This window comes from Pholis gunnellus (assembly GCF_910591455.1).
Source record: "Pholis gunnellus genome assembly, chromosome: 3".
In the NCBI taxonomy this organism is placed as follows: domain Eukaryota; kingdom Metazoa; phylum Chordata; class Actinopteri; order Perciformes; family Pholidae; genus Pholis; species Pholis gunnellus.
In genome coordinates this window covers 27,696,910-27,768,497 of record NC_136529.1, presented here as the reverse complement: position 1 = coordinate 27,768,497, position 71,588 = coordinate 27,696,910, and the positions used below count along the sequence as shown (strand labels likewise).

Below are 71,588 nucleotides of genomic sequence, written 5' to 3'. Positions count from 1 at the left end.
ACTCCATTCAGAGACTGATGCTTCATTAGCTCCATCCAATCAGGTATTGATCTGATGAGCCGACACAATAGCTGAACAGACTGATGAAAAGGAGGCTGATTGAGCTGATGTCTCTCAATCTTCTTGCTATTTAAGCTGTAACACTTTAAATTCATTAGTGACAACCAAAATTAAAATACTCCATCCACGAGCTGATGTGCTTTTTGCTTGATCCCGGCTCACTCATTCGATGCCTGATGCTGCGCTTCCAAACAAAACAAAGTACAATACTACAACAGATATTTAGGTAGAAGAGCGGTTACCATATTTAGTTAAATATGTACAGCGGTACAGCATAACAGTGCAAGTTTCTTTGACTTTCACTCTGTTTTTCAGAGTGAATCAGGTTCACAGAGTTGTCCAATGTGATCTAATAGACCATGAAATGATATAGATTTGCAAGATAATAGAGATTTATAAGGCTTTTATTGGCTCCATCAAGGTAGTTTCCTTGGAAATGGTATAAGGTCTTTGTATGCACTGCTGTAAATCAGTATAAATGCTCAGACAGTCTTTATTTTACGGGGATTCATGTGAGTTTTCTATCAAATAGAGAGTTCTCCATGATGCAAAGAATTAATACAGTACTGGTTTGAAAAATAATATTCCCTGGATGTCACAGACTCACCTGTGTAATGTATTATGAGCACAATGTATAAATGGTTGATAGATAGTTTACCCCATCAATCGTACATCCACTGGCTCCAGCTTCTCCAATGAGAGGACTGGTTGTTTTCCTTTAAACAGTTGTTAATTGAAAATGTTTGGGGTTTGAACTATCGTTCGGACTAAACCAGCAGGTTACAGAGATTGCCACAGGTTTACAGACTTTGTAATCTGCTCTTTCCTGACATTTTATACACTTCTTAGTTGATTAAAGTTCAGAAATGACGTGTTGCAGAGCTAAGATAAGATAAACCTTTATTGAACGGCAGTATCATGAGTTACCACATGATATCCAGGTCTGATTTATAGTCAATCTGATTTAGAAGGTGCTTTATTCATCTCACTGGGGAAATTCAATTTTTACACTCTGTTATCATTATTCATTGCACACATATGCCCGAAATACACACACACACACACGCATGCACGCACAGGACCTATAGACGTGCATTAGTGGAGACGTGTCAGAGGGATGAGGCTGTGCCGCGTAGTCGGCGCTCCAAGCAGGCAGGAGTTGACCCGTTCACAATCCGGTTCCCAGCAGACTGAGCTCCTGCCGCAGCAATTATTAAATACATCGGCATGAAACGTGTTTTTTCATGACAAACATCACCAATACTATATGAAACTAAAAGGTGCAGGCAGAGCTGAACGGGCACTCGAGCCTTCGTGCACGTTGGGGTTAGTGGCAGAATACACAGTAAACATGCAGAATCTGTGCAAAATAAATACGCTGTGCAATACAACAAGTATTCTGTCTGTATATATATATTTTTAGTTATATTTTAGTTATTGTGGATTTTTTACTTCTTTACTTTACTGTGCCGGCCTCGCCAATGCTTTTGAGGGCTAAAAGTATTTGGGAGGGCGCTAGAGCAAAATCGCAATCGTAAACCGTAATCACTCGTTTGGACGTACATGCAAAGTTTTGTGACCTTTTGTCAGTTTTAAAGTCCTCAAACATGTGTTTTTGTTAAAAAAAAATGGCCACAAAATGGCTGGCTTATTACTGTCAGGGGAAAAAATAATTTAGATTATTTTATATTATCATCAAAATGAGAGAAATGATTGCACCAGATTTAGTGAACATCAAATAGCCACATTGGCCACACTTGAACCCGATCACTGCAGAGACCATCCCAAGCTGGGCTGTGAGTGAGTGTGTGTGTGTGTTTACTGTCATTACTGCTGCTGCTAATTGCTAGCAGAGAGAATAATGAAGTAGTTTGCGTGTGTGTGTGTGTGTGTGTGCACCCTAGATCGTTTTGCTGTCGTTAGCACGGATGCTGATGTGTGTGTGTGTGTGTGTGTGTGTGTGTGTTTACGCGCGCACCATTAGTCACTGTCCTGTCATTAGCACTGGTGCTAATTGCTAGCATAAAGTGTAATGGAGTGGTCCCTCTGAACCATTTGACGTACTCAGACTTGTCCGGCGTGCGTTTGGGGAGCTCTGTGGAGCCACGTTGGCCACACCTGAACCCGATCGCTGCAGAGAGCATCCCAAGCCCCTCAACAATGTGATTACGCTGCAGAAGAATAAAACGATACTGTACGTGAGGGACGGTTCGGGCCCCATTCTACTTTTTACATTCAGGCCCTAATTACATTCACAGTAACAAATAAAGATATTTCATTTCACCCACCTCTACGGGGTCACTACCATGCTCTCATTGTAGTGCAACTCTTGACAGTATCCAGGTGTTTCATACTAACAAGATAGATATGAGGCAGAGTATCACTTTGAAAATGTCCCTCGATGTGTTTACATGCAGTGATTCACCTCTGCAGTAATTGAAATGCTAAGAGGAATCACACACACACACACACATATAAACATTGATGGAAGGGAGAGTGGTGGCAATACATCTTACACATACAAGAACTCCATTACACTGTCTCCTTGCAATTAGAGTCAATGTGATGGAGTGCACACGCACACACACACAGTGATCACTCTATTTGCCATTGAGTTAGTTAACCCCATTTGCTTTGATGAGAAGAACTCTCCATGGTCCCTTCTCAATCAACAAGCATTGATCTGCTTGCGTGTCTGCACACACAACATTTCTTGTTTGTGTGTACCATCTGTGCATTTGAATGTGGTGTGTGTGTGTGTGTGTGTAGGTGTGTGTGTGTGTGTTGGGACAGTCAATGCTGAATTGCTCCTTTTAATGTGCAGATGATTTTTGTAGTCTTTACAGCCTACAACATGTAGGAGGAGTTAGGTTTGTGTGAGTTATGACTGCAGAGAAGTGCAGTTTAAAGCCATAAAGCATCGCTAATCAATATTTCTGTCATATCAATGAATCAAAGACTACGTGTGATGCGAAGCTCGTAGCGATGAACCCGCAGATTCTCACCAACTCTGCAGATCGACTGAGCGTTTTAGCCTCACTTAGCTCGCAGTGAATAGTGGACTTCATCAGGTGGACGCAAACGTGCATACAGTGTTGCTCTGTGTCGCCTGGACGAGCAAATAATACTGGAAGATGACACTAGATGTGACATCTTACACTTTTATATATTATACTATTATTTCATCCCGTGTGCACTACTGGCATCCTACGTGTGTTGCTATGCAAATGCATGTTTTCTGAATGACAAAAGGCTGAAAGCTCTGTCACCCAAAAGTGAATTGGTTTGGTGTATTACTTTACTTTGGACTTGCGGTTTCCTCCTCCTTCCAGTCTTTAAGCTAAGCTAGGCTAACCACCTCCTTGTTCCAGCTCTCTATTCAACACACAGGCATGACTGATAAACTCCAATGAAAATGTTGAACTATTTGAACTCTACAACAATGCTCTACCTGTAATTGTGATGTAAATGTCCTTCATGCTCATTCAGAAGTAAAAGTACATCTGCTTTGTGAGTCGAATAACTGATTTCTCGAACGCTTCAGAAAGCCGCTGTTGTTGCGGATCGCCCTTTAGCACGGCAGCCAGGAGGGAATTGCACCTGCTGTTGAGTCAGTGTTCTGAGCCTCGCTCTGCTGATCGACCCACACGCTTTTAGTGACTGTGTGTTCAGCTTTAAAGTTCTGAGCGGGGCTGTGTGTGAGTTTTCTGTCATTACTGCCTCCGCTAATTGCTAGCAGAGGGAATAACGAAGTAGTTTGCATGTGTGTGTGTGTGTGTGTGCACCCTCCATCGTTTTGCTGTCGTTAGCACGGATGCTGATGTGTGTGTGTGTGTGTGTGTGTATGCGAGCGCACCATTAGTCACTGTCCTGTCATTAGCACTGTTGCTAATTGCTAGCAGACAGTGTAATGGAGTGGTCCCTGTGGACCGTTTAACATCCTCAGACTTCACTACAGCCAACACACAACACTGACATCGACGGTGTGTGTGTGTGTGTGTGTGTGTGTGTGTGTGTGTGTGTGTGTGTCCTGATGGCAGGATTAATGAAGGAAGCAGGTGAGTTATGTTTGCGTGTTACGGTGTGACAGAGACACACTTGCTAGTGTGTGCATATGTGTGTGTTTGTGTGTGTCGGCGAGAGACAGGAAGGATTGACAGCTCCATGTGTGTGTGTGTGTGTGTGTGTGTGTGTGTGTGTGTGTGTGTGTGTTTGTGTGTGTGTGTGTGTGTGTGGCTTCACTACTCCAAACAAATGAGGAAAATAGCGTCAGAATATCTATATCGTCCTCTCTATCAGAACTAATTGGATTGAGATTAAAGAGTGACGTCAATGTGAGAACAATCAGCACATTGGATTCCCATTTAAAAAGTTTACTTTACTGAACTTTAACGTCCCTTTAAAGTCTCAGTGAAACGGAGTATTTGTGCGGTTTACAGTTACAAGAGGGATTAAAAGTAAATCCTTTGCATTTGATTGGGCTGCTAATAAGTGGGCAAGAAAAACAAGAGAAACGTTGCAGATTTTCAACCGGCTCCGTGTCACCGGCAGCGTATCCAAGCAGATCAACGGCCTCCCTCGACCTGCATGTGATGCAGTGACACAGGGCCGGCTTTTAAAGAACTAGACCTCAGCCACATTGTTGACCACTAATATCCAAACACACATCTCTTCCCATCTCTCCCTGGGCTACTAGGATCCACACATGTGGTTTTATATGACGGTGTCTCATTTGATTGGATGATTCTTTTGTACGCCCATTTTACATCGTGTTACAGAAGAGAAAAGACGGGGATTTAATGTCAAAATACTCTGATACTGATATTTAACATATAACAAGAGATGAATAAACAATTCATAAAGGGACACGGGATTAGGAAAACTAGGAAAACATATATGTTATGTAACTGGGACTGTAACAGAGATTCTTCTTGATTTCTGTTCATAATGTAGTGATGAACGCTCCTCAGTGTAGGGTTGTGAACGCAGCCCTCAGGCTAGGCTCCGCCCCCAATTAGTGCCTGCATTTAAAAGGCACCTGTGGTCCCGGCCTCCCTCCCTTTAATCCCCTGTCCTGGTGCTGTGTGAGGTTCATCTCTATTCCTCCTCTTGTGCCCTTTTAATCTCTGCTTATCATTTGTAGGTTCACCTGCTGCTGTTTTGCTGCCTCCAGTTTGTTTGTTTGTTTCTGTTCTGCATGTTTTGATAGTTTTCATTCATTCCTATAATAAATATTATGTTCATTTTTGACTATACACGTCTGTGTCCAAATATCAGTAATGACTGTGTGCCCTTAATAGGTTTTTCACCGTATATTAGGGTCCTTAAGTTTATATTTCCTAGGAGTGTAAGTCCCCAGGTGGCGTTGTTGGTTCTCTTTAACCCCCCCCCCCCCCCCCCCCCCCCCCCCCCCTCCTAAGGCCTCGCTACAATAACACATCACATTGATGTATTAGTGTCCCAAACACTACAAACACTACAGTACCCATGAGCCTCAAACCTCGGCCGGATAGAGACTTTGCGGGGGGGGGGGGGGGGGGGTTGAATGAAACTGAATAATGAAGGAAAACAACCAAACAAGAGCTCTGATGCTGACAAGGTTATTAACTTTAATGTTGGCAAGATTTATTCACAGAGAAAATGACACGTAATGATGTTTGACGGGGAAGACGTTGCTCATTAGAGCAGAAGCGTCTCGTGTGTCTTAAAGCCGGCAGTCTGGGCAACTCGCTTGAAAACAATCCTTTTAGGATTTCATTCTTGGCGTATAAATCTCTCATGAAAGTTCACTTTTGACCTTATTGGTGAAAAAGATTTGGCAAAACAAATCAAGGTCCACTTGTTGGCTTTTTTTTTTCTGGAGCTTTCAACCATTCCACACATTCTTCATCTGACAATAAACGCTTAATTTATAACTGAACATAGAATAAAAGTCCCAAAGGTGCTAATGAATATAATTATAACCGCTCATGAGCATGTCAACAAATCCATCTCCATGACAACTGAGAAAAGTCATCCGTTGTTGCAGACCATGTGATGCAAGTCTCACAAAAAGCATGTAAGTGGTATGTTTGTGAGAAACGCGCATGAAAGGAAAGAAAGATGGGTTATTTGTCAGTTCCCTGTACTGGTGAGAACTCACATTTATATTCAAAACTAGCTGGTGGATGTTTAGGGCTCGACAATGAACCAAACCGTTGTTTTTTTGAGGCCACAGACTTAATTTAAGTAAAACGGGCATTCGTGTATATAAAAGTGTGACTTCACACACTGTGGGTTATTCAGCTTGGAGCACGCAGTACAATATCTGGATATCAGCACAAAATATAAATATTGACTTGTGTTGCTCTGGCTGGTTTCCAAATAAAGAAAAATCTGACTACGGTACAAAAACCTTAATGATGTTATCGGGGACGTAAAATAGGATTTCATAAATGTTCCATGGAACAGAACATGTGATCTAATAACCGTGGAGGTGGTAAAATGCAGACGCTGACGCTTCACTTTGCCGCCCGCGGTGTCGACGTGCTGCCGGAGAGCTGTGAATAAAGAACATCAAACCACGCACACGTCAATTATTGCTTTGCAAAGTGTTTGGGCTCAACGAGTCCTGAGGGGTGAATATCCGTCTACACGTGCGTTACCTCCGTCTGTGATTCTGACAAGCCAGCAAACAAGATTAGCACATAGTGTGGATGCTCGTGTTCTGGACTTTAGTCTGTGGGATCTGTTGCCTTAAATGTTGATTTATACGTATCATCTGTCAATATTTCGATAATGCTGATCGATGATGATCTGCGGTGACTCATAAAATGAAGCTCCGACAAAAGGATGTTTTGTGTTTTGGCCAATGACGGACTGGAATGGAAAACAATGAACATTTAACTGATCGAACAGTCGATAGGCTCCAACATTTTGTCCTATAAAGACGACATTTTCAGGAGAATCGATTACTACTCAGCTCAGCAGTGAGTTCTGTGAATCCAACCGGAGGAGGACCGGTGTGCTGTTCACACGAATGACAAATGTAAAATTACCTCAAGTATCTATCCGCGCAGACAGTTTGGGTTTCATCTGTCTCTGCTAATTCTGCCTCGATGCACAATGTCCATATTTGTGAGAAGTGTGAACCTTTTACTGTTGGCCATCTTTCTTTCCTTGATCAAAATGTCCTGAATCTCACAAAACTGGTTATAGTTCTGACACGGATGCTAGCTGTCGTCTTTTTTTCTCCTTCTTTGTAAGCCTGTAATCATTTAAATCAGTGTTTCGTGTCGACAGATAAAGCCTCCAACCGGCAATCAACAGCTTTGTGCTCAGTGAATAGTGGGTCATTGTGTCAAACTTCAGTCTGATATTCACAGACGACAGACCACAGAATGGCTTCATCAGCCAATCAGACCGGAGAAAGGAACAGAGCTGTGTATTAAATTATTTAAATTAAACTTTTTATGCTCTGACCTGACAGCTGCCATTCTGAGTGGTACCAGCTAAATCCATACGCTGATGGAATAGCACAGTACAAATACATTACATGAACACACACACACTTGCAGTGTAAAGGTAAAGGTGTTGAATTGTTCCGAATGAAGACCAGCCTTTTTCCTCAAATCTAAATCCCAACACTCTGCTGAGGTCTGAAGTGTTGAATGTGTTTATCTGTGAAGAGCCTCGGAGACGAGAGAGTGTAGGAGGAAAACAAAATGTGTTGCTTCAATAAGAGACGATGTGTGCGAGCGTGAGATTCGAGTTTTGAAAAAAACTTCAGCTCCGAGTGAAGAGAATGAAAAACAGTCGAAGCACCGACAGCAATCGATCAGAGACACAAATAAATGAGCAGCAATCAAGAGCCGAATTAAGAGAGCGAGAGGATGTTTCTTTGTTCTTAAACAGTGTGTGTGTGTGTGTGTGTGTGTGTGTGTGTGTGTGTGTGTGTGTGTGGACATAAGTTTGATTACACATGTTTTGTTTGTTTTACTTCACGTTGTGAGAACTCGCCTACTTTTGGGGGACAGAATGGGGACAATTCCACATCCCTGTGATGGAAATCATTACATGTTAGGCTGAAGATTTAGTTTAAGGTTTGAGGGTCAGGTTTGGTTTAGGCTGGTAGCGGTCATTGTTATCCCAAAAGTCATTAAAACACGCCTCCCTCAGACCTCTGGAGAAAAAAAAGTGTGTAAAACGTGTGTGTGTGTGTGTGTGGAACATCTACATGTTTAATCACAGCCTCTTGGCATCTTTGGACCGTGACAGTCAAACTAGACTAACCGCTGATTTAACGAAAACACGCCAGAGATGAGGACTTCAGACTTAGACTCAAGAAGAACTTGAGTCACACACAGTTAGTTTGGTGTCAAAGACTGTTTCCTTGTGAAAACGCGTCAGCGTTCTCGTATTAGACAGTCTACAGGTGAAAGGTCGACACAGTGTGAAAGTGAAATCTAGTGATACATGAACACGAATTTTCCATTTTACCGTGTCGTTGATAATGTTGCGTAACTAACAGTAGGTTTAGGCAACAAAACCACTTCAAGTAAAACATCATGGTTGGGCTTAACATAAGTTGGTCAACTTAGGTTTTAGCAACAACATTTTTCATGAGATTTAGGAAAACTGTCATGGACGTGTCAATTCACAGCAACACTTTGGGACACAAACACCGGTCTAATGGTTGAACGTCCTCTCACACCCTGCCCACCACAAGTGCTCTTTCTCAATATTTAACTCTACGTCTCCGGCTCTGATCGTTGCCTGGTCACGTGGATGCGCTTCATTCGTGAGTCCACCATGAAAAAGGATCCTAATTGACTTTCCATCGGCTTTGTTTTTGTGCTGAGCGACGCAAAAAAAACGATTATTTCTTGACAATTTAACGAGCTGCCACGAGGCTGCGTTGAAAAGGTATTTCCAGCAAATCACAGGTAGGACAGGAAATAAGTTTTAGAGATAAAAAAAAAAAAAATCTGCAGCCAATGTGGCGAGCAGGCAATACAGTAGCTTTCTAAAGTTTGAAAATAATGCACCATTAAAAAGTTGTGGTCTGCTGCTTGAGTTCATTCATCACACAGTTACATGAACAAGGATGTAAATAATCAATACTTCTTGAAGGACATGTTGGACGCACTCTCCCTCTCAAAGTGGCTGAACATCAGAGCGTCTCGTTATTTTAGCAACTGAGGAAAGCGAAGTGAATCGTGTGCGTCATGTCGGCTCTTGTGCTCGCATACAGATTGATTAGCAGCGTGGGGTTCACCATGTTTTATTTAATTTACTTTTAGAATAAAATATGAAATAGTGAGAAGAATCCATAACGAGGTCAGAGTATTAATCGTGACTATACAACTGTTTGTTCAGACACACACACACACACACACACAGACTGACCTAATTTCCTGCAGTTTCTTGCACTTTGTTCTAAGTTGTTTTCTATCAGCGGTTTGTTCTGTGAGGAAGAACTTTAAGCCTCGCTGGTGTGTTTAAGTGACTCAAAATGAACCCGTGAAAATACATTTAGAACTTAGAACATGAAATATCAGTAGTTGTTTTGTTTTTTTATCTTGGCAGGAGACATATTTTAAATCCAGCTATAATTTGGGAGGAGTTGAGAAGACAAAGGAGAGAGGACGGCTGAAGTCTGATCATTTCATCATCTGATGATATTATGAACAAAGAGCAACAATGCTGTTTATATTCTCTGACCTAGAAATGAGCTGGAGAGTCGCCACCTCTTCGGTTTGAATAGAAATGACTCACAATAGCTCTGCTTTTATCTCCACTTTCTTTTGTCTCTGGTCTAATCCACCTTGCGGCTTTCCTTCGTCTGTCTTTTAGGATGTTTCCACATTTAGTCCAACCCTCCAAACGATCTCAGAGCAATAAGTCACCATTTTTTAAGGGAGCACCGTCTCTATTCCGAGCTCCGTCTGGATCTCTGAGGATGAGCCCGGCCACCCTACGAAGGAACCTGATTTGGGCCACTCTTTCGTTCACTACCCAAAGCTCATGAGCATATAGGTGAAGGCCGGAACATAGAGAGACTCACAAAACCTCACAAAACCTCACAAAACCTGAGGGATATCGGGTATCTCGGGGCCTTGTTGAGGGTACATAATCACAGTGAATGTGAACGTTGTATTAAATCCTGAATTGGGACATTCCGCAGCCCTAAATCTGACACAAACGGCATCTTTCGACGACCAGCTTCTCACGCTAGCTTTAAAGGTAGCTGGTCCAAAAAGAAGTACCACTTGGCTTACTTAACCTGGGGGGCGACTTTTTGCCCGACCTTACCAGTGTGTGTGTGTGTGTGTGTGTGTGTGTAAAGGCCAAGCGGCTCTCTTAGACGTAAATGGCGGTGGCAGCTTGTCTGCCGTCCTCTGTTCACCTTGTCTCTCGCCCCCTCTCTCTGTCCGTGTCTCTCTTTGTCCGTCTGTCAAATCCTTTCTCGCTGCACATCTTTTCTTTGGGTTGCTCCAGAGCGGCGGTGCGACCTTCATTTCACCTCCCTCACCTCCCTCCCTAAGAGCTTCCAGGTAGTCTGTCGCACACTTTAATGTCTCCACGGCAGCTCTGGAGTGTACTGGAAGTGAAATGATCTCTTTGTCTCTTCTCTCTCTCTCTCACTCGCTCCACAATGTGTTCTTTTAGTATTTGCAACATAATTTATGTTTCCTCTCAACGTATTTTATAGGGTAATGTTATGCATCGTCTCTTCCTCGACAGCCACAGATCTCAGAAACCAACAGATCGATGCATGAATTGATTTGACTGATTGACCCGCTCGATCCATCTGGTTTCACACAGAGCCGACATGACGCCCGTTTCTTCATCCTGAGAGGTGGCGCCGGGCCGAGAGATGTCATTTATTCTCTCGGTATAACAGGCCCCGCTCAACATAAAGGACTGAGAGAAGAATTATTAGGAATTATTAGGCTGAGCAGTCAGGGATGGAAATGACTGCATTTATCTGCATACAGGGTGTGCTGTAGAGAGAGAGAACTCCTTATCCGAGAACTAGAGGCTGTGATGGTCGTTGCAAACCGGGAAATAAAACTGCTGCATTGCTGAGAGAGAAATATTTACATTTAAACCAAAAAAAAAGTGTTTTTTTTACATTACTCCACTTGGATGTTTGACCTTCACTGTGCAGAGTGATGTATGAGTTTGACACAGAAGACTGTTTTTGCATTTGTCTGACGGCGGAAAGTTTCTCTGTTTACATTTCCATATCGTGAATCATGGCCGGAGGGGCTCTGAACTGTTGGTGTTGTCTTTCTATTCTAGGAAATTCTTAAATGACCTCTAGCGACACTCAGAGTTCTTCCGTGTGGACGAGAGTAGCTACACATATTCAAAGGCTATGTCATGATGATATTCTATATTTTTGTTGTTATTGTCAACAAAGACCAAAACCAACAATGAATTGATCGACTAACAAGTATTGACTGTGTATCCAAAGCCTCTGTGAGTCACACTGCTCACATTTTCCTTCATCGCCATGAACACAAACACTGTTGTTCATCTAGACTCAAACCCCACATAAACCATCCTGCTGCCACAAATACTCATTAGAGCACCACATGTTGGCACCGTACGTTTCTGCAAACCACGGATACGATGAATGTGGACGTCAGAGAAAGTGACGTCGTGTATCGAGTGACCGCCGTTGAAAGTTATGTCGTATAATAACGAATATGACAACCGAGAAAGTCCACTAGCGGTGGATATTAGGGGGTCAAACAAACACAGGTGCATAACGATTTACGCAACATTATGGTTGATACGTAACGTTATGTAAGCAGGGCGGTTGTTGTTTATTTGGGGGTAAAGTTGTTCTAGTTGTACGTTATTATTTTAACACAAACCATGATGTTTTTAATAACCTTAACCAGGTGTTGTTGCTGCCTGAACTTAACCAATTGATTCTCAACATTAAACACATCCCTGCAGGCGTGATAGGAGGCTGATATGAAACGTATTTCTGGATCAGAAGCGTCAACATTCAACACATCCCGTGGTCTGCAGGAACGAACCAGTTCTTTGTCGAGAGTTTTTGGATTACTTGACACCAGTAGGATACATAGCAGGGGGCAACACAAACTAGATGTTGTTGTTTGTTTCTCTCGTGTCATTGTGCGTTCCTGCCGGCACGATACGAGGCTGATATGAAACGTGTAAATATGAAACTTCTTTCGGTTCAGAAAGTCAACATTCCCGTGGTTTTCTAGAAACGTGTGAAGCCAACCTTTTTACTGGCGGCTGGACTGAAATGTGGATTAATCCACCGCTGAAAATAGTCCCAAACAGTTTTACTCCTGCTCGAGTGTTGTTTGCTAAAAACTGCAGTGCTTAGCAGTTTTAGGAAATTGCACTGCAAACTGCAAGTCAAAGCAGCAACTATTATGGAAACTATGAATCCAACCTTCCCTCCTGAGGTTCCAGATGTGGTTTGCAAAGCACGACATGTTTGCACTTTAAAGTCTGACAAAGGCTTGGTGCCTTCGCCCTCAATCTTTGCTTTTATTTGTTACCAAAACAACTGCCAGCCAAATAAATGGAAGTACTTCAACGTTAAACAGTTTTAAATCTACAGTACGTACCAGCGTCAGACCGCAGCCTCGGTGCATGTTAGCCTGTGGATGTTATGAGACCATGTTCATTTGTAACAGGGCGAGTTTAGAAGCCAATCGCGTGCAACATCATCTCAGCAGGCAGCTGCCGTGATATTTGCTCAGCACGTTCAAGCTTCCAAGGGAGCATCGGTGTTATCTCATCAGGCGTTCACATCGATTTGATCCTCCGGTAGACTGCAAATAGAGGTATGAGTAAGGTCCATACCACCAATGTGTTCTCCTTTAATATACATCGATGCTTCTCGTCTTAGGGTTGAAGTTTCAGAAAGATGAAAGCAGCCGGTGGGATCAATTCATGTGTTTCTTTTTTTGGGGGGGTTGGAGGTCGGTTGAGGGGTCGTTTCATCTCCTGGCTTGTCCGAGTTGTGAGTTTGATACGTAGAAGTCAGTTTTAACTTCAGTTGAGAATCACATGCTTAGAGACGTCCTCCCCTCTTCATGCAGAGATTGACCAGCAGTTTGAAACCAAAAGGCATAATAAAGTTGCTCAGTAACTACAACATTTCTAAGTACATTTCTACGTTTTTGGGGCCATCTTATGTTCTTTTTGCCTCTGATTGGATGGTTTTTTTAAGCGCCAGATTGAATCTGCCTTTTTCCCATAATATGTGTCTCATGTGCTCTTGTCAGCATAAAGTGACCGTTTGAGCAAATAGGATTAAATATTGTTCTTACTAAAGTTACCAGCTGTAGCTTTAAGCAGCTGCTGAAGAGACTGCTGCAACTTTCCTGTATCATTAACCGAGGTTACACTGACACACACACAGACATACGTACATTATATTTAGTTATTGACATTCAACAACAGTTTCTGTTCTCATCGTACAGACCTGCAGCCCCAAGAAATACTGAAACAGAGCGGGAGAACCTGGAATAAACCAAACAGGGTATATGTATCAGTTATTTAAGTACCCAAAGTACAGAGTATCACACATGCACCTCGTGTAGTCGTGTCCTCTTTGTGGTCAGCTGTAATTCCATTAGCTTACAATGGGTTTCAATAGAGTGCTGCAGGGATTACATTATTTGTGTAACACTAGCAGGTGTGACTGTGGCTTAGTGGAGAGCAGGGCCGTCCTTCAATCAAAGGATCGGCAAAATGTAAATAAATTGAAAATGAAATGTAACTACACCACAGTCACATGACTTCACGTCACCACCACTATGGCTTAAGGCGGACTTAAGGCGGCACGGCTCCTTTAGCCACTTGTTACCAAACCGCCTTTTTAAATGTTATATTGTAGAACAAAACATTAAAGTCTCTTTAGCTCGTGTTAGCCAGAGACGCATTCAAAAATGCACCTTGAGACGAGGCAATCGGAAGTGCAATATATGCAGAATTTTCTGAATCTTTCCTGCAGCACTCTGTGGGGACATATTCTAATGGTGGAAGAAAGTTAGGGTTTGGTGTTTGAGTATTTAACGAAGAATCTCCCGTGTGGTCAGTTCTTCAGCGAGCTCACATGGAGCAGACTGCAGCGTCAATACAGAATATGTACAGTTGATATTTGTTGATACAGTGAGCTCAGCACAGCAGGAATTGGGGCAATGACGACATTAAGCTTTCCATCGTCCGTCTCAGAGATAATATTGACTCAGAGATGCATTTTTTGGACAGTCTGGGTTTTTTTGTCTCAGTGAACTGTGGGCTCCAGACACAGTCCTCCTTCAAACATGAGTCTCCTGCTGTCTGTCTGCTGTGAGGTTACTGCAGGAGGAACACTCTACTTATCTCCACTTTATTTTGTAATTAAACAAAAACAACACAGATTCAGTATACAGGGGATAGTACACAAAGAGGACAATAACAAAAGAGCCAGGGGTATATCACAGTAGACACAAATATGATGAAACATTCAGATGAGTGTCTGAGACGTTTCTTGATGGCCGTTCTATTGAGTTTGACATATTGATTAAAATAAAAAATAAAAATTTTAAAAAGTGTAACTTTATTTTGATGAATATAAAAATTGCCAACATTATCATATTTATTTATATAAAAATATATTTGTCTTACTTTCTTGGGTTTTTGAAGAAACCCCCACATCACATGTTCCTACACTAATTTAAAGTCTTTAAAGAAATGATTCATTACTGCAAAGGGCTTGATGGAACTTCTTGGTGTGAGAATAAAACTGATTCTGAACTTTTTTATTTTTATTTTTTTAAATGTCTGCATGCAGTGATTGGCAGGGTAAACTTTATGAATAATAACGCACGAGTTTTGCCCGACGACCTTGCGTTTTTTGGCAGAGTCCTCTGCATCGGGAATGAATGTGCTCATTGAAATAAATGAGCAAGCGGGCCGGGCTGTTTTTCACTCAGTGTTTATGTCGACCTGAACGTGACGGATGTGTTGCATTTGGTGTGAATGTGGTTTAAATCTTAAAGAGAACTGAAGCTCTGAAGCAGTTAGAAGCAATTTGATATATAATGTGACTGCCAGTCTTCAGCTGCAGTACAAAGATAAAATATAAAGACTATAAGGAACCGCCAAACCTTTATGATAAATGGCAGATCTTGGTAACACACACATGCACACACACACACACACACACTGTTCTCTGCAGAAATGCTTCTCTCAGCATGTATCTCTGAGTAATTAGCTAAGATCTCTCCCACTCTCTCACCTCTTTACTTCCCCATGCTCTGTTGCTCTGTCTCCATTTGTCTTTCACCAGACATGTTTTGGTCATACAGCTCCCATAATGTCATGGAGACATCACACGGGAGAAATTACGGACTTCCTGCTTCATCGTTTATAATCCGCCATGTGGGACTGAGAACAGTAGATGATGATCGCAACAAGGCCCTTCATTCTTTCCAGTAGCTTCCAGTCAGACATTGTTTTAAGCTTTTTATATATTTAACTCCTGCACAGATATTTCACATTCCAGCAACTCGAGGGCCGTTGACTTTCCCGTCCCTGATATGCTTTTAATGTGAACAATCAGCAGGAAGTGTGCTGATGTCGGCCTGGTCACCACCAGAAAGTGGCACAGACGGTTTTATTCAACTGTCTGTGCCAGTATTCCTCTTCATGATGTAGGGAACACTCACAGAGCTAGTTTATGAACTTTCACTGGCGAGCTAACGGCTAACCCGCTAAGTAGCTGGGAACATGCAACCTCTCGTAAATTATACTACTTCTCACAGATTATTAATATTTTGTCTCTACTGGGCTGTTTACCACAATCCCAGAGGAATTAGAAGCACATTTTACATGAATCCCGGTCCGTTCCATAGACTCACATTGGGAAAGAGACTGCTGTTTTTTTTGGTACATTAACTTCCCAGTAGGAACATTTTAACAGCCCTTATTTAAACCATTAGGTCCACACATTACTTTTCACTTATGGAAATGGACTTGGCTGAGCTCTGCGCTCTCCGAGTGCACTTCTCGTTGTACATCATAGGCCGTCATTCAATATGCTGAAGAAACGTGTCCTAAAACCTGCAAAACCTGTTCGTGAAGTTTTAACTGGGAATTGATTAATGAAAACATTCTTGGCAAATGCTTTCACTTTCGTCCGTCTTAGTGAAGTTTTAACTTCACTAACAGGTTTTTGGTTGGATGCCTCGAATAAGGTCTGCGGTTAACACACCCTTTATAAGATTTAAATGTTTTGTTCTACTACATGAAATACATCAGTAAATACCCCTCTTGTGAATTGTGAAGCTTTACTTTATAGGCGGTTGCTAACAAGTGGCTAAATTACATTTGAAAACATTTCATCACCAGAACGTCAATCCACCTGCAGCTTAGTGGTGGTGAAGTGAAGTCACGCCACCGAGGTGTACTTTGTTCATAGCCTAACGTCAGCTTGTTAATTCTGGAGATTTGTGTAAATATCATTAACGTCTGTTTGACACATAGCTTATTTTCTGCATTAATCCAAAATCCTATTGGCTTTTTGATGAGGGATCCAGTTCTATGCTTACGTGTGGTTGGCCTGCAAATATTCGTCATCCCTGCAGCAAAGAACTGAGTTACTGAGGAGGGTAAGAAGCTCAGAGCTAGCTTACCAAACATCAGCTAGCATTAACAGTCACGTTATCAAGATGTGTATCTTGGTTGCTAATGGAACAATGATTTCACACAGTTCAATTTAAGATATATAACTTGTGTCTCAAAACAGAAAACCATTCCTCTGCAGTGTATTCTCCAACAGAGGAGGTTAAATACAAGTAAGATGGAGCAGCTCAACCAATACACTGTGACAGTGCTGGCTGAAGCTAGGCTATGATTTGCCAGGCTGCATTAACCCTCCTGTTATGTTCGTTTCTTAGGTACAGCCATGATGTTCGCGGGTCAATATGACCCGGTGCATGTTTAATCATCCAAAAGTTGTCAGAAACCAAAAAATCCTAATAAATATAGTTTGTACCTCATCACCAACACCCTTACTAACAATTCAATCAGTATTTAGTGGAATGAAGTAATTCCCCCCTCCATAGATCATAGTTCAATGAGGATAACTCACTTGTTTTAATGAAAAATACATGTTAAAACAATTTTTTAGGTACATTGGAAAAACCTAGATGTAAATTGCATTAGTCTACCATAACATGTATTTTTCTCTAAATTATTTTTACATTTTGAAACATTATTTTTTTCATGGGGTGATGTAGATAAATGGAGATGACACACCTCTGCTGTTCAGGGTCATATTGACCCGCTCACTCAAAATCAAGCTAAATGAGTCATGAGGATTTGTATTGAAAGTAAACTTTACTCATGTTTACTTGTAGTGTTAAGAAACAGACATTTACAAAAATTAAGATATAAACACAATGAACGAGGTGTGTGTGTGTGTGTGTGTGTGTGTGTGTGTGTGTGTGTGTGTGTGTGTGTGTGTGTGTGTGTGTGTGTGTGTGTGTGTGTGTGTGTGTGTGTGTGTGTCTACACAGCACACGAGTGTCACGGTGTGCTTTGTGCTAATACATGTTGCCACTGTCTTTATAATATTTTCGGTATACGTGTGTTGGGTGAGGATGAACACTGTATTTCACAATTTTTTGACACGAATGTCTCGCTTGGAGGAACAGGTATATCAGTTTCCTCATCTGATGGTTCATAATCAGCACCATTATAATCTGAATTGACCTCAAGATGGTCTTCATCTTCAGACACATCCTCCTCTATTTCACTGTCGTGATCAAGGATGTGCTCCAGAGCCTCCAGGGCTGTCATCCTTTTGTTTCTGTTGCTCATGTTGTCCTCCAGTAAGCTACTGTGTTGCATGTATCTGCAGAGTGTAATGTTGGTAGGACTCCCAAGCAACCCTTTCATATGTTTCTCTCCTCTCCTGCTAAGTGTGGGCGGAGTTTTCCCACGAGAAAAAAAAAGGTTCCTGCCAAAATAGTATCTTTCTCGCACAGGTGCGGTAGTGAGACCGCACCTGTGTGTGTGTGTGTGTGTGTGTGTGGGTGTGTGTGTGTGTGTGTGTGAAATGGGGTGAAACATGTTGGGAGGAGTAAGAGATACTTTGTCTCACATTTTCAAAGAAAGAAATGGTCTAAACTTGACCCTTCTGACCCCTTACAGCCTCCACTTTCACTGCCGGGTCAAATTGACCCGAACATCATCTCTGTTATATAAACCTGCAGGGGGGGTTGCAAATACATGATATTTTTTATTTAATTTTTTTCACGTTGATTACCCTAATTAAGGCAAGCAGAAGAAGTTTCATACAGAAAAAGTACTTTAAAATATTTTTTTGAAACGGGTCAATTTGACCCGCAACATAACAGGAGGGTTAAGGGGCGGGACTTAGCGAAGGGTTAATTAGTGCTGTGGAAATGTGCATTATGCTATATACGCTATAACTGGCCTTTATTAGCTCCTGGTTTGTCACAGAGAGAATATTATGTATCATACAGAACCAGGACATGAAGGACAAACTTTTTTAAACACACACTCATGACTGCCATCTCCTCTCCGTTGACCTCACCTTGTTGACCCTCCTGACTACTTATTGATACTCCCCTCCCCCCCATCACATTTATCAATACTCCCCGCCGCTTGATAACATCATCAGATTCTCAGATCGATACCCGGCCACTGTTGAATCAAATTATAGCTCCCTGTTATCAATACCCGAGAGTGTGTGTATTCAATTAGAAAGAAGGGCGGATCGATGGCCAGCAGCTACTGCAGCCAATCCTGAAGCCTTATCAATGCACGCCGGCGTCCTGACAAATGATAACGCACGCGGATCAATAGGTTGTGCTGATGATGATGGTGTCGCCTCGCCCGGGTGCGACCATGTGATGACGATATGTGTAGTTTCCATGAATATACACTACCGTTCAAAAGTTTGGGGTCACTTAGGAATGTCCTTATCTCTCAAAGAAAAGCACTGTTTCTTTCAATGAAGATAACATTAAATTAATCAGAAATACACTCTATACATTGTTAATGTGGTTAATGACTATTCTAGGTGGAAACGTCTGGTTTTTAATGAAATATCTACATCGGAATATCTGGAGCATCACATTTGTGGGTTGGATTATACTCTCAACATGGCCAGAAAAAGAGAACTTTCATGTGAAACTCGCCGTCTGTTCTTGTTCTTAGAAATGAAGCTATTCCATGAGAGAAATTGCGAAGAAACTGAAAATTTACACTAAATTGTCTGGGTGACCCCAAACTTTTGAACGGTAGTGTAGATGTATTTGGGGATTTGCCCCAGCATACTATGTGTTGCCATTTATTTTTTACCATTTACCATTTACCATTTACGTGACAAGAAATGCGAGACATTTTGGATATATAGTTTTCACTGTTCTCCAGAAATTTTACTTAAAAAAAGAGAAAAAAAAACGCCCCAAAACTGAAAGTTTCCAGATCGACCACTGCTGTGTTGTTCTGTCTACTACACGGGTAGTTTTACCTCTTCAGGCTTTTTCTTTTCTCCATGTACAGAAGTATAGAGCTGGCAGTTGGTCCTGAGTAACCAGTCGCCTCACCCTGGCTGTCATTAAACTGTCATATTTGTACTGAACTCTTTGTCCTTAAGTAAAGGTGCAGAGCAGTTTTCATACCTGCCACTCAGTCCATCCAAGACTTCAGTCATGGGCGTGATTTCTCACCAACTGCCTGTTAAATATTCTGTGGGTATTCATTTTCCCCAAAATAATGCCCTGGAACCAAAGGGACGGACAAAGCTCCACCCCTTTTAGATGACTCACCTGAGCTGAGACGAAAGAAGAAATGCAGATTGTTGTTGTGCCACTAAGAAGAGACACAGACACTGAGAGACGATAAGTCAGGGCATCTACTTTTTAAAGAAAGAAAAAAGAAGTCTAAAAGTGAAAGTATTTTCAGATAGTTTTGAAGTGGAGAAAGTGAACTGGCTGATGTTTTAACTGTGTACCCGCTGTGTTTCCTTCTTCCCTTGGAGGTGGATCTCTCCTGTCCTGTCTGTCAGGACATCTTTAAAGATCCTTAACAACTTCCTCTGAGTGAGTTCATCTACAGGAGAGAAAAGAGGAAAACTACAACTCTGCTGCTTCAACCTGCTGACGCTCCACACACTGAATGTGAGTTTGACTAAAAACAGTGAAGTTAGTAGAGGAGGGAGGGGAGCCATGACTGATGTACTTTCTGTGTTTTCAGCTTCACTCAGAGACTAAATGGCTTCCAGATCAGAGGAGGATCTCTGCTGTCCGGTCTGTCATGAAGTCTTTAGAGATCCTGTTGTTCTGTCATGTAGCCACAGCTTCTGTAAAGACTGTCTGAAGAGCTGGTGGAGAGAGAAACCACTACGGGAATGTCCAGTTTGTCAGAGAAGATCTTCAAAGTCAAATCCACCTCGTAACCTGGTGTTAAAGAACCTTTGTGAGTCCTTCTCACTGGAGAGAGATCAGAGAGCTTCAGAGACTCTCTGCAGTCTGCACTCTGAGAAATTCAAACTCTTCTGTCTGGACCATCAGCAGCCAGTGTGTGTCGTCTGCAGAGATTCAAAAGCACACAACAACCACAGATTCAGACCCATCGATGAAGCTGCACAGGATCACAAAGAGGAGATCCAGAACTCCCTGAAGCCCTTAAAGGAGAAACTGAAGCTCTTTGAACAAGTTAAAGGAAACTGTGATCAAACAGCAGAACACATGAAGGTCCAGGCCCGACGCACAGAGAGGCAGATTAAGGAGCAGTTTAAGAAGCTTCACCAGTTTCTAGAGGAGGAAGAGGAGGCCAGGATGGCTGCACTGAGGGAGGAAGAGGAGCAGAAGAGTCAGATGATGAAGGAGAAGATGGAGGCTCTGAGCAGAGAGATAGCAGCTCTTTCAGACACAGTCAGAGCCACAGAGGACGAGCTGAGAGCTGAAGACGTCTCATTCCTGAACAACTACAAGGCTGCAGTGGAAAGAGTCCAGCAGCGCCCCCTGCTGGAGGATCCACAGCTGCTCTCAGGAGCTCTGATAGACGAGGCCAAACACCTGGGCAACCTGGCCTTCAACATCTGGAACAAGATGAAGGACATGGTCTCCTACAGTCCTGTGATTCTGGACCCAAACACTGCTTATCCAGAACTCATCCTGTCTGAAGATCTGACCAGAGTGAGACGAGGAGAGAGACAGCAGCTTCCTGATAATCCAGAGAGGATTGATGGTTACAGGTCTGTTCTGGGCTCTGAGGGATTTAACTCAGGGACTCACAGCTGGGATGTCCAGGTTGGAGACAGTACATTCTGGTCACTGGGTATGTTAGCAGAGTCTGTCCAGAGGAAGGGAGACATACTGTCTGGATTATGGAGAATATGGTTCTATAATGATATATACTCAGCAGGGTCACTACCAGCTCCATCCACTGATCTCTCAGTGAAGAAGAAGCTCCAGAGGATCAGAGTGAATCTGGACTGGAACAGAGGAAAGCTGTCGTTCTCTGATGCTGATACTAACACACACATACACACCTTCACACACACTTTCACTGAGAGGATGTTTCCATACTTTCGCACTAACAATGTCCTGCCACTGAAGATATTACCGGTGGATGACTCTACAGGAACAGTGTGCAGTAGCAGTTGGTGGCCTTTCAGTTAAGGTCCCAGTGAAACGGAAGTGAGAGCGTCTATGACGTATTCCTGAGTGAAGTGTAATATTTGAGCGATGTACAGCTACAAGAGGGATGTAAAGCAAATCCTTTGCATTTGATTGGACCACTGTGATTAGAATGTAGCGTGATACAGAGCTACAGAGGACTGTGGCTCCACACAAACCTCCCTTGTAGCCAACATTTGATGATTGATGGACGGATGTCATGATTTTTTTTGGTTAAATTTAGTCTGTACTCTTATGTAAGCACACTTCATTTTGTTTCATGGGAAGAAAAGAAAATTAGAATTTGATATAAAAATACGAAGAAATTGATTTGTTAGTATTTAGTTTTTTCATATTTTATTAAATATGTGCACAACACACAACCGAGATGTGACGTGAAAGGGTTAAAGGGGTATTTTTCTATTTCATCTGGACTTTAATGTCTGTTTTGATTCAAGGGGACATATCATGAAGAACACCCAGTCAGTTCTTCCAATGTCACTTGCAGCCTCATTTGAGTTTACTGCCCCCTCATCTGAGTATGTCCACATAGCACCATGTATTTCTCACAAGCCAATCAGAGCAGACTGGGCTTTTTCAGGAGGTTCGCGTTACTGGCTCACATATCACTTAAAAACAACACAGAGCAGCGAATGTTCGTTTTAAAACGACAATGGCGGCTCCTGCAGAGGTTAGCGTAGATGCTGTAATAGTTTCAGTTATATCAGAACTGGAGAGTATTTCTTCATTGTAAGAAGAGCAAAGAACGGCACTGACGGCTTTCCTTCGATGGAAAAGATGTTGTCGCTCTTTTCCCGACTCACTTCAGCAAGAGTTTGATTGACGGATGGTTCATCCAATCACCTGTCAAGTAATTCTTTGAAAGTTCCTCCTTTTACAAACACTTCCCAATGACAGCTTCTCAGATGGTTGTGTGTAAAAAAACATCTTTTTCTTATTCAGACAAACAGCAGGAGAAAAATGATGTGTTCTTTTAACAATAAAGCATGTAAACACGATCTAGTAATAACACAAAATACTAGTATGTACCTAGAAATCTGCAGGCTATGTCCCCTTTAATGCAGAGTTCAGAATACAATAATAAATACTATGTTTCCTCTTCAGAGAATCAGAATATAGTTCTGTTAAATGTTGCCGAAAATCTGGACTATATATCATTAATGCATTTGTACTGTATAAAGTTATACTTAAATGGCAGTAGACTACCATGCATTGAATATTTGTCTAAATGCTGTCTGTTTGAACTCACACATTGGGGGTTTTCCACTGTTAGTGGACTGTTATTATATGTAAAGAGCACTTGTGTTGTTTATGATGTACACATTCTATTATTTAATCACAGAGAATATCAGAAGAATGTATTTTATAACCTTGTGTAGTTTTAACCAACTTAAAGTTTGCATAAAGATCTGATTCTAGGTATGATTGATACATTCTTCTTTGATTTGGAATGAATATTTTCTGTATAATGTAGTCTCATTAAGAAGAATAAAGACGTATATCTACCATGAATAACGCACGGTTTGACATTATTCCTTTTGGTATGTTTCCTAACTATACTCTATATTACTTGAGTATATTCTTAGGTTGTATGAACATGCTTTCAGTTTAAATTGGAGCACTTGCTGTTTCACATTAGATGTGATCCTAATCTGAAGAAAGTAGCGCTGGCAGTTGGTCCTGAGTAACCAGTCTCCTCACCCCGGCTATTATTAAACGGTCATATTTCTACTGAACTCTTTGTCCTTAACCAGTTACAGTCAAGGTACGGAGCGGTTCTCATACCTGTGTGGATTGTAAGTGGAAAGAAAAGGTTGTGTATGCAACTCAGCCCACCCAAGACCCAAGACCAAAGACCCGATGACCGTTCCGCATAAGCACAACTCTGTTGAGATGATAAGATGATAAGTTAAGTATCATAAGTTAAGATAAGTTAAGATGATAAGTTAAGCCGTTTCGTCTAAACTGAAACTGTTGGCTATGAACCCAAATGGCATAGAACACCGTAACCAGTAGCGACAAAACAAAGGTACTGTAGGTGTGTTGTGGAGCTTCGCTCACCTCTGCTCGGCTGCTCAGCCCTGTCAGGTTGCATTACGGGCAGCAGGTCGGTCGGTCGTTAAAGGTGACGACGGCCCGCAGGAAGCTTCGGGGATCGGTCTGTGGGTAGCTCAGGAGATTTAACCCAGATTTAAATAACTGTTTTGTTTCAGTTATTTCCTTAGAAAGCTCAGCCTGTTTCTTATTTTTTGTTATTTAAACCAAACAATATATTTGCAAGCCGCTTTTCAAGAATTACGTCTTGAATAGAAGCCAATGGCCTTGGAGTCAAAGTGCTGAGAGACAGACTAACACGGCATTTGTTGACAATAAGTATCAACAATAGAACAATCAGAAAATGACAGCCTTCAAGAACATATATTAAAGAGAAATACAAAAAGGCTCTGCAACGTCTGTGTGGATGTTTGTGTTACGAGAATGTTCTGTTGGTATTCCCCAAATATCTAAAACACGAGTGTGTCTGCCAGACAGCATCACATTAACAATGCATCTTTGAAAAAAAAGATTGAAATCTGAAAGATGAAACCAGAGGCAGACATGGTCATAATTAAATTTAAATGTAGATGTAAACTTCATCAGCCAACGTTGACGATTCCCACAGCACTCAAATGCACCGCAACTCAGCCACACGTGTGAGATATACAGGACGCACAGAGAGCAGCCTGCTGCTGAGCTGTTCTAAGCAAATGAATGAAAACAAGCGACGGACGACAGCGGGACGGAGTTTAAACATCGTTATAAAACATGAATGAGCGAAAGAGTGAAAACGTTGTTCTGTAGCCGAGAGCTCAGCAGCAGCGGGATTAAACTCAGAGAGAAAAGTGAGGCAGTGTGTTAAATATTTAAAAAATGATCATGTATTTCTCTGACAACAGATATCGGTCAGTACCACTCACAAGATGCAAACCACAGGGATTCCTCTAAAATGAGGCCTTCGGAATTACAAACACAACAAACTGTTTGAGCTACACCAGCTCTGTTTCTGCCGTTCATGGTGAAACATGAGGGTTGTTGTTAATCCGTTCTTCTTTGCTGCATTGTATGAAGGGAAAAGTTTCGATTTGGACACTTATTAACTGAAAAGACGGCATCGGATACCAGAACATGAGGACGTGTTCGTGAGGTTGCAAGATGTGTAGCGCTACTTGCTCACTTGCGTTTGTCATCTGTGTATCTGCTAGTTGCATTTAAGCCTCGTTCATTTTATCAGTAAAGTGCTACAGCCTGTGTGTGTGTGTGTGTGTGTGTGAGTCAGGTGAGGTAAACAGACCTTGACAGCAGTAATACTCTGTGTAATAGGAACAAGCAGGACGACACAGTGGTGAAGTGGAAACCTTTCATTCGTTTTGCACTCGGCTTTGCTTTCAGAATGCTGCATTTAAAAGCCACCTGTTAGAGTCTCAGTTCAGCTGCAGGAGGACAACTGCAGAAGATGAGGAAGCACGATGAGTTACAACTGTTTCTATTTATCTTTTATCTTTTATCATTTGATTTTTACTTAGTAGTTTTGTGTGAGGAACTTTATTACTTGGTTTGGAAAAGTCCTCTATGTAGAAAGATTAGTGTTACAACATGAGCCACAGACTGTATGTGAAACTGCTTAAACTGTTTTTTTGGAGCGTTGACGTGCGTCAGTGAAGGGAACTGGACAGTTGAGTCAATGCTAAATTCAGTTAAGCTGCAGATTGTCTTTGCAGTTTTTCTTAAAAGAAAAAGCGTCCGCAGGGCTCAGTAGTGCTTCAACCCAACGAAAAAGCGATGCGAGCGCTTTTTAAAAAATCACCACTCTAACCATCGTAGTATGATAGACTATCCTGTGCTTTCTACTATCTATTTGAGCTACTATATATTTGTTTTACATAGTTTTTTCACCATAAGCACCAAACCGGGGACGTTTGCTTCATACTTTGTTGCCGCTCAATCTGACAGTGACGGTGATAAAAGCACAACGCTCACCGGCGACATTCAGTGTCGGCCCGGCCGATCGGCTCAAGGTTTCCGTCTTTGTTATGATGGTGTCTGTCCAAAATATAAAGCTCAGGACAGACAGACTGCTGCATTTACTACAGTGACGTCACCAGCGCTTTTCTGAAAGGTTCAGAGAGTTTGAACTTGAGGCGCTCTGAGCGGCCGCACTAAAAAAGGCAGAAAGATACGGTGGGTTTCTGTTCTTGAGGCGGCCGCACACGGTTGTATACGCTCTCTCCTCATCTGGAACACTTGAAAATAGACGCTGCCAGTGGACACAGGCCCTGACATCGTCTATGCCAAAATGAAGGAGATCTTTCTCTATCTAGAAGTCTAGATGTACTGATTTTACTTTTGGCCACAGAGATGCTTGCGCTGTCCTATTTTATGATTTCCACAAACACAAAGCTCATTGCTCTTTTATTCAAAGCAGCAGCTTAGGCTAGCCTGCTAGTGTCGCGCCGGCTACCTCTGACTGAAGTCTCTGAACTCAGACTTCTGTGTCACCTCCTAAGCAGAGATTTTAACCGGTTCTAAGAACTACACCTACCGTTGGTCACGGAGACACTTTTAGAACTTACGGTGTTATGTCACAACAAGAGAAATGCCTCAGATCCCCGTAGAGCTTTCAGGACAGCCGAGCACACAGATCATTAGTTGGGGTTGTTGTCAAAGTTATGTTCAAGGTGAGTTTCTTGCGTCCTGCAAAGCCATTCATTCTTAAGCCCACTATTCCCAACAACAGGAAAATGATGCTTTATTTCCTCACCGTAACCCAATTTGACTCCACATTCATTCTTTAAGAGACAAAATCCACCGCTTTGTCTCCAGCATGCCTGTGTCCCTGATCTCTGCAGGACGCTGTGTGAGTCTGACTTAAAGTCCAACACCAGCACAGAGCCTCCACTGCTGTTCTCCCTCCATCTGAATAAAACATGCTACTGAGTCAATTCAATTTAAAGCCAAACAGAACAAGAACAAAACCCAACAACTCCTGGCTGAAACCTGAACCTTGTTAATTTGCTGTATCCATCTTTTATGTATCATTTTTCTCTCTCAGGGTTGGCGTACCACTGACATGTTGCACGTCATAGACCCCCGTTCTGACTCACAACCGGTCAAATACTGAGACTGTTGACTTTGTGTCCCTCGGCGTCTGATATTGATGCACGAGGCACCCTTTAGCGTCCGTATGGGACATTCGACTAACTCCAATGTAAACCCATCCGCGTCATTGACAAGCCACGATGACCGCTTCATCCTCAGATATTAACGCTATGTCTCCGCAAGATGCAATAAGCACGTGAACCGTAGGGGCCGCATGGAGCTGTGACACACAGTGCTTGATTTTTGGAGCCTTAAATAGCATCCAAGAATGAACAATATAGCAATCATGCTGTCCAGACGTTCTATACAATCCTGAGTTCTCTCTCATGCTCTTTCATACATGAATAAAACATGCTCTGTGTTAAAGAAAGCACGCTGACCCTCCCCCCCCTCAATCCACACGATGTTCATCTTGGAAAGCTTGGATTTTAATTATTCAGCGATGTCGTGGGAGGTGGAGGAGACGGCTGTTAATGCTCGCTCTGCTTGTCTGAACTAAGAATCCATCGAGGTCGCGTCTAATGACCTGCTTATGAGTCTCAAGGATGCGCCGCAGCGAGCAGACCGCCGTCATCAGCGCTCATTAATGAATGTATTGATCTGGTGTGCTGCGCGACAATGAAGGTCTAGTAAGTTTGTGGAGAGTCATGCAATGTTACCGGTGTGTGTGTGTGTGTGTGTGTGTGTGTGTGTGTGTATGTACGAAAGTATTGTATGTCTTTCGCATCACTACAATGATGAGTTTTTGTGTGAACCTGATTCCACTCTTTCAACCTTCCTCTTTACCCTCTGTAGGCTCCAAAGTTTAGAAATAATCATCTTTGGCTTGAGAGGTTAAACATTATCAGAGTAAATCACAATACAATAAATAGCTCAGACAACAATAACAGACGTGGTGTCAGTGTTTAACAAGTGTTTGGTATCTTCCAGCGAGTAGTTTTATGAATTATCTGGAAAGGGGGTGAACAGGATCAATTTGTCAGAGCCTTTGATTCATTGATTGCTGTCAGGATTTAAAGAGAATTTCATCAAAAGTATCGAAAAATGTTTTAGAAAATATTACCGACCGTGCCTTTGAATCCATAACTCACATACGGTTTCTCAATAAAACAACCGGTAACGACTTAAAAAGCTGCATTAATAAATATTCAGAATACATTTTTTGAAGCCTCCGAGCAGAAAAGCCTGTTTTGTTTTGCTTTGCTTTGCTCGGCTGAGCGGAGGTGAGGAGACGTGGCTCAGTGAAGAGAGAGAAACTTGAAAAGAGCCTACGAGTGAACAAAGATGGGGAAAGGAAATGTCACATAAGAGCTAATGCATCACAATAATGATGCGCTAATGCTGCTTGGTGATCTCCGTCTTTGATCCAAATAACAGGGACAAAAACAACACAGGGCCACTTCAAGCAGAGGACATCGCTGAGGATACGACGGCCTCGGAGGAGCACCGTACATTTGGTGCTCGTGCCCCATTATGTGCTTTACATGTGGCAGTTATTTATAAGTTTGCACACCAGGATCCAGAGGGAGATATTACAGTCCGGATGAAAAGTCAATCTGACATGAACAACATTTATCAATCTACAGAAGCACGAGGTACAGACAACATTCATATTTTATGGCTAACAACAGGAATCTGGCAGCGACCTGTCAATCACAGTAAGCCCCGCCCTAAAGCATACCCTGCTTTATGGTCTGTTTGACTCTAAATGGACCATAATTTACTAAATGAACATCATGAACACAAATGTCTAAGAGGATAAAATGATGAAGTGACATTTTGGATGGACATCTTGACAACTTGACTGGTTGGTGCAGGCGTTTGCCTGTTGACCTAAATACTCTATACCTTTTTAAATGAATCACTGAGCTGATCCTGTCCGTCTGCTTCATGTGCATTTGCATCCTAACCCTGTTACTTTTTTTGTATCGCTTTGTGACAATCCATAGTGTCTTAAAGTCAAAGAAGGATCAATTATTGCCTCTTTTAAAAGGATAGCAGTTAAATCATCCGCCTGCTCGAGTGCAGCCACACCTGCAGCCTGTTTATCTGCACACACGCCGGTATAATTAATGTCACAGACTCGGAACGCAGATACATTTGGCTGTCAAAGAGCCGCTCACTGTGATTTAAACGTCTGACACGACACGAGTGACGAGCATCGACACACACACGCGCACACACACACACACGCACACAGGTACACACACATACACTATTCTCACTATTCTTCAATGTCGCAGCCACTTGCACTTCAAATTACACACGTCTCAACAACACACGCTCGTGCAGAGACTGATGTACAGCCCATAATCTTCATGACAGCTAACATGTCTATAATTACACAGCATGCTTCCACGGCAGCCATTAAAAAGATCTGAGACAATAACTTCAGATGTCAGATCTGCTCACCAGCGTGTGAAGGTTGATCTGTTCCACATTAAAATAATACATTTAAATACAAATCTTTCTTTATGACTCCATTATAATCAACGCATTCAGCGACTACACTGTGAAAACATGCAAAGTTGTGGCAGAACAAACTTTTCATGCTGATTGAAAAGCCAAACTTTTGTCTCCTGACGCGCAACATAAAACCATGAAATCATGAAGTATATGAACTACTTCAGCTGTCAGTGTGTGAATGCTAATCTGGTCTCGTTTTAATTACCCAGATCTCAACTCTTTACTGATCAGCACAAAAAACAACAACAATGTTAATGCCGATTGAGAAGCTTAACTTCGGTCTCTCGGGGCTACAGCTGCACAGAATCCACGAGTTCAACTGCTCTCAATAGTAATGTTGATAACGAACCACCGCCGTCAACCTGACTGAGTGGTTTTGTTGTCTAAACCTAACGTCCTGTGAAGACAGAAGTTTATTTTGAAAAGACACTGTAAAGAGGACAAGCCGTCCCTGACAAAACTCCCGCTAGAGGGTTTACCTAGAGCGTCTTAGAGGGTTTACCTAGAGCATCCTAGAGGGTATACCTAGAGCCTCCTAGAGGGTTTACCTAGAGCATCCTAGAGGGTTTACCTAGAGCGTCCTAGAGGGTTTACCTAGAGCGTCCTATGGGTTTACCTAGAGCGTCCTAGAGGGTTTACCAGAGTGTCCTATGGGTTTACCTAGAGCGTCCTAGAGGGTTTACCCAGAGCGTCCTAGAGGGTTTACCTAGAGCGTCCTAGAGGGTTTACCTAGAGCATCCTATGGGTTTACCCAGAGCGTCCTAGAGGGTTTACCTAGAGCGTCCTAGAGGGTTTACCCAGAGCGTCCTAGAGGGTTTACCCAGAGCGTCCTAGAGGGTTTACCTAGAGCGTCTTTGACGCACTGAGGTTAGATATGTTGGTCTTTTACCAATCAGACTTCTTGTAGTGATGTCACTTTGTTCCCACATCTTTGTTATTATTATTGAGAGGAAAGATGGAAAAAAAACGACAAAAACAAGACCGGAATAACGTTTCATGGTATCCTACACACAATTCGCATTAGCTGCATGTAAAACTTACTTTATCCAAACGGCTGCGGTTTTGAGAACGTTTCTTGTGGTTTTCCGACATTACGGTGAACAAAGTGAGGCTCTAGGTTCCTAATTGCTGCTCCTGTGTAATTTCTGCTGAACTTTTGGTTTGAGTCTATTATCAAGCCGTAGCGGTTGTCATCTCGCTGTGCATTTGGAGCGCGTCGCATGCACAGCACGTACCTGGCGGCGGCGTCACAGGGAAGGCCTCCTGTCAAGCAAACATGACAGGCGATGACAGACACTGCTGGGGCTGATGAATAGTTTATTACCCACCTGCTGTCAAAACACCAAACATCCATCTGCGGCTCCACTCACAATCAACTTCAGCTCATTCAAACAAGCTGGGTGTTTTTATGTATCTTAATATTTCAGGCTAGATGTTTGTCCTTTTCATTATTTAGATTATATCTTCCGTCTCCATCTCGTGTCTCTGAAGGAGGTCAACTTAGCAAAACATTTGTCTGAAAAGTTATAGGTTTCACTTAATAAAGTATTTTTGCACCATTTAGATGTTAAAATACTGGATTCAGGTGATTAATTCCATCTTTTACAAGCACAAATTACTCCACGTTAATACAAACAACAACATCCTGCTTTTCAGTTGTTGTTCAGCGTCTGATATATATATATATATATATATATATATATGTGTGTGTGTATATGTATATAAATATACATGGTGAGATTCAAAGTTTTTGTCGCAGTAACACCTTTTCTTTATGTTTTGATCTCCTTTGGGGTGCAGTACCAGTAGTGGCCACTAGATGCCGGCAATCAAAAGATCTCCAGGGTTTTCTTTGGATCCTCTGCAGTCTGCTCAGTGGTTGGATTGAAGAGGTTTAAACTGTGATTCATCAGTCCGTGGTATGTTCAGCTGGTATTCCAATAGTGTTAGCCCAACACACACTGGCTTTGCTCTTCTCTATACGAACTATGTCACTCTCACAACAACTGGCTCGAGATAAGGCCTTTCGTTTGGCACACGGGAGAAGTTTTAATTCTACACAGACCTTTAAGCAACACAGCTGTACATATTCCAGCTTGTTATCGGGTGCATTATTGTGCAATCGTGCATGAAAGACCATTAAAAATATAGAGTCGTCATCTCAGCCATCTGACTCATATGAATCAAGATTTTTTGGCAGGTGATGCCAAACTTTTAAATGTAATGTGTAACCATTTGTATGCGTGAGTGGGGTTTAACCCCCACAGCAGTTTTTACGTTTTTATTAGGCTTTATAGTTTGTGTCCCTGTTTGTTTCATTTTTTGACGCTGTGCCTCCATCTTCTGGAGGACACAAGTACAACCGCTGCATCTTGTTTTTTGTTGTGCTGTTCTTACCATCCAAAGGCTCTCAACATGGAAGAGATGAGGGACAACATGGCAAAATCCACTCCATGAGGCTAATGTGAGGGCTCTCTAGTCTACATCAGACCTATGAAGTGAGTGTCTTCCAAAGTTACACGTTTTTTTAGTCAATTTCTTCTGTGTATTGCCCGTTACCACATATCACCATGGAAACCCTGTCTGGGTAATAACATCGGTCAAAAAAACACAGTAATTATGGAAGGTTTGATTTGATCATGAATAAAATAATACAATTAAATAATGAAGAAAAAACATGAAGAAAATATAGAGCTGCAGCTAAAATATCAGATATATAGTATACATATATACTGTATGTATATATATATATATAGATACATATATACACACATTTTACTTTTACCTGCAGCATTATATTTCATTAGGTATTATAGTTTATTGCTATATTTTAGCTGCAGCTCTATTCTGTCTTAGATTTTATTCACACAACTATAAATATAAAGGCCTATTTGTATGAGCACTGTTAGAGGGAGTCTGAGATCCAAGAATTCAATTACCAATGACTGCTCTGATGTGGATATGACGATAAAGAACGTGAGCTATTTATTAAAGGGCTTTGATTTTTTTTTTTTTAATCTACCCTCAAGTAAAGATAAGTCAAATATGTTATCGAAATGTGTACTTGTTTTCAGTAACAACGAACAAGAAATAATAAAGAAAACCACGTGTTGATTCCACTGTGAAAGGGGCATGTTGTCAATAAAGTTTCTCCTTCTAAAGTCATTTGGGGTCAGTGGGGGCGGACTCATGCACTATACTTATCCTCATATCCCCTCGGCTTAAATAATAAACCACTTAAATAAACTCAAAGGGGATATGCAAAATGGTTTCTGTCATAACTAAGATCGTGTTCGTTGAGTTACAGTCTCACACAAACTTCACAATGTAGGCGGTCAAACGCTGTGAAGAGCAGTGAGGAGACTTACATTACTGCCACACAATCACCTTCACGTCGGATTCTTTACAAACTGATCATTAAAATGAACACTTCATTTCTTTTAAATATTTTTTTCATTTTGTAAGTTGTTACTAAACAATGCGAAAAAATGGTTGTGTAAATCCACGTTGTGTAAGTTTAAATCAGGTCATGCCCGAATCAGCCCTGATAAGTGTTTCCGGTCTGTCAGTGAGGGCTACCTTCAAAATAAAAGCAGAAAACACTGAGAGGGCAATGAGGAACACTGAGCAAAGAAAAATACAAACTGTACATCATTCAAGAGACATTCTCATTTATCTCCAAAGAGGAAATGGAGCAAACATACAAGATATTTGTGACAGACAGGTGTTGGTAATTTATATATATTTTGACATACATCAAAACAATATGATTTAATGTGAGCATTATTTCACAAAGTTGTGTGGTTTTAATTAGTGATACTGATTAATCAGCATACTGTAGCCAAAGCTGTACACACAGTGAGGGGAGAAGATCCTCATTCCTCTTTGGAGATAATGTTTAAATGTCATGTTTAATGTTAGATTAGACAATTAAACATTAGATTTCAAATCACACACAAGTACAAAGTGTTACGGATGAAAAATAAAGTCCACCTGTATGATTATCTACAGGTTTTCCATCAGCATTATGAGGCTCTTATGTTATAAATATTGTGTACTGCTCTGGGTTGTAGTTGTGCGACTCTAACCTTCAATAGTAACCAGCAAGACATGTTTTCTCTACATGTATGCACATATTGGTAATTGCCTATGAGTATATTTATGTGTATATTATTTCATTCCATTAATTCTTTTAGTTTTTTCATACATAATGGAAGTTATGGCTCTCAGTGGTTTTATTCTGACAGATGTGAGCTACGTGATAACAGTTGACTTTGCTCAAACTGTATTTATTTTGAAGGTTCAGTCCGGAAATAGTATGTTTCTTGTCTTCGCCTCAGTCCGGTACGCTTCTCTGTCAGTGTCAACTCGGAACCACAGAGAAGAAGATGGCGGCGCTACGAGTCTCGGTGCTATCGGGGTGTGGGAGAGTGTGTCTCCTCCTCACACCGAAAACTATCAAGACCCCCGTGGTAGGTCGATTGATGGAGTATTATGTTTATCACCCAGGACGGAGTGTCTTTAGAACAACATATTTAATATAAATGTACTGCTGTGAGGTGTCCTACTGTTAGCCAAGTAGCTACATGTTAGCCTGGTTGAGACAAGGTCACTCGTGTTCTCACACATTTGTAGGCTCTCAGCATTAACCGTGACACCAGCTACTCTTATATGTTGGCACTCTGTAAGCAGAGAGATCGACATGGCGTCAATTACTGCGACAACAAACGCAAAAGATCTAGAAAACGTTGGTGGCTACACGGAGCAAGCTGACCGGTTAGCTAACGCTAGCTAGATCATGAAGTCGTGTCAAACTACCCGGCAAAATTTAAAAAGTTAGCTCAACTTAAACTTGTACCATAAGGTACAGGGATACGGATCCGGACGCCACGTTATGTGTTGTTAGTGTTTGTAACTGTTTTGATATTGACATGTTTCACGTTGTAAAGATGTTTTCGGCATAAACTGCAACGGCTAAAGTAGCTAACCGGCACGCTAACGAGTTAGCATTTCAAGGACTGAAAGGACTTCCGGTAATCAAAGCAGTCTTTAGCCGTTTTTTGGTGTGATGGATGGATAGATAGATGATAGATATATAGATATGTTAGGTAGACAGACAGATATATAGACAGATATAGATTGATTGATAGACAGACATACAGACAGACAGACAGATGGGTAGGTGGATGGATAGATAGATAGATAAACTACTAGTCCACTATGTGTTCCATTATTTGGAACTTTTAAATGGTGTGTCACTTGTCCACTAGCAGACACCACTTCACCATTTCAAGTCCCAAATTTGTAAATATGCGCTTTTCCTGTGTAGCTTGGTTTTAGGCTGGAGGTGTGTGTGTGTGTCTGTATGTGGCTGTGTGTCTGTCCTGATACAGGGGTGCTGTCATGTGATGCCTCGTTACAGAAGTGAAGGGCAGTTTCATGAGTACGACCAGCGTACGTGCTACAAGCAAGGGCGTTATGATGAACTGCACTTCAAAATAGTATCAATATTGTGACTGGAGGGGAACTTAATACTTACTAGAGCTGAATCGATTAGTTGACAGACGGTAGTAATTAAGCATCTGTTTTGATCATCTTTGGATCATGTTTCAAGTAAAAAATGCCGAGCAGTTCCTCGTTGCTCCAACCTCTGAGATGTGAGGGTTTGCTGCTTTTCTTTGTCTCTGGTGATGTAATCAGAATCTCTTTGGCTTTAGACTGTTGGTGGGACAAAACCAGCAAGGTGCAGATGTGTCACTGATTCTCCACAAATTGGGATTTTCAATTTTATTTACATGTTTTATAGACAAAAGCATTTTTTATCGAGAAATTACTCAGCAGACTAATTGGTATATGATATAGAATAATGGTTAGTTGCTGTCCCACTTGCTAACAATCTATTTAAACCACAACAAGAGGACTTTCTTGGACTTTAAAATTCAAATTATCTATATCAGATAAACACTCAGTACAAAGACTTGTGTTTGGTTACTGTAGTAAAGCTTTGATTGTTTTGTCATATTTCCATTATTAAGCTGACGTATAACTTCATAGTGTCTTAGTTGCTCAAAATATAAGGTGACTAGAAATGGCAACAATATTTTCGGTTTCGTCGACCAATCTGATGGTTGGAAACCGCGTCTGAAAGTTAGTGTTAACATCTTTATGATTTTAGAATAGAAACAGGGTTTTAAGACTTCACATCAACAAGATTGGGGCTGCTGATCTCTACATTATTACTTTGGTCTTACCATTTCATTAGTGTCTATTTTCAGGTGTTTTGTCCAAAAAAACAACAATACTCGCGTCTGGTTTGCAAGAACCAGTGAATTCTTTCCATTTTCTCTCAAAATGACTCGAAGAACTAACAGATTAATCATTTGTTTCATTCGTGGTGTCAGTCAGTCTTAAAACAGAATATGAAGTCTTTGGAGGTTTTTAATAATCACGTGTATGTTATTGCAGTTGGATGATTTTTTAGTGGAAGACTTAACTGGAATCTTGTGTTCTTTGTTTCTCGTAGGCCAAAATGTCATTCGCCAGTTTGCCCCGGAGCAAGAAGGTTGCCCTGACCACGATGGGCGTGGTCACAGCCGGGGGGGCGGGGCTCGCCCTGATGCTGCACCAGTCCGTCAAAGCCTCTGACCTGGAGCTCCACCCCCCCAATTACCCCTGGAGCCACGCTGGACCTCTGTCCTCTCTGGACCACGCTAGGTAGGATGGATGGATGGACACACACGCGTCCTCCAGTGTCTGCATTCGTTTTGGCCCTTTTTATAGTCTGACTTTGTCTTCCTGTCTCGCTCTTTCTGCAGTATTCGTCGTGGCTACCAGGTGTATAAGCAGGTGTGTTCGGCCTGCCACAGTATGGAGTACCTGGCCTTCAGAAACCTGGTGGGAGTGTCGCACACAGAGGCCGAGGTTAAGACCATCGCAGAGGAGGTGAGGCTGTGTGTGTGTGTGGGAGTCCATGGTGGTGCGGTTTTAAATTGATCCCTCACTGTCTTAGTATTTCACAGTTTACACGTTTTTGATGAATGTTATTTTGGTTATTTTCTTAATCTGCGGTTATAGTCTTGGTTTTCAGCCATACTTAAAAGGTTCCTTGTGTTCAGGTGGAGGTCGTGGACGGTCCCGACGAGAGCGGAGAGATGTTCACCCGGCCGGGAAAGCTGTCGGACTACTTCCCAAAGCCCTACTCCAACCCTGAGGCGGCCCGCAACGCCAACAACGGAGCCCTGCCTCCAGATCTCAGCTACATCGTCAACGCCAGGTAACGACCGAAAGACAGAAAACCTGCACGGTTTAGTCCGACAGCCATGAAATCAACCTGGAAAAATCCACATATCCTCGATGTTCACTTGTCCCGCTGCTCCCCTCAGACACGGAGGAGAAGACTACGTGTTCAGCCTGCTGACGGGATACTGCGAACCCCCGGCAGGAGTGGAGGTGAGGGAGGGACTCTACTACAACCCGTACTTCGTTGGCCAGGCCATCGGCATGGCCCCGCCCATCTACAACGAGGTGCTGGAGTATGACGACGGTACGTGAAGATGCAGATGCGTATGTGTGCTCAGACCTGTCGCACAGATGATGTCAGAGCTGAAAATGCATCGACATCAATATATTTTGAGGGAGCGCTTCTCGTATCCCAGGAAATGTATGTCTTTGTCATATATATATATATCTATATATATAGATATATATATATATATATATATATATATATATATATCTATATATATATATAGATATAGATATCTATCTATCTATCAATCATATTTTCAGTTCGTCCAAAGATGGAAGAACCAACTTTTTACAGTAAAAAACTAAATTAAAAGATGAGGTTGCGTCACTAGAAAAACTAGACCCTAGAACACTAGAAAATAATGTTTTTTTTTAGGTATTAAATACACTAGATTAAAAAAACAGACTTTCCATTCTATTTAAATATATACAGAATTAATACATCACAATCAATTGCTATTTGTTTGTAGAAATACTAGATTGAACTGTTTCATCCACCCCGTGTGTAGGAGAGCGTTGCGTTAACTCACTCTCTGATTCCACAGGAACCCCGGCCACCATGAGCCAGGTCGCTAAAGACGTGTGTACGTTCTTGAGGTGGGCCGCCGAGCCAGAGCACGACCAACGTAAACGCATGGGACTGAAGGTACGACACACACACACACACACACACACACACACATACCCTGGACTGCATCTGAAACTGAAATGTACCGATACTAGCTGGGTACATAAAACATGACTTTTATTTCAATACTTTGTGGCTTCTTTTGTTAAATGAAAAAGGCTTTTTTATAGAGAAACGTGTATAAACTCCTCAAAGTTTTCAAATCTTGAATACACAAGTTGCCATATAAGATACGCATTATACGTACTATACGTACTATACGTACGCACATTTCCAGTGTTGATGAAGGAATCTGTAGCGTGTGTTCTGAACAAGAAGAAACAGGTTAACGTGGAGCTCAATGTGTGTCTTAATCTCTCCGTCCTCCTTCTCCTCCTCCTCTCCAGCTGCTGATGGGCGCCGGCATCGTCATCCCTCTGCTCTACTACATGAAGAGACACAGGTGGTCCGTGCTGAAGAGCAGGAAGATCGCCTACAGGCCTCCCAAGTAAACGGGAGAACAAACTCCCCCCTGACCCGGGCCTAAATCCTACCAGAGAGGGGCCGCGTTCAACGACCCCACAACGCTCACCTCATAACTATCATACGGACAAAAAAAACCCAGAACAGCTGACGAACACACACATGCCTTTCTAAGAGGAGGTGGAGAAATGAGAATATATATGTTTATTCCTAGAGAGCGCTTGTTTTTAGTCGTTGGGTGTGCTAGAACCAGTAGTGTGACAGATTGTTCCTGCATCTGGAATACTTTGGTGCAAGTTTGTGTGTCAGAGAGTTGTGGCGTTCTTGAACGCACCCTCCACAAAAGTTTTGTTTGTTTTATCTGGCAGCAGTTGAGGTCTTGACATCTCGTATCAGCCTCTTTGTCACAAGCCGACTGAGTTGCTTTGACTGCCCGTCTTTGTAAGATGCTAAATAATCACACAGGCGCCGAGAAAATGGTTGCACCAAAGTTTGTGACATCCTCCCCTGTCCTCTCCGCAAAGCCACTCGGTGGATGCAATGCAGCCTCTGTTTTACTGTACAAAAATAAATTATCTTAAAGGAAATGTTCCGTGTGGTGTTCTTCTCTTTCTAGCAGACGTTGCACACAAACACACTTTTTGTTTTTTAATGCTGCGTGTCGTCCTGATCATTCCTGTCTTGACTCGTTGAATCTGCTTCTACGCTTTGTCATGTAAATATTTAATAAACTGGTGAATGAACAATCTTTCTTATGAGGTTATTTGTTCACTTCCAGAACGGAACGTTGCTAATCCCTTCTGAAAGTGTTAGAGATGAATCCGATCGCTCTGCTTCCCGTCTGTATTTCACAAAGTGTACAGAAAAATAATTCGGTCACAAATCAGCTGATCGCTTTTTATTGTTTTTCAACAAAGTTTGACACAGAACAGCCTTCATCTAACATTCACAATGCATTCAACCAATTTAATAAAGATAGAACAACTGCTGGTAAAGCTGTTCATTTATAAAGTAAAGTAAAACTGGAGGCGTCACAACTGAGTCAACGTTTTTCGAAGCGGAGTCTTATTTGCTTCACACAGACTGAACGGCTTGTTCCAGCTGAACGTCGTCTTGTTCGTACTCCGTGGAGCTAAGACGTCTCGACCGCTGACCCTTGTTCTGCTTTTATGAGAAAGGCGGAGCTCATGAGCTCTCACAGCCATCAGGTCGAGATTACAGCAAGATCATTTTAGTATTTACAATTCATCAAAAAATCAACACATCGTGTTGTCAGCTGCGCAAACTATTCTATTCTATCACATTCTGTGTGTACAATGCTGAATTAATAAAATGACATAATGACATGACATCTACAGCGAGTTGTTGTACCAACATATGAGAGAAATGTTACAACCTGACCCCAAAAACTAATTTAGTGTCAGACCTGAACTCTGTGGGCCACACAAACACACAAACTAATATTGTTGAATAAAAAGCTCTCATTATCTTAAATCATAATTTGTATTTCATAATGTTACAACCATAGAAATAGAGCAGCAGTAGAAGGGACTAACGTTGGAGAGATTGACAGCATTTGATAGCAGACACATAGAACTAGTTTGTATCACATTTTGGTTTAAAAGATCTCTAAAATACAGACAGATACACCCCCGGTCTCCCTATTCCACACGTCACCCCCCCCCCCCCTCCCCCCTCCCCCCTGCCTGTAATCATCACATCCTTACATTCATCCCGCCGTTCATTGTGAGATAAATCAACAAGTGTGCGGTTGGTTTAAAGCTGCTTCGGGCCTTCCTCAGGAGCTAATCTGGTTCTGAAAAGGTTTCCCTCCCCGCTGCTTCAACCTGCATTCAGTCGCTACGAGCTTCTTCTGCATCACAACACACACAGATTAGGCTAATGGTATTAGTGGATCTCCCCGGATCATTATTATTGCCCTCATTATCATTATCATTATTATTATTATTATTATTATTATTAGGTTAAAGCTCCGTCACAGACTTGTAACAGAAGGACGGACGTAATTTTTTTCCCGTGAAAACTAAACTGATTTTCTACTTTGGTAATTCAGAAGAAAAGGATGGAATTAGTCTTTGTGTTTGTGTGACAGTTTTTAAAAACAGGCTTCTTACGCTAATCGCACAAACACTCTCGACATTGATTCACATGAGGGAAAACACAAACACACACACACAAGATGGGTTTTTTGTGTCCTGCAAAGTTTGCTAATTTTGCAGAGTTGTTGAATGAAGTAAACTAAAAATGTAAATACGCTGTCTCTCAGTGACACACACACACACACACACACACACACACACACAGCAGAGATTAGCCGCTGTATGGAACCTCAGGGAACCTCATTCACATGGAAAAAGCACTTCTTAATTCTAATTGGTGGCCGGTGTAAATCCTCCACTCCCGTTTAAAGCAGCAGTCAGCGGTTTGTCTTCCTGCTGCTTCACATGTAGCTCAGACTTCCATCCATTCAGCCCGTTCAGTTGACTGGAGAGCACAGGTCCACAGCGGAGAACCCAGAGCATCATCCAGGTTTCACACTGAAAGAAACTCCACTTATGGGACTATTTCTTTTTGTTGTTTTGGTTGTTGCCAGTAGTTTTGTTAGCAGGCTTGGGGGCTCTCTGCTCTCGGGGCGGTTCATTGATCCGTTAGTCGGATCCATCACGATGACGTCCACTCTGGCCTCCATGACGGCAGAAAGCAGGCCGGCGTTCTCCATCGATCGGATTCTGGGTTTGGAGCTGGAAAGACCCGGAAACGGCCTGAAACTCCACCGACCCTGGGCAGGTGAGGAGCACAGAGTTGTTCTTATTGATGAAGCACCAATCTGGTATTTTAGTGTATTTTTAATGTATTGCTTAGTTATACAATTGTAGAACTATTGAATTGACCCATTAGTTCCATTTTGTCTCGGCTCACACATTTATAATATTTAAGTTACTCGTTTCCTGACGTGGGGAATCACAGCTGAGGTATATAAAGTTATTTAATTATTAAATTAAATTATTATTGCAAACACATTTTAGTTTGACACAAATATATTACACAGTGCACCACAATATCCTGTAAATGATTATAACGGTAAAAGTGGGATGTACAAATCTACTTTCTACACTTAGTTTAAAAAGAGGTGAAAAGTTGCTTTTCTATAAATACAAAAATGTGATCCGTGTTTCATTTGTGTAATTATATGACTTCTGAGCGCAGTATCCTTATTTATATTGTCCTTAATTTCCATAAAATGTGTGATATATTTATTCAGTCATTTTCAGTTTTCCAATATTTCCCTTTGCCTGAAAATATTTCAATCAACATTTAGTTTTTGGACAAACCAATTCAACCCGTGGCCGTTGAAAATGTAGCTCTGCTGCAGCTTCTCTGAAATAATAATAATAATAATAAGTTTATTTATACAGCACCTTTAAAAACAGAGTTTACAAAGTGCTTTAACCAGACGCTGTTCTGGGACGACAGACTCTTCACCACACGTTTTCTCATTGAGCCTCTCTCGTCTCTCTATTGATGGATCACAGGATTGTCTCATTATGAAATGAAACTCAACTGAACTGCAAACTAAATGAAACTAAATATCAGTGTTTATTGAAGCACGTAATAGGTAATCATTCCAAAGAAGTCATGTAAAATGTTCTGTTATATTTTGTGAATACATAATAAATGGTTCACTGTAAGGTGGTCAAGGCAAAATAACAACCCATTAAAATGTATTTTAATTGTGTTTATATCCAGAGATCGGAGCCGAGAAGGAGCTCAGAGGAAACGGTACGTGTTCTCAACAACAGCAGCATCATCATCATCATCATCATCATCAGCTGAACTCTCCCAGACCGACATCAAACTGGTACATCGGACGCAGACCGCGCACCGCCTTCACCAACAGCCAGGTAATCAATCAATCAATCAATCAATCAATCAACCAATCAATCAACCAATCAATCAACCAATCAATCAATCAATCAACCAATCAATCAGTCAATCAACCAATCAATCAGTCTGTCCGTCGAACAAACAGATCCTCATTCAACACTGAGTTTCGTTATGCCATGAAGTTGAGGACCCGTCTGTTGATCTCTCTGCTGTGCAGGTGAACGTGCTGGAGACGGTGTTTCAGGTGAACTGTTATCCGGGTATCCAGCTGAGGGAGCAGCTGGCAGGGAGGCTGGACCTGGACGAGGACAGAATACAGGTTCATACAGCACACGATGAGAGTTCAACCCTGGAATGACGATAGCTCTGCGCTGCTTCTTAAACCTCACGTAGCCCCACGGTGCAAAGTCATTACAAACTGTTTCAATCAGCGTAATGGTACATAAACGTACTTTACTAGCAGGACACATTTCTTGTTTAAAAGAGAAACCCACCGAGGCCGTGTTGCAGGTTTTGGCTTAATTAAAAGCCAAATTAGTGTCGACAAGCTTAATGAATTCCCATTAAATATTTCAATTGAGTCTTTAATTTTTAAGCATTTTAAAGTTGCTGTGAGGAACTTGTGTCTGGTTATGAAAGAGTCTCAGGTTAATACTAATGCATCTATCAGACCTCCATCAGTAAAGAGACCATCAGAGAGAAGATGGTCTATTTCTATAGAGTTATTCTTGATGCTCGTCATCGGTGCCACCGGGTCGGATTCTGGCCTCGACCGCCCCTTGTTCTGCAGTCGGAGCTCCAGAGGGAGGAGGAGAGCTCAGCTCCCGGCAGCAGCAGCAGCGTCTCCTCCTCCTTCTCCTCCTCCTCCTCCTCCTCCTCCTCCTCCAGGAGCAGAGCTTCTCCTCTCTGGGAGCCAACAGCGACATCACGCTGCTGGAGACCCAGGACGTATTGCTGGACCCGCTGGAGGGAAGGGAGGCACGGGAGAACCAGGACTGAGAGGGGCAGACTGTCAGACCCTGCTGCAGTAGAATGAGAGGTTTCCTAAAGGGACTCTGGTGCTCAGAGACACGACCACTTTAGTCCACAGGGGGCGCCAAAACCAACACACAGCTAAAGTTCCTTGTTGTAGCTTTAATAATACTCTAATACAAGTAAATGGGTGTAAAAAAGGTACAGAGGACAGTGCTCTATAAAACCAGTAACACAATGAGATTCATGTTTGAGTCTCTCACACGATCATTTATTTTAGCTTATCACACTTTAAATATGAGATACTCAAGTGGGAACAATTGTGAGCGTATAAAATTAAGAAGCAGGTGAGAATAAATGGCCACATAAAACGTTCTTAAAGCTTCTTCTCCTGTGATCTGAGCCACGTTCATTTTCCTCTCTCTCTCTCTCTCTCTCTCTCTCTCTCTCTCTCTCTCTCTCTCTCTCTCTCAGATCTGGTTTCAGAACCGGCGGGCCAAGCTGAGACGTTCCCTCAGAGAAACCCGTCTGCAGCTGGTTCAGACGGCCGTGGCCGACCTCGGGGTCAGAGGTCGAGTGAAGGCGAGTGAAGGCCGAGGTGAGCCGGAGCTCGCCTCCCGTCGGCAGCTTGAGGTGGAGGAAGAGGAGGAGTGACGCTGATGAACTGTGGACATTTATCCATCACTATCTACCAGCTTCTGTCTTTATTCTTCCTTCCTCCCAAATGTCATATCCACCGTACTGAGGACGTTTGTTCTGAGATCTGCTCTGCATCCGTTTGTAATGTTAAGTGTCTGAATATGTGAATAAGTTTCTGTTCTCTAACCTGTACAAAGTCTAATGAATTAAAGTATTTCAATCTCATGTCTGTCCTTTGCATTACTTCACTATAGTCTTTAGTTATTTACATTCTGTACTTTTGTTTTTAAAATACAAACAGTTTCAGAGAAGCAGGCTCTCAATATAATGTATTGTTTATGTTTTAAACTTTTTTATTTGTATTTATTGATTGTTTTTAATCAAATAATGTTTGAAAAAGACATGACAACTGTACAGACAGTATTATAATAGTGTTTCCATTTTCTGCTACTTTATACTTCTACTCTACATTTCAGAGGCAAATATTGGACTTTTAGCTTAACTCTACTTTTATCTTTTTAAGTTAAGTTTAGTATTCAGATCTTTTACTAAGGTAAAAGTAGCAATATTACATTTAAAAAATACTCTGTTACAAGTAAAAGTCCTGCATTAAAAGTTGTACTTAATTAAGTAAAAGCAGAAAAGTATCAAAATATACTTCACTAAAAAGTAAAAGTACTCATTATGCAGAATGATCTATTTCAGAATAACATGAATTAAAATACTGGACTTATTCCGTATTCATTTATAATCTTCCATGCAATTCTTCACGGTGAATACTTTAATTTGGTACTTTAAGTATATTTTGATGGTAATACTTTACTACTTTTAATGCATGTTGTAACAAAGTATTTACAGTGTGTGGTATTACTACTTTTACTAAAGTACAATATCAAAGTACTGCTTCATCCACTTCCATTCTGACGAGGTTTTCTTTCTCCCTCTTTTATTATTTTTGAGGTGTATTTAAATTTGTTATTTCGTCAAACAAAAGAAAGAAAAGGATCTAAATTACGCGGCCGGCTGTGATTGGCTGAGCCGCGCCACGTGACTGACCCGGAAGTGAAAGCGGAGGATTGATGTGTGTGTCTGCAGGAATCTGTCGGTGAACATTTGTGGCTCAGCGGTGGTTCTGTGGCTTAGAAAATGGACACGTTAAATAAGCTGAAACAGTTTGACGCTTATCCCAAAACTCTGGAGGATTTCCGAGTGAAGACGTGGGGAGGAGCGACCGGTGAGCCGCTTCAAACTGTTTTAATTAGATTTATCTAATCTGTCAGAGCGGCATGTTAGCTGCTGCTGCGGCTAACAACAAGGCTAACTCAATCATTCCTCCTGCAAACAGACCATAAAGATATTTTAAACACGCGCGTTGTTCCTTACTGTTATGATGTCATCCGTTTAGTTTTTATTTTAATTACTTCTATTGTTTCTGTTTTTACCATGTCAAGTGTCTTTGAGTACCTGTCTTAAAGCGCTATACAAATAAAATGTATTATTATTATTAACTTACAGTTATAACGTTGTATTTATTTAACACTGGGCAGAATAGACACATTAAACTGTTTTAATTCAATATATAGAGCCACGTGTCAACTAGGCTAATGATTACAAATGCAAATATAGACTTAAGATGTATTTAAAATATACTTTTGTGATATCAACTTACTTTCAGGCGTTTACACCGCATACTTCCTGTACAGGCTGATAGCAGTGGTGGTGCATGTTTTAACCCTTTTTGTTTTTACAAACCATGAACATTTAACTTCACTGATGCTGCTGGAGGTGACGTTATATTTGTTATATTTAAGACTTTATTGATCCTCAGAGGGAAATGTTCATGTCCCAGCAGCACAGAGACCGGCTCACTAACATAGCGGTGGAAAGTAATCAAGTACATTTACTCAAGTACTCTACTTCATTGTACTATCTTAACGTACTTTAACTACTTGAGCATTTCAATATGTTGCTACGTTATAAGCTATAGGACATCTACAAGTACGTTCAGATTAATAACAGATGGAATATGATCATTAAATCACGTCTGGTCTCATCTGTAACACTCACACTTCCTCTCTGTGTCTGTGCAGTGACGGTCATCAGCGGAGTCATCATGTTGATCCTGTTCATCTCTGAGCTGCAGTACTATCTCACCAAAGAGGTGAGTTCATCACGCAGCACGTGATTGTTACACGCACACGTCCTTTACTGGGAAGGATTCTCCGGGTGGAATTAAATGTGACACAGTAACCCGTGTGTGGTTATCCAGATCAAAGTCCATCAGAGAGGAAGCTCATTCTGTCACAAAGGTTTCTATTTCTCTTTGATGGTAAAATGTCTTAGCTGCAGGAGCCCCGGTTTGACAAAACTATCTCAGCTCGATGTTCTCAAAGCTTTAGACCACATCACACGGTCTTCATTGGCAGAGTTGTCTCCGTTATCGTGGAGCTGCAGATGTTCAGATGTTGAACTTGAAAGTCCCGAATGCGTCCAGAAAAGTCAACATGTCGTCGTAACTATTTCCAAAAATCAAGGCGACGAAAGGCACAGATCGTGTACATTATAATATGATTATTATGGATATATTTTATAATAAAGGCAGGCTGGGGTTAACGTAAACCAGCTTTCAGTCTTCAGGAAGCACTTTAAGGTTCCCAGGAGCCTTTTTGAAAACCTGGAAAATTAGAGAAACACGTCAATTATCCTGGAAAATGTTGTCTTGTCCTGGAAAATGATTTTATAATTCTCCAGGAAAAGCATCAGCGTGAATGCGGAATGCATCAGCGTGGACATGTTTGTGTTGCGACTGGATTAAATAGCTTGTTCGCTGTTTGTTCGCTGCAGGTTCACCCCGAGCTCTACGTCGACACGTCGCGAGGAGACAAACTGAAAATCAACATCGACGTCATCTTCCCTCACATGCCCTGCGCCTGTAAGTAGCACCGCTGTTAACCTCGCTGCTTCAGCTGCACGCTAACGACAATACGTGTCACTCACAAAACAACCCTCTCCCGCTCTTCTTCCCTTCAGATCTCAGTATAGATGCGATGGACGTGGCCGGCGAGCAGCAGCTGGACGTGGAACACAATCTGTTCAAACAGCGGCTGGACACGGACCTGAAAGCTGTGACCCTCGAGGCAGACAAACACGGTACACTTTGACTTTACTCTGACGTCTGAGCTCCCGACTCTCATCGAGGGTCGACAGGTGATACACTGACGTGGTCAGATGGCTACAGGCACATGTGAGAAGTAGAAGCACGATTTTAGGAAGGCCGGTGTGAGTGTTTGCTCCTCTTCCTTTGGTAAACAGAGGAGTTAACGGAACGCTAGAAGCGACACACAGCGAGGTGGTCGAGCTGGAAAGTTCAGCTGCGTATGTTTGGTTTGACAGCGCGGCACTTTAACAGACGACGCTGGAAGGCACGGCTGAAAGAAATAAGATAAACCGATAAAAATAAGATAAACGTTGGGCTGTAAGCGGGCTACACCGCGGCCGCATGAGGGCGAGTATAAACACAAACAAGGCTGTGAAGGCGGATTAGTCCGAGTGTTGTGGTCCCATTCAGCCGCCTTTTTGACGACACGAATAGCTTCAGAATTCACAAGAGAATCTCTTCAGCTTGTGTTAACCACAGACCTGATTCAAACATCTAACGTCAAAAACACGTTCAAAAAACACATCCAGGGAGCCACATGTGCAAACGTTCTGACTCATTCTCAGGTTTTAGGGATTCAAGAGTCAAATGTCATGTATGTCAACAACGATTGTAATGCAGTTTAAGTGTTTTTTTTAAGTTAAACTAAATCCTGGTTTTGCGTTGTGGTGCGTAGACCTCGGCATGGCTGACGACGGTGAAGTGTTTGACCCCAGTTCACTGGACCCAAACAGATGTGAGAGCTGCTACGGAGCCGAGACCGAAGACCTCAAGTAAGACACGAAAACAAGTGTCAGAAAGAAAAGACACGCAAATATTTATTTATTTATCCTTTTTTTATTATGCGTTTGTGTGCAGATGCTGTAACACCTGCGACGACGTGCGCGAGGCGTACCGGCGGCGAGGCTGGGCGTTCAAGAACGCCGACACCATCGAGCAGTGTAAGAGGGAGGGCTTCTCCCAGAAGATGCAGGAGCAGAAGAACGAAGGCTGCCAGGTCTACGGCTTCCTGGAGGTCAACAAGGTGAGACGACTGGAGGACGTCCGGGAGAAATGTTCAGAAGAACATGCGGAAGTTTTAAGAAGTGGGAATATGAAAATTCAGGAACAAGAAGAACTCGGTTGACGATGATACAAAATGAAATGATTTTAGTTTCTGAAACTGCTCATCATGTCATGAACTTTTGAAGGATTCTTTGGTGTTTGTTTGTAGTGCACGTGAGATGTTGTTTAATCGTTCCTAGAGAACAGTTTTCACAGTGAAACAAAGCAGAACATCACGAAAAAGCTGTTTGATCGTTTCCCACAATGCCACATTTGTGTGATGACAGACGGAGGAGGAGGAGGAGGTCAGAGGGAAGTTTGTGTTTTAGAACACAACAGCCTTCTCATACTGTTCTTTATACTATATTGATTATGTTTTATTTACCTTCTCCTCCTCCTTTGTGTCTCAGGTGGCCGGAAACTTCCACTTTGCTCCGGGAAAAAGTTTCCAGCAGTCTCATGTCCACGGTAAGACCTCGTCCTCTCCGCTCACACACAGAACCAGCCGAAGGCTTTTGAACACCCACGTGTCAGATGACGTCCAGATATTTGTTCTATGGTCAAACTGCAGCACTTTGTACATGTTTCCTAACGTATACACGGTGAAGTTTACACTTTAAATCACAAACTAAAAATATTTCAGTCTTTGATGCTCCACACACAAGAACCTGGGCCTGAGGTCAGGCGCAGCAGTCCGGGGTAGTCGCATTCAAGTTACAGTAAAGATTGTGAAATAAGAGATTTATGGAAGGTCACGTCTTCAGACCTCTTTCTGATCAGATTCATTACTCGGTTTCTTTATTCCAAGTTAAGGGCTTCTACAGACGTCGGTGCTCTGATCGGGATATCGGGACCGATCCCTGAAGCAGTATCGGCCGATTACAGGGTCTGTTTGAAGCCTCCTGTAGCTCTCACAGAAACCACCGATCGAACTATTCAGGACGAAACATCGGCCGATCGTTCGGAGCACACTTATAGACAACGAGGTCATTGCTTAAACCCCAAAATGCTCAAATGAAAGGTGTTCAGAAACGTTTGACTACTAAGTGCTTTTATCTTTAGTCTCTGTTCTCTCATCCATTCATCATCCACACACTCATTCACGAATCATTCGTTAATCACAACTCAGGGTGTTAAACACTATCCGGTCTGATTCCCCGCTGAGTCAGCGTGATTTCTGTTTGAACACGTTTCAGTGTGTTAGTCGCGGTCTGATCATGAAGATGTTGGACGTTAGTGCAGCGCTGCAGCTCACACATGGGTCCCTTCATTCTGCTGAAGCTTGTGTTGTTTGATACGTTTTAAACCTTCTGTTAACTCTTCAGGTGATCCCGTTCACATTTTAAGTCAAAGCTCAAGTCTTAGTCCTCGATGTTCGAGTCCCGGTCGAGTCACAAATGATCCAAATCAGGACTTGTGTTGCTGAAATGAGTCGTTTGTTTTTTCCCTCATTTTAAGGAATAATGAAGTTTCTGTTTTGAGTGAAAGAAGCCTCATTAATGCCGGGACGGAGCTCTTTGACTCAACACCCAAAACCAAACAGAATCTAACAAATCAAATGCATCTGCTCTGACCGGCACGAACGTTCTCACCGGATACATCAGATACACTTTCCTTTCCTCTGCTCTTTGCTTCCTTTCCTTTGACTGCGGTTGCCGACGTTTTCCTTCCTGCCATCATTGTTCTTTATTATTATCTTGACCGTCCCGTCTCACCTGCTTGCTAAAGTTCCCCTCACCTGCACATTAAACCAGAGCAAGAAAACTAACAAATGCTCAAATAAATCTTCTCTCTCGGCCCCTTCGGCGGGAGAAGAGCCACAAATTTACAAGCTTCTTCTAATCTGAACTAACCTGCAGCTGGCTGCTAAAACGGAGAACTTGGCCACTGAGTTTGAGAAGTCTTCAGGTACTTAAACATCAATCTGGTTGAATGTGTTACATCGATCTCGTCTGGTCTTATATTTGAACGCGTAGCCGCCGAAACAAGAGACAAGAATCACTCGCGCTGAAGGATTTGACAGTAAACCGAAATAAATCCGCCTCATTCTGGTCCCAAACTCCCTTCATGGTCTCTGGACTGACCTTAAAGTGTCATGTGTTTGGGGGCTGCACGACCTCCCTGACAGACCATACATGTTTTCAAAAGCTCACTTTCTTTGCCACAGAATAAAACATAATCCTCCACACTGTAATATCTGGCGTTGTGTAAAATCTCTAGCTTGTAAATCAACTTTTAATACTTTGAAACCAACCAAATGGTGAGCACAAAAAGCCTGAGGTAAGTTTTTAAAAAGCGAGGTTTTATAAAAACATGAAATATAAAGAAAACTAATGTTTTGTCAGAGTTGTGCAGCCCCTCATACACATTAACATAACGTGGTTTGTTGTCTACCTGCATCATTATAGTGACTCTTCTCTCTTCTTTCTGCAGTGCACGCTGTGGAAAGTAAGTCCATCTTTCTTTGCAGTTCTTTCTTAAATCCTATAAACACATAGAAACGTCACTGACGGCTCATTGCTGTAGTTGCCTGTTTATGACACATGGAAAAGGTTCTGCTAGTATACAAATATCTAGTAAAGGACAACTTTCACAAATACTGAATTTAACTACATGATGATGGTCGATTTTGAGAATCCAGTTTGTTTTCCTTTTAAAAAAACATTAGACTGAAGCTGCTGTAATATTGAGTGTTGTTCAATCCTCCTTAGCAGACCTGTGGAAGGGCACGCTTACCCCACACGACTGTACGGTCTCAAATCACTTCAGTCTCATTACGTCTGACAGCAAATCTGATCTCTGAGAATGTGTTATTTGGCCATTTTTTGTGTGTTTTTAGAAACATATTTGTTATTAGTTCTGTGGGTTACGTCTGAGCTTAATGAGCGTGATGAGTCCTAACAAGATAAGTCTAAAACTGCCTCAAAACACTGGAGGTCGGGAGGTCAGAGCCTCAGCCAGCGGACACCGGCGGGTGCTTTTCATAATGCTAACCGTTGCTTCCTCGCGTCCACGTTCCTCCCGTTACTCTGAGATTGTGGCGGCGAGGAAACGCATCCTACGTGGAAGTCTTTTACAGATTTGACGTGACGTATAAATGCCTCCACACGTGGCACAAAGTTTGAAGCGTCCTGACGCCATAGAACCGAGGACGTCTCCTCCATCCTCGCCGGGAGGAAGGAAGGAAGGAAGTGAGGAGACACGTTAGCATAATGAAAAGCACCCGAGACGTGGCATGCAGCGACTAACACCGACATGAAGCTGTCGGCTTCGGCTTTACTGGCTGTCTGTCATATCTGCACATGAACTGAATCACAAACTGATCAATAACTCACAAATCTGACCGATCTGTAGCTTCAGACACTCACACTCCCTTTTCTTTACTAAATGTGTGTAAAGCTTCTGGAATCAACGAGTGAAGTGATGTGAAATGTTTTCTGTTTGCAGTTCACGACCTGCAGAGTTTCGGCTTAGACAACGTAAGTATTTCAACTGATGCTAGCTTGTGTTTCTAAAACGATGATGTTGTAACAAATGTGTTTTCTTTGCTTGTTTAAATATTGTTTGGTACATTATATTTTAATACTCCATAGTTTACGTGATGCTGACTGCTATGAAGGGTTGACGTGTACTCCTCTTGTCCGTCGTCCTGCAGATAAACATGACCCATCTGATCAAACACCTGTCGTTTGGTAAAGATTACCCCGGCATCGTGAACCCTCTGGACGAGACGGACGTCACGGCGCCACAAGGTCGGTCACCGTCTTAAATGTTTTCTATATAAAAGTGAAATAAGCTGCAGTGTAGCGCCAACGTTCAGTGTTCAAACTGAACGAGTTCTTTATCAAAGAGAATGCTTCTGAGCTTTATCAGGTCGGTGCTTCGTTCAGTTTTTCTAAGGCTTCATCTGCGTGGACGACCGTGCATTACCCAAAATGTGTACATTTCCCTCCCAAACTACTGCACACGTGAAGAGCAAAGAGCTTTTCTCTGATGTCCTTCTGCACCGGATCCTGAAAACTACTGAAACGCTGAATTTAACCCAAATAGAAGAGATGTGACAATAATCCTCCTTCTGGTTTGACTCCACCAGTTTCCTACATTTGGACTAAACTTGAGGTTTTTCTTGTCAGACCCTCGTGAGAGATTCTTTCTATCGCTGCGTTTTGCATCAACTTACAACAATCAGAGAGAAGCTGTATCGTAAGAGACCAAAGTTCTCCTGTAGAATTACACAAACTAAGCAGAGAAACTCTGACCACATCACAAAGTAACACATCCACTCTGAAAACCATTTTGACGAATATGAACATTTATTGACAAAACTAGACGGCGGGTTGAGAGCGTGACGGCGTCGAGCGGACAGACGGCTGTAGTTGTAGTTACTGGAAAAGTCTCATAGCTGAGTGACCGTGTGTAGGAGGTCGGCCCTCCTCCTCCTCCTCCTCCTCCTCCTCAGCAGCGGATGCCCATCCCGATGGACATGAAGGTGCCGAACGTCCCGCCGCTCTGCATCATGGTCTTCCCCACTCCTCCCATCAGCTCCCTGCCGCGCATGCCGATCCTTGAGGCAGAGGAGACGGTTTTAGTTTAGTGTCGACTGAACATGTTTGTTTCACGTCAGTCAGCCTACAAAGCTCTGATTTTAAAACCAGGGAAACAAAACAACCTGAAAAATGACGATGACCGATTATTGAAACTTTTTAATTACTCTTCAGATCCATTTGCCACATTATTGCACTAAATTAAGTACAACATATGAAGCTAATGTACTTTGTCATTTGAGATTATTTATAGACAATTAGAGATTATCACCCACGAATTGTACGCTGCACACTCACTAAACAAACATCCATCGCTGGCTGTAATACAGCGGACTACATGACAATACCATTTATGATCATTAGTAGGAAACTAACAGACTCCTGCGGGAATCGAACCCCCAACCACACTGAGCCTCTAACTCAGAGCAGGTGGCTGCTGTGAGGCGTTAAAGCTCCAGTTTTTACAGTAAAAGTCACTGGGAGGCAAAGAGAGGTGGTTTCTGATTTGGCAGAAAATGGAAAATAATTCAACTGCCAAAGTGAGCTGACAGTTTAGAGCAAAGTGAAGGGTTATAATGACATAACAGCTGGTCTTACTAGAGACCAGGTCCACATTCTCAAGCAGAATATATTGGGTGCACTCTTTTAAGTGCAGACTCACCTGAGACAGGAGAAGGTGCCGAACATGGCGCCAGCAGCCATCCCCACTGCAAACCCCATCATGAAGCCCATCTTGACCCGGTCAAAACAGCTGGGCTGGGTCTGTCCATACGGACCTACAGCCACGGGCATCTGGACCAGGAGCAGAAGAATAGAGATGAGACAAGACGTGAGATACAGTTCTGATCTGTATCAGGAACTAAAATACTGAACCGGTCTGAAGGTTGCTGAGCGAGACCAATGTGACCGTTACTAAAACAGTATGTGTAGCAGCAACGCCCAGACCCTTGATTACATTATTCATGCTGTAGCTTCATCACTAGAAGACAATAACAGTAGCAATGTTGCTTCAGGAGACGGACAAAAAGTCGGACATTTGACCTTTGTATCTAGCCTGCTATACTAGTCATTTATTATACTAACTAACCAGTCGCGGTAGTCCATTTAGTGGTTACTAAGCTGGTAATCTACATTAACCACTAACGTTGACTTTGAATAAAGACATGTGGTAGTTAAGCTGCTGGTTAATGATGAAGTTGTGTTGCTTAAATATGTGATTTTAAATTAATCGGTGAGCTAGGCTAACGTTCGCGAGCTAGGCTAACGTTAGCCTAGCACAGTTGTGTAAGAAAACCCAGCCGCTTGCGTCACTGTAGTTTTTACACGGTAACTATACAATACCGCATTATAGTTACTAATGTTAATTCTGTAAAATGCACCAGATACGTTTGTTGTGCTAGCTTGGCATGCTAACTGACGTGCTAGCTTAGCATGCTAGATGACGTGCTAACGCTATGTAACGTTAACCTGTGGCCTTGACAGATAAACACGGAACGTTTTCACCGACAACATTGTTTATTTTGGATCAACTTATTATGTAAATGCTACCTTACCTTGAAGTGAGTGTTTTAAAATAAGTTTGGCTTATTATGGTTCCTAATTGTGGAGGATTCTCGTAGTTTTAGAGCTCAGCTGCGTTTAAATGTCTTTCTAGCAGAACTCCATCACCGGAAAGAGAGAAAGATGGAGGAGGAGGATAAAGAGGAGAAATGAGCCCGGAGGAGTAACATGAGGAAAAACAAGCAGCGCCACCCAGTGGTTTATTTTAGTAATGCTTATATTTAGATTTTAATTATTTGAAAGGGTCAAGTAGAGATAAACGTGTCTTTGGACTGTGGGAGGAAGACCACGCTGTGCAGTCCGGGTATCGAACCCTGGTCCCTCCAGCTGTGAGGCACACAGTGTTAGCCCTTAGAATTCACAGTTTGAACATTTTAAAGTGAATGCATAATCAAAAACGAGAACAATCATTCATGACAACACACAAACAAATATTTAAACAGACAAATAAAAACAAACCAACAAAAACATGTATTTGAGTTTTAACAAGGGCTTCCTTTCTCTTCCCACAGCATCCATGATGTACCAGTATTTTGTGAAGATTGTTCCCACCATCTACGTGAAAACTGATGGAGAGGTGAGTTCACCTTTTAAATGTCCTCTTTCATGTCACTCCGAAATGTTAAAGTGGCACATTTAGAAGGAAGTGTTGCGTTTAATCTTTTTATGAACGCTTGGTGCTGGTAAATCCTTTTCTTTTCATCGTGTTTACTTCGACTTTACTTTAAGTCGTCTCACCCCATCTAACCTGTTTTGTTGTCTCTTTATTTTCTGCAGGTGGTAAAAACGAACCAGTTCTCGGTCACCAGACACGAGAAAGTGGCCAACGGGCTGATAGGAGACCAGGGCCTGCCGGGCGTGTTTGTTTTATACGAGCTGTCACCCATGATGGTTAAATTCACAGAGAAACACAGGTAGGAGACCACGGGAGCAAAGGGCCGTCAGAGATCTGTGAAGACTTCCGTTCGCCTCTCGTTGAAATCGGGAAAACTGCCTCTTGACTCGAGTAGAGTCCAGATTTATTTAAACTCCTAAAACCAGAGACTGAATGAATAACGCTATTAAAGAGGAACTTTAAAGGCACAATGAGTAACATTTTGGGAGCTTCCTCTGGGATACGAGCTCATGTTGTGGCAGCTGGTCGCTTCGTTTTTATTCAGCCCGGAAACGTCTCGATGAAAGTAAAACGAGACGAAAACCAGAAAATATAATTCTACACGAGAGGGCGGAGTCTCTGCAGATCCAGATTTAGACGTTTTTTTTAAGGAAAGTACCGCTCAGTGGGCCTCGTGCAAGAACAACTCATACGAGCAGATTTGTTCTTAAGTGAGCTGTACGAGTGATTCAGCAGAACTTTTATTACATTTTAGATTTTCTCTTCGATACAAACACAATGCTGGAGTCATGTGCAGTTAATCCGCTGATGTACAAAGTTTATTTCATTACTTCGAGGCAATTGTGAGTCTTAAAAACCTATAAATTACACTTCATAACATCATCCTGGTTTATTCTCCAATTCTCATTATAATATACTTATTTTATTCATACAGACTGACGACATCACCGTTAACTTAATTGGATGTTGATGCTATAACATGATGTCAATACAAACATCTTAAAGTACTTTATTCATTCTGTTAAAATGAAAACAGCACTTCAATGTAGGACATGTGGTGCAGGATTAAGTTGCCGTTAAGATTAGAATAACAAAGTGTCCTCTTGAGCTGCAATGTGCCTTTTTAAAGAGGAAATAGTTTGAAGTGACATTAATAACAAGATTTAACAGATAAGTTTGAATTGCCAATCTGTTTAAATGTTCTTACTAAATGCATCTCTCTCTCTCTCTCTCTCTCTCTCTCTCTCTCTCTCTCTCTCTCTCTCTCTCTCTGTTCAGATCGTTCACACACTTCTTGACGGGAGTTTGTGCCATCATTGGAGGTGTATTTACAGGTCAGTGCGTCTGTGTGACATCATAACGCACCGCAGACTAACACGTGAGCGTGAGTAGAAATGTAAATGTCTCTTCTTCTTCTTCTTCTTCTCGACTCCTGCAGTGGCCGGTCTGATCGACTCGCTCATCTACCACTCGGCTCGGGTCATCCAGAAGAAGATAGAGTTGGGCAAGGCGTCCTAACGCCCCCCCCCCCCCCCCCCCCCCCTCTCACCACCGACCCCCCCGCCGGCCTCCACGGTGCAAAGCGGACCGAGACAACGGACAGAAGAGAGACAGACAGACGGAGACAGAAGCAGCTTGTCTCTCTGTCTTCTGTCAGATTGAGTGACAGAAGACAGAGAGGGAGGTTCTAAAGCACTGGAGAGGAACTTCTGGGACTTTTTTTTTTTTTGCTCTCCGCGGTTTTAATTTCGACGCCGCCGACGAGTTCAGAATCCGAGCGGACGACGCCTCGTCCGCCTCCAGAAGCTCCTCGGTGGGGAAAAGAGGAAACCTCCTTCCCCTCCACTTCCTGTTCACTTCCTGCTTAACGACCGCCACACTGAATGTCCGTTAGAGGATCCGGAGGAGCGAGGATGAGCGACTTTAATGGAATACGTCGCCCAAAATCATACAACCTGGTCTGTGCGAACATCTTTCAGCAGAATCACAGACGTGCAAAGATCTCTCAATACAACAAACATATGGAGACGCCTTTAAGGATAAGTTGGTCATATTTTATACTTTACTTTTTATTGTCAACAAATCCCATGAGGTAAACAAAACGTATCGTGCTACATATCTTATTCCTGTGTCATAGCGCTCCATTATTGTCCAACATCTTATTAAAAACACACCAATGAGTCTCGCTGTTGCACTGGGGGACATTTTCCTTCCTTGTGAACACACACACACTGTAGTTTATTCTGACTCAATCACACACACACACACACACACCGTCCTGCTGCCGCTCACTAGAGCACCACACGTGGATTAATCCGCCGCTGAAAATAGTCCCGAACAAATGCGCCATTATTCCTGTTTGAGCGTTTAAGATCCGCCTTCAGTAGGAACCAGAGAGCCGGGGGCCGACTACCTCGTCTTTGTTGGTTCTCGTCTTTTCATGGGATTTGTTGACAAAGCAGAAAAATACAGAATATCACCGTCTCCACACACACACACACACACACACACACTCATTGTGTTCAGAGGCGAGAGCAGTGTGAAAGCAGAAGACGAAACGCCTCTTCCACCGGTTAGAGCTCTGTTTCCCTGTGACCGTGAGAACAGAAGCATCCGCTGCTCAAGCTGTGAGCGGTTGAAACATTTTGGGTGACGTGTTCCCTTAAAGACGAGATGAACACGAGGTCGATGTCAGTCCTCTCTCGCATCAAAGCCACCACGAGTAGGATTTTATAAGGTGTGAGAAAGAAGAGATACTGTCTGGATGGAGGACGGTCTCCTTGTTCACGTGAGGCTCTTCCACTGTATAAAAAAATAACGTCCATATCACAACGTGTTCAGTTAACAGAGAAGCGGTTGATCGGAGAAGTTAACGCGACATTTATCTTGATTTGAATTCACGTCGATTTTCACAACACTCTGTTTTTCGTGCCAATTTTTCCCGCTGTCATTGTGAGACCCGGGAAGACGACGACGTCCACGTTCCTAATCGTGACGAGCGAAGCTCTGATTGGCTGACCGGTGAGCCACGTCTTATTTTAAATTGCAGAAAAAAAAAAAAATATGTGTGAGATCTGGACCCAGGCCCAATGTGAGTCTGCCACAGCGTCTTCAGATCCTGCACATAGTGGCTTTAACACAACGAGAGTGAACCGTCAGACGTTTAGGAGCGTGAACGGAGACAAGCCGTCAGTTTTGTTGAAGCAAAAATCAAATGAGCCGCCGCGGCCAACATGTGCAGCACGCGTCTCCGTTTAGTTTCAACTGTAAACTCACAGTAGCTTCCTGTGATTTCTGTCAGACTGCCCTCTCGTCCACGTCCGTCCTCAGCTGCACCGTGAAGTCATTTAACCCCGGCTCTGTTTTAGGCCGTCGTACCTCCCTGGTTGACTAAATTATCCTTTTTTTCCCCCAATTTAGTTTTTTTTTTGGTCACTCATGCAGCGATTTGATCATTCACTCTCTTTGTGATTTGCACCTCTTTTTGTTTCGTATTCAGGAGTGTAAATATTGTACAGACGCATCCGCCACTGCCTCAGAGAACGGAAGGAAACGGCTAAACGCTTTGTGAATCCCACCACGTCGAGCGCAGCACTGAGTCAAAGTGTTAAAAAGTGTTTGTTTTTTTGTGATATCGGGGAAAAGGGCTGCTTCTATCCTTCGTTGCTTCTATTCTTTCATTCCATGGGACACAGTACCATTTGCCCTGTTAGACTGCCGTACGTTTCTCTATTCTGTTTAATATCTCTTTTCTTTTGGTCTGTGGCAGTTGGGAATGTTTATGGGTCACAACGTAACCAAGTTGCTTTCAGATGACGATCTTTCCAAAAATGTTCTTCTCATCTGAAAGCTGTGGTTTAATGACCGGTCTGACAGGAAGCTGCAGACCACGAGAAAGATGTAAACGTAGACGTCGGTTTGATTCTCACTTTATTTCTGACTCGCGTGTCGAGCCGCCAGATGAGGCCCAGATGTTGACGTTCGCCTCTCTGTGTTTATTCTCAGTGTGGTCATATTGTTGGTTAAAAGGTTTTGGGGTTTTGTTTTCCTGAAAAGAGCACACTGGTGGTTTTGCATTTTTTATTTTTTTTGTGTATTAACTTCAAATCAGAGTTTATGTCGCGGCCGACCATTTTTATTTCTATATGTAAAGAAAAGTCACTTTACAGACGGAAACTGTAACAAACAGTTATTCACCTTGATGCTCTTTTTCTCCTTCATGTTCACTAATCCCAAATTTCAGAGACACCTTCCTGTTTGTTTTGTCTGACCAACAGACGAAAAAACTCCAAAGATCTTCAGTTTACAATGATTTCAAAATCGACATTTAAGAAAGTCGCTGGAACGAGAAAGTGACGGAGAACAGCGAGCGAAGCGCAGAGCAAGAGACGGAGTGTGTCGAGTGACAGTTATTCAAAGTTAGGAGGTGAAATAACGAGCATAACAAGGAAGAAACAAACACACGACTTTCACCCAGGAGAACGTCTGAAACCAAAGTCAGAGTTGACTTGAAGCTTCTTGCTTAACATCTGCTAAGTGCAGCTGTTTTTTTTATTTATGCAAGTTCCTTTGTTACGCATTTACTGAAACACAAACTATTGTTTTTTTCTAACCTTAACCGTAGTTTTGTTGCCTAAACTTAAATCATTTCACGGCATTCGTGATGTGGCATTTCTGCGAACGTGACACGAGGCTGAAATGTATTTTTGGTTAAAAAAACGTACAAATGGCAACAATTTCTTCTAGCGACGGTTGAACCAAGAGAAGGAAAAAGTGTTAATTATCAATATAGTCGTTGATTCATTCGACGTCGCTCCGCTCTGATTGGCTATCCACGACAATCGCAAGCGTCTGCACACTTCTTAAAAGTCTGTTTTAAGATGATCTGCACCAAAGCAGCGGTCTGTTGGTCAGTTTTAGTGTCGATCAAAACGTCTTTGAACTTGTTAAAGAACCTGAAGTCAGTCTTTACAGGACGTCCATGTCTGCTTACTGCGTTGGATCTCTTCCAACGCCGCTGTCACTCATCTCTCATATGTTCTACTGTTCTTGAATGCAACACCATGAAGGTGTTAAATATCGTACATGCTTTTACACATAAATTAAAGGCAACAAATTCTTCACTCTTGAATTTTTTTAAATCTGAGTTCGGGGCTTCTTAAAAAAAAAAAAAAAGTTGTATTAAAATAAATCAAACTAGAATCCACACTCGCCACTAATCAGCTGTGATTGAATCAAAGTCAGCGGGACTGTGACGTGTGGTGGAGATCTCCTGTTTCTATCCGTCACTAACAAAACTAGAACCTTTAAAATGAATCGCTCCCCGCCTGCTGGAGGACTTTGTCCCGGTAGAGATGTACATTTTATTCATTTTTTTTCAAATATGTCTTGTTGCTTGGAGCCGGACCTTCAGATTTAAACCACTCTGTCAACTTATTCTCTAGAGTCACTACGCTGACGGACGAAATGTAACAGCAGGAGTGAAGCTTGTGTGATGTGACTGTGGAAAGTCACGTGAAGAATATCAAGCAGAGTATTACGGCTGTAAAGAGACACTTTGATGAACTCAAGTTTGAAATGTTTCCTCTCTGTGTTTTAAGTAGCTTCTGAAATCTGGACGGTGAAGTTTGATCATGAAGAAGAGTTGTTGCACCTTTTGAAACATCTAAATCAGAGGCAGGGGTCGTGTGTGTGTGTGTGTGTGTGTGTGTGTGTGTGTGTGTGTGTGTGTGTGTGTGTGTGTGTGTGTGTGTGTGTGTGTGTGTGTGTGTGTGTGTGTGTGTGTGTGTGTGTGTGTGTGTGTGTGTGTGTGTGTGTGTGTGTGTGTGTGTGTGTGTGTGAGTGAGATCGGATGAGTGTGAGAGAGAAACGTATTTATATTTTGATTGTCCTCAAACCGTTTTTAAAATGACAGAAAATAAATGTTGAATACACCAGCTTCACCTGTCTGAATGTCTTTACTTTGGTTTCATTATTTATATTCAATCTCACACATTTGATGGCTTTACACTTTAAAAAGGTGCAATGTTTAAGATAGATTTAACGCTTTGATAGTCGTTTGCTATAACGTTCTTAGATCTCAGGCTCCCTCCAACAATGCTCAATAAATATGACAAAAATAAAGAAAACTGCACGTAAAAATGAAAATCCGAAGATGGAAGACAAAATATATGAAATAGAATAACATATTTGTGGTAGACGGGTGCACAGTAAATGCAAAATGTATCAACTGTAATGTAAACAGGAATGTAGTAGATGTACATGTGTAGTGAGAAATAAAATATATGTATGTATATATATATATATATATATGGACATATTTATAGATATATGTGGCTCATCGCTGACCTCGGACATCTCTAGAAAAACACATTGCATCTTTTCAAGTTAAACTAAATGGGAACCTATTAAATGCTATAACTTGCTTTTCTTAAATATTATATTTGATCTAATTGTTCTTTCCTGCTGAAATCAAAGTTTCTCCTTCATACAAATCCCTTCTATCATTTAAATGTCCTGCAGTTACATCTGTCGGCCACTCGATGGCGACCGTGTTCCTCGAACTGTCCTCGTTCTTACTGTTCAAACCGTGGTACCACACACAGACACATACACACACACACACACACACACACACACACACACACACACACACAGAACATCTGATTAAAATTACAGCCGGCTTGAGTAACTTCCTGTGTGTGTGTGTGTGTGTGTGTGTGTGTGTGTCAGGGCCACGCAAGGCTGAGCAGTCCAGCGTTACAGTCCTCTGAGAATAGTTTGATACTGGAAACATAATTATCTGCGTGGTGCGTTGGGCTCTGTATCATATTAAAAATCCATCACATGCACATTTAAAGTCCTCACAGGAGCAGAAAGACATCATCAGGTTGATCTGACACTGACTCACTGATAGTTGTGGAGGCAGAATCTACATATTTTACTTAAAGTTACTGTGAGGAACTTTTCTAACTGGTCATGAAACAGTATCCATTTAATACCGGTGCCTCTATATGATCTACATCAGTAAACCAGACCATCAGAGACACGATTGGCTGTTCCTCGGCCTAACTGAGTAGTTTCCTGTGAAGGAGTTTAGTTTGAAAAGACACGAAAAATCAGGAGTCGCTTTTTCGTAAGGCGTCATACAAACCTCTGTCTAAGAAATCTTTGAGCAGAGTGCTACTAGCTTACTTCAGGCAATCGGAAGATTCGCTAATTTGATAACTAGCTAGAGATAAAGTAATTTACTCCCATCTTAAATTCATTGGGGAAGGTTGTAAGTAACCTACAACATAATTATGAGAAATACAATCTTGTGTGACCTGATAGTTTAATCTCAAAGACAGGAAGCTGAGCAGTATCAGGGCCGGCTCAGGGTGGGAGGAGGTGGAGAACTACGGGAGAACATGAGGAAAAAAATATATAGAAGAAGAAGAAGAAGAAGAGTTTCTGTATTCGCTGTGTGTTGTTTAGGTTAAATTTGTGGTTTGGTCGGGTTTTAAGGGTCTATTTTTTGGACTTGGAGGGTCAGGTTAATGGGTTTTTGGTGAGTGAAGCTCTGTAGTTTGGAGTTGGGTTTAGAGGTTTCTGTATTTATTTCCAGGGTTTTTGGTTGTAAATGCGTTCGGTCTATAGAGTTAAGGGTTGAGATTTAATTTGACGTTTAGGATTGAGGTTTATTTAGAGGGTGCACGATTTAGACTTTGGCTTATGGTTCAAGTGAAGACTTTGAGGTCGTTGAGGTTTGCTTTGTATATAGTTTGGAGCATAATGTCTCAAGGTGAAATTCCTAAAGTTCGAAAATCCTTGAAGCACTTAAATGTTGTGACGTCTGTCATTATGCAGCGTAGCAAATTTATCTCACTTATTACATTTTGTCTTGATAGTTGCAAATAATTTAATAGACGAGAACATAACATCCTATTATAAGTATTTTATGAACAAATATAATTAAGTTGCACAGAAGAGATGGGACGTGGTCACGAGTGAAGCTGGTTGACGGGAGGAATGTGGCGCAAAATGATGAAGAAACCAAACCACAGCACACTGGGAGAGCCTCGTTAGCTGAGGAGGCAGAAGCTCTGATGGAGTCTGAGCAGCAGGTCTCAGGTGCTCACAGTTTCACTAATGTTAGAGCTCCGCCCACCTGATTACCTGCAAGACAATCAGAACGATGAGCAGCTGCAGGTGCATGAAACAGACCTCATTCCCTCTCACACGCTCCACTTCTGAGCTTCAGAAGTTCTGGTATGTTGTTACTTTTGGACGGAGCCCTGTTAGCTTTTTCCAGTCTTTATGCTAAGCTAACCATGCTGCATGTTAATCACACACACACACACACACACACACATGAGGGTGGTATCAATCCTCTCATCTGAAAACCATGCAACAAAACGTGTTTCCCCAAAACTCAAGCCTCAAGCTGAGACAGTTGGGAACCACAGATCCAGATCCAGATCACGTGGTGGAGTCTCGCTTTACATGCTGGTGCCAACACTATGCATGAGTTTCATTATCCAATACCAAAAATAACAATGTCTTGATGTATAAAAGAAACCAAAGTTCTCAAATGTTTAAACATAAACATCTGTACAAAATGTCACGTTTTACTTGAAACAGGAACAATGTGATCAAAGAAGGACATTCAATGGCCGCCTTTGGGACTCGAAGGTTTCTGATACTTTTCAGTCAGTACCTAAAAAAAGAAAAAGAGTATTGAGGTTCTGACTTTTATTCTGGCTTTAGTTCAACATGCAGAGGTAGACTATCACATACTGTAAATGTGTTTCCCCAGAAACTCTTCTGATTTATTATTTGTTTGAGTGGGAGTTACACAACTGGACGGCAACAGAACTGGGAACACATCATAACAGGAACCTCCCTTTTAATCCAACACACACACACACACACACACTACCGCACACACTTTGGCTTTGACGCCTCACAGACACAGATTTTTACTCTAACCATGGCTAAACATTATCAGAAATCAGAAATGTTCTGCTGAAATTCTTGAGAACATCTGGACCTCACAAGTACAGGATCGCAGTTACACCGCACACTGATGAGGGTCAGACTCAGTTTCTCGGTGTGTGTGTGTCAGGGTGTTTTGTGGTTGTGTTAATGGCAGGCGTGTGTCGCGGTCAGCTGTCTGAAGTGAGATGATTTGAAAAAAACAAACCTTTCTGCCAGTTTTCTGTCTGCAGGTTCAGACTCAATGATGGAAAAAAAAAACGGTTTGCTTGTAAAAGTGAAGTTTAAGTGTGATTTCTTCTGATCTTCGGCCCGTTACATTTATAGGAGCTGATGGTGTTGTTGATCGACACCAGAGCCAAGTTCCTTGTGTGATTACAGGAACCAGAAGCTAGCTGGTGTGCTATATTATTAGCCCACATGGCAGCAAAACAAAGCACATTTATGAACACACACTTATGTTCTTGCCTGCAAATAGTTCACATCGAATCTATCTAATCTAGTTGCAGAACTTTTTCAATAAAAGGACAGATTCACACGTGTAGAGGACCAACTACTGTGGTCCTATTGACCCAGAACAGCGTCTGACTGAGATAACCTGTTGTATATTCTAAGCTGCTGTGAGGTATTTTAATTTCCTTTTAGTGAAATGCTCTGAGTGAATTTGAGTTCACTCTGGCAAACAGTGTTTATGTTTAGGGCTTTTACTGTGAAAGGTGAGAAGGGAAGGAGTGGATATAGCTTTGTTAAGGTTGAAAGGATTAATAAAAGTTTTGCTGTCTTTGTTCTGACCTCGGAGCCTCTCTGTAGTTTGAATATGTCCATTCCACACACCATGATTGGTTGATGCCTTTTATTCGCGTTACGAAAAAATTGACCGTTTTTCCTAATAAAAAGGTTTGTTGCTTTTTAGCCTCGTAATATTCTTATGTGTAAATCACGGCACAATTCTAACAGGATCAAAACATTATTTAAATCTCGCAGTACATATTTCTTTCTCCAAAATAAGGTCCCGTGGTGGTCAACCACAAGGGGAGGGACTTCGCATCTCTATTAAAAACCAAATTTTTCAGAGAAATGATCACTTGAAAACATCATGTGTGCTCTATGATATTATAACAATGAGGATAACAGGTGTAGCTGTTGAACACAGGTGTTATGTTGACAGATAAAAAAGCTAGTTATTTGAACATCATAATTTGAGATTATTTTGTCATTTGAACAGTTGAACAGTGAGATCACTGATGCCCCAAATGAAAACGGAGCACACTGTGTCCTCCCATTCTCAATTTGCCAAATACTAACTCCCAATGCTGCAACGTTCTCATTTGCTCCTTGGACGACTACACAGAACGTTGTGCAACATTCAACGAGAACATAAACACACATCAGATATTTTGTAAAAAAGTAAATAGCAGTAGTCTCTAATATCCTGTAAACATTCTTAATACATAAACTACTGAGTTATGAAGCTGAAAAATATGCATTTACATTTCTTGCCATCGTTTGGTTAGACTGGAGTAATTTCCCCATACTGGGCGCATCCTTCCTGGCGTACTTCCTGGAACAAGTGCATAAACAAATGAGATAAGAGCCAATGTTACCGTGGAACAACTCCAGCTTCTGAGCATACTGAACCCCAGACTTTCCCCTGATGCTTTTGTGCACCATCTGTCTTCATTAGCCAACTCACAGGGAGGTTTGTCTGACATCTTAAATGAAAGTTATTTTCCGTTCTGGTGTGGCCAACATAACGTCACCATCTCCACTTACTGTAACTTGTAAGTATTGTTCGTCATAGTTGGATTTACCCATTCAAACCTATGACCCCCTGAGGTTTAATGGGCCCCTCTATGTCAGCTATGTGTGTGTGTGTGTGTGTGCGTGTGTGTGTTGGCGATGTATTCAAACACTTATCCACCTACTTCCTGTCTCTGGATTATGATGCCATCAGTGCGAGCCGCTGCTCTATCAGCTGGGATCTACCAGCTACGGATGTTAGCTTTGGGATTTACACACACAGTGGACCCCTCTCACACACACACACACACACACTCACCCACTGGCTAAACTTGACAAAAGGAAAAGGCGTAGTCAGTGGTTCTGTTGACCAGATGTGTTGGTTTGTGAATCAGAAGGAAAGTTAAACAGTGACTGGGTTCATTACTCAGATATAAAATACGTTGTTATCTCCCTCCTCTTCTGCCAGCAGTTATTTTCTCCTCATCTTCTCTTCTATCTTCTGTCTAAACTCTGGGTGTGTCCCTCACTGGTTTAGTAGGTGGTGAACTGCCCAAAAATAAGCACCAATTTGGTGATTTGAAGCTTCAAAGACGTCTAGACAAAAAGGAAAAGCTTAAAAGTGGACATTTTCTGGACGTCCAGGATGCAGATAACGGTTGATTCTCTGGAATTTAAATGATGAGATTTCAGTGTGAAGCAGCTTCTAACTACAGATTTAAATGTAGTGATTTAAATCTTATTGAGCAACAGTTGTATGTAAGGGGAGGGTAAAAAAAGTTTGAATGCAAAAATGTCCGGGCCAGTGCTTACAGGGAGGGTTTCTTGTCTGACCCCGGTGAGAAAATCATTCCAGTGTACTGGAGGTTTAGCTTTCAAAGAAATTCCCAGAATGCAGTGTTAAAGAAGTATTGGGAGACCATGCTTCATGTAATACTGTTTATTTTATGTGACTTTTTACACTCTAACCAACCTACAGATGAACTAAAACTGAGAACATACTTTAAGATTACGAGACAACCAAAGTAAAGCGTTTCCACCGACATGTATTGGTTGAAAGTTATGGAAGAGCCACAGCTCAAATTTGAGGAAGATGCATAAAAGCTAGTTTTGAGCAGCAAAAGTGGCTTTTGAACACATTATGTGTATCATTGGAAAATAAATGTCTGCTCTAACACAATACACCAACACAATATTTGGGATTATGTGCCCAGTGCAAAAAATGATGTTGCAGTTTCTCCCTAAAAGTGCAACATATACCAGATTAGGAGCAGTCTGATTGCCTCTCTAAGGCTCGCAACATGGCGACATCTGAGCAGGTGGCTCATAGCTAACGTTGCTAACAGTACAAATCACAGCAGACAATACAGATTTTACCTATATTGCCCTTTGTTAGCTCTATAAATAGGTTTCTTCTCTGTGCATTCAGCACAGAGGTCTAATGTCTTCAGCTTAGTTTAGCACAAAGCAAAACATGCTATTCTCGCTCTGTCAAAAGGGCAAGTCTTGTTTACATTTATTCTAAAAGTTAGCAAGGGAATCACTAATATATCCCGCTTTCCATATTTAAGACTTCAGTCATAGCAACTAAAACCACAATGATTTCCAATTCTACGTTTTAATTAACAATATACAAGATGCATCCATTGAGTTGTTGGAAAAACATAATTGATCCCAAGATTATTCAGACACTCGTGAGCGTCTGAATAAAAGGGAACAGCAGTATTCTGAATGGATTTTGGACCAGTGGTGATCCAGCGGTTAACTTCCTGTACTGATTTCCTCTGCCTACCAGATGCAGACAGTTTTATGACGGTACTTCCCTCAGAGAACGGGCAGATGGGTTTGACTCATTGTGTCGTCTGAAGCAGAAAAATGGAAAATATCAAACATGAACCAAAAAAAAATAAATCCACCATCATTATTTATTTTTTTTTGCTTCTGATCGACAGTGACTCACACTGAGGTTGTTGCTTTGTACGCTCATAGAGTCACAGCGGATGATTCAGTAGAAATGTTTAAAACTTAATGGACCATAGTGGTGGTTTGGCAAAGTGTTATAAACATAAATAAGTCCTTAGATCGGTTTCCTTCCTTCCTTCCCTCCTTCCAGGCATTGCATATTGCAAGTTAATGCAGTTGTGAGCATTTTTTTTAGACTTTAACAGAAGAAATGATCTGACTTACCTCCTGTGTGACTAATGAATTAGATTTTCTGATAACATGGCTCATAAGTGAACTACGTTTAGGCCGTTCACTCTTTTTATGCGCAAATTGAAAATGTGCATTGGTGTGTTATGCCTGTTAAGCTCTAATGCTCTTTACACACCAGAACACTAAATTGCTAGATAGATGCTAAGATAGCATTAGGCCTCAAGAACAGCTTGGGCTGATAGATTTTGAATGTTGGTGGCGCTATCTGAAGAGTCATTGGGTATTTATCCTTTGGGGACCATGAATGTCTGAACTCATCCAAATCCAGTCCAACTACTGTTGAAATATTTCACTCTCAATCAGTGGTCCCAAAGACCAGATTGGTTGCCATCTTTAAGAGGAAAATTCCTCACTTTAAATGTAGACGTTATCCGCGATGGCAGGGCCTACATGTACCAGGATGCATTGCACGCAAGCTTCTGAGGCTCGGAGGGTCTCCATTGGCCACATCTTCTTGCACGGCTAATGCAGCCACAGCATCGGCGTCTCTCCGCTGCACATCTTCGGCCATATTCTCTGGCACGAATAAGTCCGGCTGAATATTCGACAAAGTCTCAGGGCCGTTTGTGAAACATTCACGAAATCACAAACCGTCTGGGTTTTTTTCTTTTTAAACTAATGTTTGGGTTTAGGAAACAAAACCACAGCAAAACTTTGGGACACAGAGTGTTGAACATCATTCTCATGGCTGAAAATCCCGTGTTTGTTGGACCAATCCACCCACTATTAGCGGCCATTGTCGTCGTCAGAGGGATGTGTTGAACTTTTGATTCTAATTGTCTTTCCACTGGCACTGTTTGTTTCTCTTCGCTTCCCTCTTTCTTTGATTTCTGTGCAGCTGTTTGATTCAAAGCCGGCTGCTGTGTAGTGTTGTAGTCTGACATTGTGTCACTGTTTATACAGCATTTTTGTTTTATTATTAGTACAGACTTCTGCAACACCGTCTTCAGTTGAGTTCAACAATGGTGGAAGCTTTCTCCAGTAGCTGTCCAGCTGATCAGCTGCCTTCTCAGTCACGTGACTTTGTTTACAATCCCTGGTTTACTTATGAAATACTTCAAAGTCAAAGCCAAATAAAAACATACGGCTCTTTACTCTAATCTGCAGACCGCTGAGCCTCACTTCATAATGTCACCGCGAGCTGATTTGTATTTACAGATGAGGACTTGAGAGTCACTCCTGACTCATGAATTCCTCCGGTTCATTTGTTGTTTTGTTTTTGGAGGAACTGAAGGCAGCAGACGAGTCAGTGCAGTGAGTCAGCTCTGAGGAGGGAAGTTCAGGCTTTTCCAAAACCAAACAAATCTAAATCATTTCACAAAGTTCTTCATTCAATACCCTTTAAATATAATAAGTGTCTGCCCGGCTGTGGTCAGACTGCTGACAAATGCTTTTTTAAATCTGTGCCCTGTCGCACATCAGGGTGTTTCCTGAAAAGTCTCAAACACAAACCCATGTCCGAGTCACTTTTCACCTCTTTAGTCATTGGAGTTAAATGACTTCTGCATTTGAACATCCTTCTGTAAGCTAGTCTGTTGATAATAATAATAATAATAATAGTAATAACTTTATTTATATAGCACCTTTAAAAACAGAGTTTACAAAGTGCTTTGACAGACAAAGCAGCAAAAGCAAGACAATAATAACAATAACAGAAAGCTCAGTGAGACAATCGATACGATAAAAATAAACTAAGTAAAATCAACAAATACAAATAAAACATGTTGTATAGGCTACATAGCCAAAACCGGGTTAGGGTTACTACTTCATAAACCAGGTCCAAAAACAACCAACACCCCAGCCCACGGACCACCTGATGCCCTCCAGAAGACAAAGGACATACCCTGTTGTTGGCGCTTCTGACGCTGTTAGCACCGTTAGCTGCTAGCTGCCTTCTCAGACATCTCCGTGTTCAGACAGGTAATCCCAGCTGTGGGCTGTTATAGTGGGCTATAGTGGGCCAATCACACGTCGTATTAAATTGGAGAACGCTTGCCGTGATTGGCCTCGAGCAAAACCATACAAATCATAACTTATTTCTAGATCTGGGCACACAAAGGATTGATTGCAGGTATTGTTTGAGTGTAGAAGTTTTCATACTACTTGGCACTGGGTTATTTTGATCAAAGCCCTACTCCATCCATCCATTATGGGCTGTTTATCCAGGTCCAGCAAGGTAGCACAGCCGTCTCCTCTTGCTTCTCATTGGCTATCCCAACGCAGATTGGGCAGGTAATCCCTCTATTGTGTTCCCTGCTTGTCGCGGGGTCTCCTCTTAGTTGGACATGGATGGAAGGGTTGTTGGAACATAGATCGGCCAGTAAATTAAGACAGTCAGGTACAACGCCCGCATTACAACTGACTCTGCACTTCAAAGCCACTGTTTTCCTGCAAAGTACAATGACCGCACACTTGGACGTGCGCACAAATCACACATTAAATAATCAAAAAATACTTCAGCCCTAGTTTTATTGTTATTTGTGTGAAAGTATTAAAGTGGGCTAAATATTTACAATCACATGTTGAATTTAACACATTTATCACAAGTTACTGTGACATATTTAGCTAGTATTTGACTTTTGTATACTTGAGGGAGTAGAGCCAAAGAAAGAAAAGAAGAAGCAGAGACGGATGACGATACAGACGGATTAAATATGCATTTAATAATAGATGGAAGCTACTAATCTGGAAAGCAGGAAGTTGAAAAAAAATGTCTTCGCAACCCACGCGGCTGTTGTTATTCTTCAGTTAAACATTTGTCTCTGGCCACAGGCCTGACTCTGTCCATCAAAATCAACTGAAAAGGTGTCAAAGCTGAGAATGCCGATATATTGTCCTCCTTTTACTTTACCATCCTGTACCAGCACATAAGAACTATTACAGAGTGCCAGTGCTGTGGAAAGTCACATTAATATCTAACTATAAAGAAAGAAATCTCTCTCTCTTTCTGTATTTCCTTCACATATCTCGAGAAACGTTCATCTGATCTACTTCACACTGTGTTGCTGAGGACAGACGTGCCAAGGACAATTCAAAGTTAGTACGATTTGGACACGCATCAAGAGTAAAAATCTTGAAATGGTAACTCCTCCTTAGAGGACGGTAAAAAAACGTGCGTTCTCCCTACTGACCAGCAGGGGGCGACTCCTCCGGTTAACCGGCCTGCTGATTTGAAAAGCTCATGTCAGTGTTAGGTGGTATTTCAAAGACTACGCTTATGATTTACTCTTTAAATCAAGTTTTTATATCTATAAACTTGAGCTGGGATCATAACTACCATAGCAAATACCTTCACTATCATCTACATTGTTGTATCTACACTAAGTTACACTGACATTTATGAATGAACGTTTCCTCTTCCCTCCTCTGACCTTTGGCCTTCTCATTCGCGGCAGCTTGTATCATGTTTTAGGATGTGGACGTTTTTATGAGGCACTAATTATAATGAACTTCACCGACAAACACAGAGACGTGTATTTAGAGTGTTAATTACTGGAACAGGAGCTCTGTGATCGTGTGTGTGTGTGTGTGTGTTGGTCAGAACAGGAAACTCACTGAGCGCCACGGTTAATTAAACGTTGAGAAAATAATGACAAGCGTGAATGAAGATTTAAGAGGCGTGAAATCTGCCTCCTCTGACTGACTCTGGTGACATGAACCACAGTTTCTTGAAATCAGTCCAGTGGACCAATGAGTGTGTGGAGGCGGGCAGCTACTATTTTGTTTGTTGTGTGCTCACCTGATGATTTTTTACACGGATCTCAGGAAATCAGAACTGTTTATTGCAAAGTACGTTACACATACAAGGAATCTGGCAATAAACACAGTGAGACATAATTTAAAAATAGAAAAATATGGAAATCTACAATAGAATTTGGTAAAAAACAAATAACAGCACGTTAAAACAAGTATATTATTAAAGCGTCAAGTGCATATTCAAAGAGAAAATATGTGCAAAGGTGTGTTAACTGTAAGAAATTGTCCTGGGGATGTATCCTGATGGACCTCCAGCCCCCTGCCACAGGGAAGGGACTCAAACAGTTTGTGTCCAGGGTGAGAGGGGTCGACTATAATCTTTGTTGCCCGCCTCAGAGTCCTGAAGTCGTGGGGGGGACAGCAGATTGCAGCCTGAAGAGCTGAAGTCTACAAACAGGATCCTGGCGTAGGTTCCTGAGGAGTCCAGATGCTAAAAGGATGAAGCGGAGGGCCAAGTTGACTGCGTTGTCTACGGCTCTGT

At 41.9% G+C, this 71,588-nt stretch overlaps 5 protein-coding genes across 6 annotated transcripts; 4 read left to right on the top strand and 1 right to left on the bottom strand.

Moving 5' to 3' along the window:
• Window positions 1-19,932: 19,932 nt before the first annotated feature.
• LOC306716023 (nuclear factor 7, ovary-like) lies at window positions 19,933-23,265 on the top strand. Its single transcript, XM_079186553.1, has 2 exons — window positions 19,933-20,240; window positions 20,317-23,265. The coding sequence occupies exon 2, from the start codon at window positions 20,334-20,336 to the stop codon at window positions 21,744-21,746; it is 1,413 nt and encodes a 470-aa protein (XP_079042679.1). The 5' UTR covers window positions 19,933-20,240; window positions 20,317-20,333; the 3' UTR covers window positions 21,747-23,265.
• Window positions 23,266-33,710: 10,445 nt separating this feature from the next.
• Window positions 33,711-38,570, top strand: cyc1 (cytochrome c-1). The gene is made up of 7 exons (XM_079186629.1): window positions 33,711-33,838; window positions 35,890-36,080; window positions 36,182-36,308; window positions 36,482-36,639; window positions 36,749-36,909; window positions 37,439-37,539; window positions 37,908-38,570. Exons 1-7 carry the CDS (start codon window positions 33,755-33,757, stop codon window positions 38,010-38,012), a joined length of 927 nt encoding a protein of 308 aa, XP_079042755.1. The 5' UTR covers window positions 33,711-33,754; the 3' UTR covers window positions 38,013-38,570.
• Window positions 38,571-40,670: 2,100 nt separating this feature from the next.
• Window positions 40,671-43,515, top strand: hesx1 (HESX homeobox 1; the record flags this gene model as incomplete). Its single annotated transcript, XM_079186372.1, has 4 exons — window positions 40,671-40,791; window positions 41,752-41,906; window positions 42,107-42,208; window positions 43,336-43,515. The coding sequence occupies 4 exons, from the start codon at window positions 40,671-40,673 to the stop codon at window positions 43,513-43,515; spliced, it is 558 nt and encodes a 185-aa protein (XP_079042498.1).
• Window positions 43,516-44,597: 1,082 nt separating this feature from the next.
• ergic3 (ERGIC and golgi 3) lies at window positions 44,598-60,350 on the top strand. 2 transcript variants are annotated; one of them, XM_079184405.1, is made up of 14 exons: window positions 44,598-44,734; window positions 45,591-45,661; window positions 46,345-46,432; window positions 46,531-46,650; window positions 47,334-47,430; window positions 47,516-47,681; window positions 48,112-48,169; window positions 50,135-50,149; window positions 51,149-51,180; window positions 51,357-51,453; window positions 54,318-54,382; window positions 54,583-54,719; window positions 55,700-55,755; window positions 55,860-60,350. In XM_079184405.1, the coding sequence occupies exons 1-14, from the start codon at window positions 44,647-44,649 to the stop codon at window positions 55,937-55,939; spliced, it is 1,170 nt and encodes a 389-aa protein (XP_079040531.1). In that variant the 5' UTR covers window positions 44,598-44,646; the 3' UTR covers window positions 55,940-60,350. The 2 variants fall into 2 exon arrangements, with proteins under 2 accessions (XP_079040531.1, XP_079040532.1); XM_079184406.1 differs by lacking the exon at window positions 50,135-50,149.
• romo1 (reactive oxygen species modulator 1) lies at window positions 51,994-53,915 on the bottom strand. Its single transcript, XM_079156931.1, has 3 exons — window positions 53,799-53,915; window positions 52,907-53,037; window positions 51,994-52,265 (listed from the first exon to the last, which is right to left on the bottom strand). Exons 2-3 carry the CDS (start codon window positions 53,035-53,037, stop codon window positions 52,157-52,159), a joined length of 240 nt encoding a protein of 79 aa, XP_079013057.1. The 5' UTR covers window positions 53,799-53,915; the 3' UTR covers window positions 51,994-52,156.
• Window positions 60,351-71,588: the final 11,238 nt, after the last annotated feature.

Bases quoted from the DNA above. Each gene is read 5' to 3' on its own strand.
- ergic3 (XM_079184405.1), top strand. From the start codon at position 44,647: ATGGACACGTTAAATAAGCTGAAACAGTTTGACGCTTATCCCAAAACT. The intron at 44,735-45,590 runs GTGAGCCGCTTC...GTGTCTGTGCAG, and splicing joins GACGTGGGGAGGAGCGACCG to TGACGGTCATCAGCGGAGTC. The intron at 51,454-54,317 runs GTCGGTCACCGT...CTCTTCCCACAG, and splicing joins GGACGTCACGGCGCCACAAG to CATCCATGATGTACCAGTAT.
- LOC306716023 (XM_079186553.1), top strand. From the start codon at position 20,334: ATGGCTTCCAGATCAGAGGAGGATCTCTGCTGTCCGGTCTGTCATGAA.
- romo1 (XM_079156931.1), bottom strand. From the start codon at position 53,037: ATGCCCGTGGCTGTAGGTCCGTATGGACAGACCCAGCCCAGCTGTTTT. The intron at 52,266-52,906 runs GTGAGTCTGCAC...CTCTGCCTCAAG, and splicing joins GGCACCTTCTCCTGTCTCAG to GATCGGCATGCGCGGCAGGG.
- cyc1 (XM_079186629.1), top strand. From the start codon at position 33,755: ATGGCGGCGCTACGAGTCTCGGTGCTATCGGGGTGTGGGAGAGTGTGT. The intron at 36,309-36,481 runs GTGAGGCTGTGT...CCTTGTGTTCAG, and splicing joins TTAAGACCATCGCAGAGGAG to GTGGAGGTCGTGGACGGTCC. The intron at 37,540-37,907 runs GTACGACACACA...CCTCCTCTCCAG, and splicing joins GTAAACGCATGGGACTGAAG to CTGCTGATGGGCGCCGGCAT.